Raw genomic sequence first — 72,089 nt, 5'->3', positions numbered from 1 at the left:
CAGAAGCAGACAAGAAGAACTTCACAGACATGCTTCGGTGGTACATAACGTTTCGTCATCATCTATTGGCCATCATACCGAAGGTGTTCAAAACAATAAAGAAGTCTTCTGCAGCTCAACCAAAGTGAGCTTTCGGCTCCATTGACGCAAAGGGGGAGATTATTGGGTCTAATTGTGTTGCGTCATGGGCTTATGTTTGTATCCGGATTGGGCCTGTCCATCCGTGATTAGCTAGTAGGGTTAGACTATAAATAATTCATGCATGTATGCATTAAAAGGTTAACGTTCTTGATTATCGATTATTGTTTTTGTAACCCTAAACACCTCTACAGTCGAAGTTCTTAATCGAGCTCTTCTGAGGTGTTAAAGCATTAATCATACGACATATTCAAAGCCATTCTTGTGTTCATAATTACGTTCTTGATTGTTTGTCTGCATAGAATCTATCGATCCTAATTGAACATTGTGTGAAGCAGCCAGAACTATGCTCAGCTTCACCTCTCTTCCACTATATTTTTGGGCTGATGCAGTTGCAGCCGCGTGCTACACTCAGAACCGTTCTTTGCTCAACAAAAGATTCTCAATCACTCCATATGAGATCTTAAACAATCGAAAGCCCAACGTCAAATTTTTCCACGTGTTCGGTTCAAGGTGTTTCATCTTTAACTCAAAGGAGAACCGAAACAAGTTTGACGTCAAAGCAGATGAGGGAATTTTTCTTGGTTATTCACTCACTTCAAAAGCATACAGAGTTTTGAACAAACGCTCCAAACAAATTGAAGAAACATATTATGTAACCTTTGACGATAATTACATGAAGAAAGTTCAAAGGAGTGAAAGTGACTTAGGTGAAATATTTCCTGAATCAGGACAGGTCTCGGTTCCAATATCCAACTTGTTTGATGAGTACATTCGGTTATTTGATGAACAAGAGAAAGCAGCACACTCAGAGGCGAGACCTGTCCTGATTCAGGAAATATTTCACCTAAGTCACTTTCACTCCTTTGAACTTTCTTCATGTAATTATCGTCAAAGGTTACATAATATGTTTCTTCAATTCGTTTGGAGCGTTTGTTCAAAACTCTGTATGCTTTTGAAGTGAGTGAATAACCAAGAAAAATTCCCTCATCTGCTTTGACGTCAAACTTGTTTCGGTTCTCCTTTGAATTAAAGATGAAACACCTTGAACCGAACACGTGGAAAAATTTGACGTTGGGCTTTCGATTGTTTAAGATCTCATATGGAGTGATTGAGAATCTTTTTTTGAGCAAAGAACGGTTCTGAGTGTAGCACGCGGCTGCAACTGCATCAGCCCAAAAGTATAGTGGAAGAGAGGCGAAGCTGAGCATAGTTCTGGCTGCTTCACACAATGTTCAATTAGGATCGATAGATTCTATGCAGACAAACAATCAAGAACGTAATTATGAACACAAGAATGGCTTTGAATATGTCGTATGATTAATGCTTTAACACCTCAGAAGAGCTCGATTAAGAACTTCGACTGTAGAGGTGTTTAGGGTTACAAAAACAATAATCGATAATCAAGAACGTTAACCTTTTAATGCATACATGCATGCATTATTTATAGTCTAACCCTACTAGCTAATCACGGATGGACATGCCCAATCCGGATACAAACATAAGCCCATGACGCAACACAATTAGACCCAACAATCTCCCCTTTTGCGTCAATGGAGCCGAAAGCTCACTTTGGTTGAGCTGCAGAAGACTTCTTTATTGTTTTCAACACCTTCGGTATGATGGCCAATAGATGATGATGAAACGTTATGTACCACCGAAGCATGTCTGTGAAGTTCTTCTTGTCTGCTTCTGAGTTCTGCTTGCACCGATGAATAATGTTGATGATGTGCTCCAAGCAGTCTGTTGAAAACAGATGTTTATCAACAAGAGCGAATAAAAATATGTGTGCTTCGCCTTTTGTAAACATCACAGTAAGATGTGTTGAATCGATTTGGCCCATCTTCATCTTATTCACATCTCCTGGTTTCGGTGTTAGCTTGATGGTCGGTTTCTTATTCATTACTTTCGCTATCTCCTGATCCATATCTGCAACCTCATGGATGTAAGAAGCCAACATCCTCTTCAAGTGCTCCAGTATCGGCTCATATTCCTTCGGATTTGTGAGCAGAATGTTAAACAATAGGATCCAGTCATGAGGATTTAGATTTGGAAGGTCTGCCAGGGAAATAATCGACACCGAGTTTGCTGATCCTCGTGTGATTTTAAAATTAACATTTATGAACCTCCCAGCAGGCGTCGGTTTCAGTACCTTGACAGTCACTATCTTCTGTGCGCTCCATGTCAAGTACTGCGGTTGACCATACTTCAGATAAAAGTCGATAATCTCACGATCAACCTTTGGATGAGGGAAAGGAACTTCAGCAGTCGAATCGAAACAATGAAACGTAAATGCCTTTCGTGTTATCGGCATGTCGAACTGTGAGTCCTTAGAATTGTCACAATCAAACGAAGCAACAGGTTCCAACCAGTAAACACTTGGAAACTCTATAGCTTGATTGATAAGTGCCTCTTTTGTCCATAGGGGAAACAAGGCCTTCTTGCAGTTTAAGGCTTCTTCTTCTTCCTTGTTCCTCCTTTCCCTCTCCTCTGCTTCCCTTGCAACCCTCAAGGTTTCATCCAGCTCTTTATCCCTCTTCTTTCGTTTAAGGGCCTCAGCAATAGTTTCATCAGATTCGTCATTACTATCATCATCAATCTCCTTCTGCTTGGCTTGTGAACCAGAACCTAAAGCTTCATTACCCTTCAGTTCGGTTGTAATTTTGACTTTCGGCTGAGCAGATTCGGTCTCAGTTTTCACAGGAACCTTCAGTTGAGCACCTTCTCCCCCTTGTTTCGGAGGAATGAATCTCTCCGAAACACCCTTCATCTCGTGTAACAATGCAAGGGCAGTAAGAAGTTTTGTAGTTAGATGATTCTATATGGTCAAAGTAAGGATAGGATCATGAGCACCAAGAATGTTGGTCAGCATATCCTTCACATCCCCTGCACAGCTTCGAAAAACAGCTCTCTCCATCTTCAATAAAGTAATTTCTTTTTCAACTTGAGCGAGCTGAACCTTCTGAACTTCAATCGTGGATGCTTGTCGGGCAAGATCTTCCTTCAGAACACTTTCTTTTGCTAAATCAGCGTGAAGAGATTCCAGCCGAGAAGACACAGAACTGATAAGTGAAGTGTTCTCTGCTTGGATGGAAGAACGAACAGCCTCAAACTTTGTTTGCTCCTCTTGAAGGGACTTGGAAAATGAATCCACAGAGGCTTGCACCTTGGCTGCACTTGTATCAGCATTCCCTTTGAGTGACTCGAGAAAGATCTGAGTAGTATGAACAATATCAGCAACATCAGCAGTGGCCTTTTGGCAAGAGGAAGTAGACTCATTAACAGCCTTAGTGGATTTGTCAATGGAGTCAGTGTATTGCTCAAGAGCTGTGTCCAAAAAGGCTTTGAGCACAACACCACTGTAGGACTTGTTGGCATCAAGCAATTTATCCAGTTTCTCATTAATGCTCTGCAAGTGTTGGCGTGTGACTGGAGCATCATCATCCTCATCGGTAGGAAGCCGATAGGGACTGTACTACGTAGAATCAAACTCATCATTAGCACCACCGAGAGTGGCACCAGAATCGGTTGAAGGTAAGGGTGAGAGTGGTTTGGAAGAAACGGGTGGTTCTGTTGCAGTAGTCGCCCCCGTATCAGATACGTTGACTCTTACTGTCGGTTCAGGAATAGTAGTGGTAGTTGATTGAGAAATAATAAGAGGTGGTAAGGAAGTTGTAGAAATAGGAATAGAATAAACTGGTGGTGGTGGAAAAGAAGTTGTTGTTTGAGATGTGGTAGGTGGGGGAACAGGAGCAACCGAAACTGGAACTGTCTGTTTCGGTGATGGAGGTGGTGTTGGAAGTTTGTTATGAGGAGATTCGGTTGGAGTAGGAGATTGGGGAGGAGTGTTACCTCTCGGTGATTCATGATGAATTTCCTCTTCTTCATCCTCCTCATCATGTTCTGAACTGGGAGGAGTGGGACTCTTGGACCTCTTCGCCATCTTCTTAATCTTCTTTGGTTTAGAAGAATCCCCTTTCTCAGACTTTCGCTTCTTGGACTTGGCAGACTTAGACTTATCATCCTCTGTTGGCTCTTTCTTGTTAGTAGTCCGTTTCCCCTGGTTTCCAGGCTTGTCCACAGCATCTAAGGCAGCCTGCTGTTCAGGAGATAGGACTCTCGGTTCCTTGGGAGGAAGCTTGCGATAATCATCCATGACTTTACTCTCGGTTGTGACACACCGGTACATTGTCTTTGGGATAGAGCCAATGTGAGGGAACTTTTTAGGATCGGAAATTATGATTTTCTTGGTGTGAAACGTAGCAATAGACGCGACTAGGGCATCCTTCATTACTGGAATTTCCAAAGAATTAATCGCCCTTCGTGTAATAAGAGTCCAGAATCGTGCACACGAGATTTCAGAATGCCTCGTAGAAGTGTTGAGGCTTTGCACCACTTGAGACCAGATAATCGTCCCGTAATCGAGATTGAGACCATTGTAAAGGTCGTAGAGAAGGTTTAGGAAACCCTTACTGGTGCCATCAGATCCACCACTTCTCTCCGCCAAACTCTTGATGAGAAGAGTAAGCATTCCATTCCATGGGGACGGTAAGCATGACTTCTTAACCTTCGTTACCGTGGTAAGCACGTCAGTGTATCCCATTTCGTAAAGCATCGAGAATAGTGATGGGTTTTGAGCATTCTAACACTTCCTAAGTGTACATGCAACCCTAATAACCTTGAATCTACGTTTTCTCTATATACATGCAAATTACTTTTTCAAGGTTATTTCCTAACTAGCATGGGATGGGGATTACATAAAACATAAAACTAGTAGAAATACATACCTTGTTGTTGCTTGGATTCCTTCAAGACTTTGTGAGCCTAGCACCCCAAATGTTGTGCCTCAAATGCTTCACACAACACCACAAGACTTGGAATAACTTGAGAGAATACTTCTAGCACTCAAAATTGGTTATGCCCTCTCTAGTAACACTATGTCCACTAGCTCCACTTTTTGCTAGCTATAGGGTTCCTTTTATAGTGTTGTCACAATTAGGGTTTACACATGAATGCCCTTAATTGTCATGACTCTTGATTTCCCATGACCCATGGATTTGTAACTCCCATGGACCATCCATGGAGCTCCATTTGGTTACATCCATAACCCATAAACCATGGATCATTAATCCACCATAAAAGAATTGATGATTGTCATAATCAACCCTATATATTTAATTAGTCTCACTTTGATCACCAAATTAATCCTAGATTAATACTTGATCAATACTAATTAAATAATACTATTATTAATATATTAGAACTTATAATATATTAATAATCATAAGTGCCTTATTCTCTCGTTTAGTCTATCCAAGTATTGCAATGCCATGCAACCCAAATGGATCATGCCGGGTCGGGTCAAGTACATACCAAATAAAGTTATGGACTTAGACACTATATCCAACAGTCTCCCACTTGGATAAGTCTAATAACTATATTTGCGAATATGACTTCAAAATCCGACTAGCAATCGTAGCTCTTTCAAAGTCTCTCGGAACTGAGATGATGATGATACGCCATTTAAGATAAGTGATCATATAATCCTCTGTTCTCATGATATCAGCCGGACAAACACATGGAACATGGTCTTACTTATTGTCCAGCATTTGTTTCTCGATCTCTGATTTGTTTCGACATAGAACTAAATTGAACACATCAATTAGGTTCTGACCGGGCCCGGTACATAGGTCAAAACCAAATCATCGAGGGGCCCAGATATCGCTTCTATTTCTAGAAGGAACAGATAAACTTCGACTGATATGCTTGTACTAACTACTTGTTGAATTATTCACAAAGGCACGTTTTATAACATCGAGTTACCAATGCGTTTTCGTACAATCAATGAATAACCAACTCATAGTCAACAACTCATATCTCTAGGTTTGAAGATTTATATGATATTACCGTCTCACGATCACTCGAGATAAATTCCATGAAGTGATGCAAGTGAGCGTGGGTTGGATCCAATACTCAGCCCTTATGAGTACTCATGAATGTTGTAGCAACCATTGCATTGTCCAAAGCACTTTTAGACAAATCATACAAGCCAAATTCATGACAGTCTTAAATCAATACTTACTTCCAAAGTTTGACTGACTGTGGATGGTTTGAATAATAACATAATTATTCTGGAAGTAAAAACATGCAAAATTGAAACATAGTAAACAATCAACACAAGATAGTAACACCTTACTCATAATTAAATAACAACTTTTATTTATCATCAAATGTCAATTACATTTTACAAGTTTCAGGAATCTAATTATTGAAACTAATATCATCCTTCAGCCCAATGCGCCTCTCATGCTGTAAATGCTTAACCCTGCTCAGTCCCTTCGTGAGGGGATCTGCCGGGTTCTCATCTGATGATACCCTCTTAGCCACGAGGAGTCCTTCTTCTATTCGATGTCTTATGAAATGGTATTTTCTGTCAATGTGCCTAGATCTCCCGTGATCTCTTGGTTCCTTAGCCAAAGCAACCGCACTTTCGCTGTCACAGAAAATTTCCATTGGCTCTTTTATAGCTGGTACAACTCCAAGGTCTCCGATGAAGTTCTTTAGCCAAATCGCCTCCTTAGCTGCTTCACTTGCTGCTATGTACTCTGATTCACAAGTAGAATCAGCTACTGTCTCCTGCTTGGAACTTTTCCAAGTAATTGCCCCTCCATTTAGGATAAAGACCCAGCCTGACTGAGAGCGGAAATTATCCCTATTAGTCTGAAAGCTAGCATCGCTATATCCTTCCACTCTCAAGTCATCACTGCCCCCGAGGGTAAGGACCCAATCCTTAGTCCTCCGCAGATACTTGAGAATGTTCTTTACCGCTGTCCAGTGTGCCTTGCCAGGGTTCCCTTGATATCTACTGACCATGCTCAAAGCAAAGGCCACATCAGGGCGAGTACAAGTCATAGCATACATGATCGAGCCCACAGCGGAAGCATATGGTATATGACTCATTTCAGCTATCTCAGCCTCTGTACTCGGACTCTGAGTCTTACTCAGCTTGGCATTACTCTGGATTGGTAATTCTCCTTTCTTGGAATCTTGCATACTGAACCTCTTCAGTACCTTATCCACATAAGTACTTTGACTAAGTCCAATTAGTCTCTTACTCCTATCTCTCAATATCCTTATCCCTAGGATATAGGCAGCTTCCCCAAGGTCCTTCATAGCGAAACACTTCCCAAGCCAGGACTTAACCTCCTGCAAGGTTGGGACGTCGTTTCCTATGAGAAGTATGTCATCCACATACAACACCAAGAAGCTAACTATGCTCCCACTAGCCCTGACATACACACAAGACTCATCCTCACTCCTAGAAAAGCCAAACTCTTTGACTTTCTCATCAAAGCAAAGATTCCATCTGCGAGATGCTTGTTTCAATCCATAAATGGATTTATCAAGCTTACACACTCTATTAGGGTATCTTGTATCGATAAAACCCTCTGGTTGAGCCATGTAAACATCCTCAGCCAACTTTCCATTAAGGAAAGCGGTTTTGACATCCATTTGCCATATTTCATAATCATGAAATGCAGCTATGGCTAACAATACTCTAATAGACTTAATTTTAGCTACTGGTGAGAAGGTCTCATCATAGTCAACTCCCGGAGTTTGAGTAAAGCCCTTCGCAACCAGTCGCGCTTTATAAGTGTGTACCTTCCCATCCATGTCGGTCTTCTTCTTGAAGATCCATTTGCACCCAACTGTCTTACGACCTGGTACATTGTCAACCAAGTTCCAAACTTGATTGTCATACATGGACTGAATCTCGCTGTCCATAGCCTCCTTCCATTTAGCAGAATCAGGGCCTGCCATGGCTTCCCTGTAATTATTAGGTTCATCCAAATCTATTAGTGTACTATCACTAATAAATGTATCACCTTCAGTGGTGATGTGATAACCATAATAAAAATCAGGTGTGTTCCTCACCCTAGTGGAACGTCTTGGAGGTATAGACTCATCTATCGGATCAACAGAAGTTTCCTCCTCAGGTTGGTCGATAGCATTTGAGGTTCCTTCACCACTTGACTCTTGAAGCTCTTCAAGGTCAATTTGCCTCCCACTGTCCCCTTGGCTTATGAATTCTCTCTCACGAAAGACTCCTCTTCTTGCTACAAAGACCACATTATCACTGGGTCTGTAGAAGAGGTAACCAAAGGATCTCTGTGGGTAGCCGATGAAAATACACCTCTCACTTCGAGGTTCAAGCTTATCATGAGTCTCACGCCTCACGAAAGCTTCGCAACCCCAAATCTTGATGTGGTCCAAATTGGGAACTTTCCCAGTCCACATCTCGTGAGGTGTTTTGGCAACCTTTTTAGTAGGGACTAGATTAAGGATATGGGCGGCAGTCTCTAAGGCATACCCCCAGAAAGAGATTGGTAACGAAGCTCGACTCATCATGGAACGAACCATATCCAACAAGGTTCGATTGCGCCTCTCAGCTACACCATTCAACTGTGGTGTTCTGGGAGGTGTCAATTGTGAGACAATCCCACATTCCTTAAGATAGTCAAGGAACTCAATGCTAAGATACTCTCCTCCTCGATCGGATCGGAGCATCTTGATGTTCCTGCCCAATTGATTCTCAACTTCCTGCTTAAACTCTTTGAACTTTTCAAAGGTTTCTGACTTATGCTTGATTAAGTAAATATATCCATATCTACTGTAATCATCAGTAAAAGTCACATAATAGCGATTAGCATCCCTTGTAGCAACTCTGAAGGGCCCACACACATCCGTGTGTACAAGGTCCAACAAACCTTCACCCCTATCACAAGTACCTGTGAAGGGTGACTTTGTCATTTTTCCAAGTAAACAAGACTCGCAACTATCATCTGACTTGAGGTCAAATGATTCCAAGACTCCAGCCTTTTGGAGTTGGCCTATGCGCTTCTTGTTAACATGTCCAAGACGACAATGCCACAAGGATGCTTTATCCAAGCTATCTGAAGAATCAATATACAACACATTATTTCCTAGATTGTCTACAACATTCACGGCTTCATATACACCATCACAAGGTAACGCTTTAAAGTAAAATACATCATTGTAATAAACATTAATAGCACCATTTTTATTATCAAATGAAAATGTAAAACCTTGTTTGTACAAGCCATGAAAGGAAATAATATTTCTCGCCATTTCGGGCGAGTAACAACACTTATTCAAATCTAACATTAACCCATTATTAAGCAATAAAGAATAAACTCCTATCTTGGTAACAGGTGATGCTTTCCTGTTGCCCATGACTAAGTTTATCTTCCCGTGCTCCACTTGCTCACTTCTTCTTAGTGCCTGCAAATCAGTACAAATGTGAATACCAGTATGGGTGGGTTTAACCTTCCCATCCTTTAGATCTTGCAGATATTTGGGGCAGCTTCGCTTGAAGTGTCCCTTATCCTGGCAATAGAAGCATTGTGCTTCCTTTGGGTTTGAAGAAGGAGTAATGGGACCTTTCTTTGTCCCACTTGAAGAGGAACCATCAAGAGTCTTACCCTTGGTACCCTTCGAAGGGCTTTTCCTCTTCTTACCCTTTCCCTGCCCAATAGCCAGAACAGGGGCTGTTGAAGGAGTAGAAGTAGCAACCGCTTTACCCTTAAGGCCATTTTCAGCTGTCCTTAAGAGTCCTTGAAGTTTGCTAAGTGTGACTTCCTCCTTGTTCATATGATAAGTCATACGAAACTGATCATAACTTGGAGGTAAGGAATGGAGAATGATGTCAATCGCCATTTCCTCAGGAAAGTCAACATTTAGCTTCAGCAACCGGTCAACAAACCTTTACATCTTCTGCAAGTGACCGGTGATGGGTTCACCATCCTTCATCCTTGCGGTTATCATGGAGGAGATGATTTCATACCTCTCCTGACGCGCGCTCTGATGGTACCTTTCCATCAGATCCAGGTGCATCTCATAGGGGTAGAAATCTTCATAGGATTTTTGAAGTTCAGGAGTCATGGTGGCCATCATGATGCATGCTACTTTAGTAGCATCCTTTTCATGTGCAACAAACTCCGCAAACTCTTCAGGAGTAGCAGTGGCTTCATTCACAACCTTAAGCTCCCTATCGAGGACATATTCTTTGTCCTCATAGCGGGTAATCATTCTGATGTTTCTGATCCACTCATTGAAATTGGATCCATCAAAGATGACCTTACCACACAAGTTCATAAGGGAAAAAGAGCCTGTTGGGTTTGAGCCAGAAGCATTGTTGGAAGACATCTGAAAGGAATGAAAGACAAGTTTCATTAGATTAGGAATCCTTAATAATTCACCCAAATGAAATATTAAGGCTAGGATCCAACAAACTATTTATAGTTGGAAGAGGGATGCCGTAATCCATACTATAAAATATTTGAAGGTAGGTAAATGACGATTTACCAATTTCCACCATAAGAACGAAATATTTTATTATTAGGTTTTATTGGTTTTGAAACTCCTAGATCTTTTGAGATACATTGAACTTTTCAATGGCATGTTTGAATCTCGATTGTGCCCTCTCAAGTTTGTGACTGGGATGCCGAGGATCACAAACAAGGTGTGAATAACCATACAAATTGACTTGGTACCCTCAACAATATTACCTAATCGATGTGCCGGTTAACCACACACGCTCCACCGATCTATAATAAAGTCAAGTTACCCTTTGCCACTCTTACTAGTCCATGTTAGTGTGCCGGTTAACCACACACGCTCCACTAACGACTTGGTAAGGTACAAAGTGTAATTTTATGGGCTAGCACCAATTTCACATTTTCCTAAAGTAACTAAGATTGGGAATTTATAATGTATAGTTACTTTATAATTCATTATACTTTTAACAAGTATTTAAAGTCGTATCCTACCCGTTCGGCTAACGACCCTCCACCAATCAAGGAAGCGGTGGGTGAGAGTGGACACCCATTAAGTCACCATTTTATAGGCAACAACCTTATACCCCCCTTATAGACCGGCTTCGTGAATGAGGCCTACTAACGGTAAGAATGACATATTCTTATACATATCTATATAATAAAATTATAATAATAGTATAAGTGTTGATTTTTAAACTTTTTTAAAAATCTAAGGTTTAATTTGGAATTAAAGTATTAAAGTATAAGACTTTTCAAATTCCAAAACTTGAGGGCAAGATTTGAAACTATTCCAAGTCTCTTCAATTTGTAACTTATGAGTTTTAATGGTTCATAAAAATGAAGACTCTTCATTTTATGAAACCTCTTTAGTTCTTTAATCATAATTAAAAGAAGTGACTTTTGGTTATCCATAACTTGAGGACAAATATGGACACCATCATAGCCATTAAGATCACGAATTAAACACACATGGTGGTTACACATAATTCCTATGATCTTCTAAAAACTCATAAGAACACAAATTCATATTAAGCAATTTCAAGAAATCATATAACTATATACAATACTTGAAAATTGATAAAAGCCATGTAAAATGGGTTAACATAATCATTATCATTTTGAAAAACAGATTTTACAAGTCCAAAACAGATTGGGATAATGATCTTAATCCATTTCCAGCAACAAAACTCGAAAAAACTGCCCAGCACGCTCCTACTCGCCGAGTGCATTATTCTACTCGCCGAGTAGGATGAATTTGTTCATGGACTCGGCGAGTCCAGTCGTCAGAATGCAGAATTTTCGATTTTTAAGCAGTTTTGCATCAAGTATACAGAAAACAATCTTAGGCTCTGATACCACTGATGGGTTTTGAGCATTCTAACACTTCCTAAGTGTACATGCAACCCTAATAACCTTGAATCTATGTTTTCTCTATATACATGCAAATTACTTTTTCAAGGTTATTTCCTAACTAGCATGGGATGGGGATTACATAAAACATAAAACTAGTAGAAATACATACCTTGTTGTTGCTTGGATTCCTTCAAGACTTTGTGAGCCTAGCACCCCAAATGTTGTGCCTCAAATGCTTCACACAACACCACAAGACTTGGAATAACTTGAGAGAATACTTCTAGCACTCAAAATTGGTTATGCCCTCTCTAGTAACACTATGTCCACTAGCTCCACTTTTTGCTAGCTATAGGGTTCCTTTTATAGTGTTGTCACAATTAGGGTTTACACATGAATGCCCTTAATTGTCATGACTCTTGATTTCCCATGACCCATGGATTTGTAACTCCCATGGACCATCCATGGAGCTCCATTTGGTTACATCCATAACCCATAAACCATGGATCATTAATCCACCATAAAAGAATTGATGATTGTCATAATCAACCCTATATATTTAATTAGTCTCACTTTGATCACCAAATTAATCCTAGATTAATACTTGATCAATACTAATTAAATAATACTATTATTAATATATTAGAACTTATAATATATTAATAATCATAAGTGCCTTATTCTCTCATTTAGTCTATCCAAGTATTGCAATGCCATGCAACCCAAATGGACCATGCCGGGTCGGGTCAAGTACATACCAAATAAAGTTATGGACTTAGACACTATATCCAACAAATAGTTGAGTAGTGGTGATGAAGTCTGGTGAAATTACAGATGAATCCACAGCCAGGTGCAATAGGGAACAAAATCTCCCTTTTGAAATTGAAGCCTTATGAGAATGGATTTGGAAGTAGATTCGTTCCTTGTTCTTGTCATATGAGGCAGTAGAGTAAACCTGTGATAAGAGTGACATAGGGACGGCTTCCACCTGTGTTAGGGCTAGAACCAGTAGTGAATACTTCAAACACTCAACCACTTGCAGCATATACGCATCATACAGAAACGGATTGAGTTCAATGATCATGTTCTGATTTGGCTTGATCGAAAGCAATATGGACGAAGCAGTTTGATCGTGAGCCGATGAAGAAGTCGCCATTGTTGATCGAAGAAAGAAGATGAACAGTTTCAACTTGCCTTGTAATTTGAGAGAATTTGTTGCGGGTAAAAGACAAATAAGATTAGAAACCCTTTATATACCGTTGCCAGGAGAGAGAAAAATCATCATGACAATGACGCGATCACTAAAACGTCGCCTGAAAAAGCGCGATGTGACAGGTTGGTTACTCCCAGGTATACGTCAGCACGCGTGGGTATAGAAACCGTTCAAATTCTCGCGCCCAAAATCTTATCTTCAATTCGTCGTTTGAAATTCAGTTTCGCTCCAAAATTTAGGATAAACCCCTGTTACTCCAAAAGATAAACAAAAATCGAACCAACAGCAACCAGAATGTTGGAAAATAAAAATTTTCATGCAATAGTGTGACAAAAGATAAAGAAATAAAGCAAAATGTGTATTGGATGTGAGTGATGTCTATTAGAAGACAGAAAGCAGGTGATTTCGGGCAAGAATCGCTTCCTTCAAAGTCAAGAGAGACTTGAAGTGCTTGTGTGGGTTCCCGAGAAATAACGATCAAGTGTTTGTAGAGAAACATTGAAAGGCTTCTTCTTAATTCATAGGCTTAGGGTGGCTTATCTTCAACCAAACATCGATTCTTAACATAAGACCGAACATTGGAAGAAGTACTTGTGAGACCGATGTGGTCTGTTGAACAAGTAGGTGGGATATAATTTATAGTGACTAAAGAAGTGATAGAAATCTCAAAAACAAAAATAAACTGGATCTTTTTGGGAAGAAAAGCCTTGGTGTTAGACAATTTCATAAAAGATCACTCAAAAATAAAATGAGATTTCATTAGGTAACCAGTAAGATCTTGAATATTATAATTCACCGTCAATTCGTTGTTGGTGTTGGATTGTGGGTTTCACTCAGCACGTGGTATACGATTCTAAGATCACAAACACAGATTTTGTGCAACCATAAACCTCAGTGGTAAAGACCGAGAGTCTCAAGGGTTACAGTGGTGAACCGAAAAGTAATGGAGAATATAAGGAGGGTGGCTAAAGAACCGAAAGTACCTTCTGCTATAAAGACATGACCAAGCAGAAAAACTCTTAACTCATTTGAGAAGAATAAGGTAGCTCTTGACTTGAGTTGATTTTAACAGCCTGATTGGGAAGAAACGATAGGTATAGATCGAATCATTAAGGCCTTGCTCTAAGTCGTAGAGGCTTTGGTCAACATGCAGCAGCATGCTTCTAGGGACCCTTAACTAGTTCAGATGGAAATGATCATACCTGCCTTAGCTCCAAATTCTGTTGTACTGGTATATTTGTGACCTAATTAAAAGAACAAGCAAACAAACACATCACACAAACAAAACAAACAAACAAACCAAACAACAAAAAAAAATATTTTTGAAGTTTTGAGATTTTCTGAAAAATAATAAAAACAGAAAAAGAAAATGTTTTTGGATTTTTGAAGTTTTTTGAAAAATAATAAAAACAGAAAAAGAAAATAAAGTAGCACAAAACACTCTTTAAACAAAAAGTACAACCGAAACCTTATCTTAAAAGAATGAAGTGAAATATGTCGAGCGTTCGGTTCATTTCGGTTCCTTAAAATTCTAGAGCCGAAATAGACCGAGCGTTCGGTTCATTTCGGTTCCCGAAAATTATGGAGCCGAAATAGACCGAGCGTTCGGTTCATTTCGGTTCCTTAAAATTCCAGAGCCGAAATAGACCGAGCATTCGGTTCATTTCGGTTCCCAAAAATTATGGAGCCGAAATAGACCGAGCGTTCGCTCTATTTCGCTTGTCTAATTTTTAGTAAGAGATTTGAGGATTCGGTATCGATTCTGCTTCCATCATTCCAAGACCTTGTAAAATTTTATTGAAGCTTGCTTCGGGCAAGGTCTTTGTGAATATGTCAGCCAGTTGATCAGAGGACCGAACGAAATGCACTTCCACGTTCCCATCTTCTACGTGGTCCTTGATGAAATGATATCTAAGTGCAATATGCTTAGTCTTAGAGTGTTGCACTGGATTGTGACAAATCCTTATTGCACTTTCTGAGTCACAATAGAGAGGAATCTTCTTCATACTTAGCCCATAATCTCTTATTTGACTTTGAATCCATATTACTTGAGAGGTACAAGATGCTGCAGCTATGTACTCAGCTTCGGCTGTTGAAAGTGACACACAGGTTTGCTTCTTGGACTGCCAGCTAACAGGTTTACCGTCAAGAAATTGGCATCCACCTGTAGTGCTCTTTCGGTCCAGACCACATCCTCCAAGATCAGCATCAGAAAAAGCTTGAATGAAGAATCCAGATCTAGCAGGGTACCAGAGACCGAGAGATGAGGTTCGCTTTAGGTAACGGAAAATATTTTTCACCGCCGCCATGTGAGGTTCTCTTGGATTAGCTTGAAACCTGGCACAATAACAAACAGAAAACATAATGTCCGGTCTACTAGCTGTTAGATACATAAGGGACCCTATCATTTGTCGATATAGTGTTATGTCAACAACAGGTTTTTCCAGAGAAGGTGTTAACTTAGTGCCAAACGCCATAGGAACCTTCACTTTTGAGTCTCCTGTCATGCCAAATTTTGTTAGCAGGTTCTTTGTGTACGCCTCCTGGTTGATAAAGATACCTTCTGGTCCCTGTCTAATATTCAAACCAAGGAAAAAATTAATCGGACTCATTGCGCTCATATCAAATTTAGTCTCCATCAACTTCTTGAATTCAGCCGTTAAGCTAGGATTTGTGGAGCCGAAGATGATGTCATCGACATAAATTTGAACTATCATTAGATGTTCGCCTTCTTTCTTTCGGAAGAAGGTTGGGTCAACCGAACCTTGCTTAAATTTTGACATTTTCAGAAAGCGAGTTAAAGTTTCATACCAAGCTCTCGGTGCTTGCTTCAAACCATATACCGCTTTATCCAGCACATAGCAATGATCAGGGAATTTCTCGTTCACGAACCCGGGAGGTTGCTCAACATACACTGTTTCTTCTAGTTCTCCATTCAAGAAAGCGCATTTGACATCCATTTGAAAAACTTCGAAGTTTTTGTGAGCAGCATATGCCAGGAAGATTCTAACTGATTCCAACCTAGCTACTGGAGCGAAGGTTTCCTCATAATCTATCCCTTCCTCTTGGCAATATCCTTTAACCACCAACCGAGCCTTGTTTCTAATGACGTTCCCCTCTTTGTCCAATTTATTCCTGAAGACCCATTTCAATCCAACCACTGAAGCATCCTTTGGTGTGGGAATCAGCCTCCAAACTCGATTTCGTTCGAACTCATGAAGCTCATCTTGCATTGCTTGAACCCAATCAGAATGATCAAGTGCAGCATTAACTGTTTTTGGTTCGACTTTGGAGACAAACGAATTAAACATACAGAATTCAACTTTAGAAAATAATGCAGTTTGTTTCGCTTTCAATTGAGAACGAGTGAGTACTTTCTCAGATGATTCACCAATGATTTGTGCTTTGGGATGATCCTTGGTCCATTTCACTAATGGAGGATAATTTGGGTCATAGGCTGGATCCAACTCTGCATTTACTTCCTCTTCAAGTTCTGATTGATCACCTTCGTCGGTTGTAGTCTCTTTCTCCCCCTCGACTGGCGAAGTGTAACCCGTGTCAGGATCAAAGTTGTCATCCTTTGTGGAAGTCGGACTCTCCCCCTCGATTGGACTATTATTGGGTGGGTTTGGAGCTGTATGCTCACCCTCGCCTGGACCTTTATGAGTTGGGGATGGAATAGGATGCTCCCCCTCGAAAGACATTTCGGTTGTCTTTGGTGCTGATGAACTCTCCCCTTTGAACATTGAGTCGTTGTTTGGAGAGTCAGTTGAGGGTTGACCACCTGTCGGTTTAGGAGGTTCACTTTCCATTTCTTTGGCAGCTTCATCTATGATCTTTTTGAGATTATCAATTTTGTTATCTGCTGCTTTCGCCTCTGAGTGTGCTGCTTTCTCTGGTTCATCAAATAACCGAATGTACTCATCAAACAAGTTGGATATTGGAACCGAGACCTGTCCTGATTCAGGAAATATTTTACCTAAGTCACTTTCACTCCTTTGAACTTTCTTCATGTAATTATCGTCAAAGGTTACATAATATGTTTCTTCAATTTGTTTGGAGCGTTTGTTCAAAACTCTGTATGCTTTTGAAGTGAGTGAATAACCAAGAAAAATTCCCTCATCTGCTTTGACGTCAAACTTGTTTCGGTTCTCCTTTGAATTAAAGATGAAACACCTTGAACCGAACACGTGGAAAAATTTGACCTTGGGCTTTCGATTGTTTAAGATCTCATATGGAGTGATTGAGAATCTTTTGTTGAGAAAAGAACGGTTCTGAGTGTAGCACGCGGCTGCAACTGCATCAGCCCAAAAGTATAGTGGAAGAGAGGCGAAGCTGAGCATAGTTCTGGCTGCTTCACACAAAGAACGGTTTCGTCTTTCAACAATCCCATTCTGTTGAGGAGTATAAGGGGCTAAAAAGTTGTGAGATATCCCCTTGTCTGCCAGAAAATCCTCAAAATCTTTATTCTTGAATTCCAGCCCATTGTCGCTTCTGATATTCCTCACTGTCTTTCGCAACTGTACTTCCACTTGCTTTATGAACGTCTTCAGCTTGGGAGTTGCATCTGATTTCTGTTTAAGAAAGAAAACCCAGGTGAAGCGAGAAAAATCATCTACAATGACAAGAATGAACTTACTACCACCGAAGCTTTCGATAGCCGAAGGTCCACATAAGTCAATATGCAGAAGTTCAAGAGCTTCAACAATCTTTGTATTGATTCGTGTAGGATGGCTCTTTCTGCTTTGTTTGCCCATCTCACACGCTGCACACAGATGTTCCTTGTCAAACTTGAGAAGAGGAAGGCCTCGAACGTGATCACCAAGCACCAACTTATTAATGTCTTTGAAGTTCAGGTGCGATAGCCGTCGATGCCACAACCAGCTTTCATCAGTGTTCGCCTTTGATAGCATACATATAGCTGGTTTTCCTCGAATTGGGTTGAGATTTAAAGGATACATCTCTCCCTTGCGTTCAGACTTCAACAGAACCTTTTTGGATTGTTTCTCAATTATTTCTGAGCCCTCATCATCAAATGAAACTTTCAAGCCTGTTCCCACAACTAATTGTGATACACTGATGAGGTTATGCTGCAATCCTTCCACATACGCTACTTTTCGAATCGAGAAATCTCTGTTGGTTATCATACCATATCCTTTGATTGTTCCATACGAGTTATTGCCATACTTCACACATCCACCATCCTTTAGGGACCGAAACTCCCTCAGCTCTTCCTTCCTTCCTGTCATGTGACGCGAGCAGCCACTATCTATATACCATTTGTCATCGAACTGCTCGTCACGTATCACCTGCAAATTCAAACAGATTTAGGAACCCAAAGTTTCTTGGGTCCTGGTGAGTTTTTCACAGAAAAAGGAATTGCAGTAGAAACATCAACCAAATATGTTCGTTTTACTAGAGTGGTTTGATCTTTTCTTTTGATGGTATACACCTTGATTTTAGTTTTATCTAGTTTAAACTTCGGTGTATTAGATGGTGTGTTGTTAGATGGTTTTGGTGTTTTCTTTTGAATCCTAGGGTTAGCTGACTTTTTCTTATTGTTGAACTCAGAATCAAGCTTTCCCTTGCCTTTGATATCCTTTATTGAAGTTAATTTGCTTTGTGAGTTGGAAGGACCGAAACTAGACTTAGGACCGAAACTTGTATTAGGACCGAAACTTGACTTAGGACCGAAACTCGACTTTCGGTTCTGAGTGCCGTTGTTGGGACCGAAAGTATGCGTTTGGTTGTTAGCCTTGACATTTGGACCGAGACTTGACTTTTGGTTCTGAGTCCCTTTGTTGGGACCAAAAGTTGATGTTCGGTTCTGAGATTTGGAATAGTATGAATTTGGACTGAAATTTTCTTTTCCTTTCCTTTATCAATTGATTCTTTCTTTGGAGGAACGTAGTTGGGATTTTGAGATTACCAATGACGTTTTCGCTCATTCAGATTCTTCATGTATCTTTGATTTCTTAAGCGTTTCTGTTCAGCTAACTCCTTCTGCGGTTTGTGGATATTGAAGCTAGCCTTTGGCTTCTCCTTTTGAGTTTCGGTTGTCCTAGTTGGAACTATCGGTTCTTTCTTTGGTTCTTCAGGGATTTCTTTAGTTCCACTTGTGCTTGGTTTGTCGAAACTCGAGGGTTTGTTGATGGGTTCAGCAACATATCTTCCTTTAACCCTCCATGAAGTTTGCTCAGATAAGCCTATGGTTTCATCTGCGTTGTCAATAGGGGCTGACCAGAAGTAATCGTCACACCCTTCAGCATTGTCTTTGTCGACCAAGATTTTCAACTCTGCTGTTTGTTTTGCAGTGACACCGGTAACTGCATAGACCTGATTCGGCACAGTTTGAACTTTTTGATAAACCATGGCTTTCTCTTTGAGTTTCTGTGGCTTGTCCCTTGACAGGCGAGCGAATTCAACTGAATTTTCAGATATGAGGGGTTTCTCATTCTCGGTTTCGCTTTTCATAAACTCAGAGCAATCAACTACATCTTCCACTGAGATTTCGCTCATCTCACTTTCCTCATCAAATTCAGATGTATTTTCTAAGTTCATTTTATTTTCTGAAATTAATTTGGCGTTAGACGAGTCAAATGATTGAATAGTTTCGGACTTTATTTTTATCCTATCATTTTCATCTAAAAGATCTTTGAGCATACATTTATGTTCCTTAGAGTCAATGAAGGTCTCTATCTTGTCCAGTCCGATTTTGTAATGGATGGATGTCTCTTCTGAGGACACAATTGATTCACACTCAGCGATGACCTCATCCTCCTTAAATTCAAGGAAGGGCAAGATCATCTTGTGGATCTTCTTTCCTATCTCACAACTTAAATGCAATTGAGCAATATTAGTATATAAGCGCTTAGCAATCAAACAAAAAACATTCCTTTGTTTTAAAAACTTTAAATTGTCTCTTTGCAAATAAATACTTTCATCCCTAGCTCTATTTAATTCCGCCTCCTTCAGCTCAATCCACATCCTTCTCTCCTCACTTTTTGAAGATACCCTGCTGAGTTGGTCAGTTAGGTTAGAATTCGCTAAGCGAGTTTGCATGAGACTACCACTTAAGTTAGAAAATTTAAATTTTAATTCTTTTAATTCTTCTTCATAATCTATTATTGGAACTTTAAGTGATTCAAGGATGGATTGTACCTTTTTGATCAGCCGATCGCAGGCGTTGATCATCTCACTTACAGGCTTGGCTGCAAAACATTTGTCCTCAATCAGGTTCGGTTCCTCACTTGCACTTTCGGTTGATGCACCAGCTGTGACCATCAAACATCTTCCAGCCGAACCTACATCCTTTGCCACATAAGCTCTTCCATGAGTGGGCTTTCTCACCTCTTCATCTTTAGAATCGGTTGACCAAACTTCAACGCCACCGAACTCATCTTCATCTTCATTCTCCTGCACAATCAAGGCATTCATAGAACTGTTAGTCGCCTTCTTTTTCTTGATCTCGATCAAGTGGCATTACGAATCTTAAAGTTTGGGTTGTTACATGATATTTTTTGATGGATTATATCATTAGCTTATTTGAAGATCATTGTGACTTGGAGGGGGAGCTCTTCAAAGACAAAAAGTGATTCGGTTTCTTTGTTCTGAAATGGGTTTTTTATGGCGGGTTTGGTTTTCATGAAGTTTTTTTTGGGATTACATTCGAAAATGAAGTTTAAAGACATTACTTCAGTGCTTGGTTTATATATCCTAGAGCCCGTGTTTGAAGACTATTGAAGAATCAAGATTTGTGGATTGCTTCATATATTCCTCATTGCAGATCTTTTTATTTGCTAGATGCTTGTTTTGGAAGTTAAAGCATTGTCATCCATTCCATACTTTGAGGGGGAGATTGTAGGGTTTCAAAGCACTCCATGGATGATGACAATGGTCCCCTTGATGAAGTGTAGGTTAAAAGCCCAAGACTTGTCTTTTCCCTATAAATAGTCATGTATTATTCATTATTAGGGTTAAGAGTGAGGCAAAATGTAGCCGCCACGTTGTGTGGTTTCTTATGTAGTGTTAGATTCTTTAGTCTATGCTGAAAGTGTAATTTATTCCTCTTATTGAATAAATCGAGTGATCATTCGACATAATCTTCATTATTTGTGTTTGTTCTTATTTTCCGCATCTTGTTCATCAAATCACAATTAGGGTTTTATTCCCAACAAGTGGTATCAGAGCGGGTCTTTGAAGATCTATTGATTTTTGAAGTATCGGTTCTTGATTTGATGATTTTCTGCACAAGTTATTGAAGATTATTGGTGTTTTGGTGTCTAGGAATCAAAATTCTGTTCAAGTTACTGTTCATGAAGATTTATGGTGTTTCTACTGTTCATCTGGGTATTATTTTGATCCAGTTCTCTTTTTACTCTTAATCTTTTTTTTTTGGATCTGATCTGGTTTTTTGCCCTAAACCAAATCGTCTAGCCGAATTTTTGATCCATATACATTCAGCTAATCCTATTTTTTTCTTACTGTTCATTCGTTCCATTCATTGAGCCCATTGTTTTCGTTTACTGTTCATTGGTTTGGCCCATATATCCTTTTCTTTGAAATCGCATACTGCAATTGACTCATCTCGAATCTGTGATTGTCGTTCCTTCAAAACTATTGTTCTTGTTCTTGAGTCGATATTTATGAACAATATCAATAACAAAATCGATTTTGATTTTATTAATTGATTTTATTTTCTAATTGAGACTTTCTGTTTATTCATGTTCCAACATCGAGTTTGTTTCTTGATTGTATTGATCTGAGAAGTTAATGATGATTTGGAGATTCGATGATTTAGGGTTTTTATGAGTACAGATAACGATGGTGATGAACTCGATTGAAGTGGTGTTTGATCTTGAAATCGATTTGAGAAAATTATTTGGTGTTTATTGGGGTCAAACTAATAAAGTCAAAATTGGTTTAAAGGCTGAACGGGATGGATCTTTTGCATCATATCATGAATCAAAATTAGTGATGAAATTAAAACGATGCTGCGAATGTGAACAGAATGATGGAAGAAAGACGAATCCTGATACCTTTTGCAGTTGACACTGTTTCGTTTTCAAAATCGGATCTGCTTGGTATCTTAATCGGAACGAAATCGGGGTGGTTGTGTGCTTATTCGCAATTGCTGACCAACGAAAAGTCAAAATTGAATGTTATGGAGATTGAATCGGACTTGGATCTTAACTGGAATGGTTTTGGTGTTCGTAATCGAGGGTCAACACTGATATGGTTTTTGTGTAGCTGTTCGCTTCTGCAGGTCAAAACTCATGGTCAAAATTGGTATTGCGATCTCCCTGATGCGAGCAGACTCACTGTGAATGTTTGTTGACTATGTTTCACGAGCGAACCTATGATTGGGTTCGTTTGTTTGCCCCGGAACGAAACATCAGAAAAGCGAACCTGTGCTCGGACCGAACATGGTTTCGCTTCAATGAACCTGGAACGAACTTGGGTTCGTGTGATTATGCTTGGAACGAAAGAAGGGAGGACCGAAAGCGAACCTGGTTTCGCTTGATGATTCACATTTCGCTTATGGTCTGTTGAATTGAAGCGAAAGATGATGGAATCGGATTCGCTTCATGAAGCTTGGAACAAACCTGGTTTCGTTTTTGTGGAGATTACCTTAAGGTGTACTTGGAACGAATGGTCGATTCGCATCTCACATCTCTCAAACGATCCTAGTACTTGGAACGAAAGTATGATTCGCGGGTATTAATTTTGGGGTCTCGCATTTGTTCCAGTTGCTGCATCCCTTTTATCAGGCGTCTAAACGGGGAAGAAGATGCTTTAATGTTTCATATTTGGTCCCTATAACTCCAGCGAATTGGCACTTTTGGTCCCTGTTGTTTTCACAGTTTGATATTTTTGGACCAATCCCAGAAATTGTTACAAATAAAGGGGTATATTGATGCAGAATTACCACTCCAGCCCCTGTTTTTCAGCAAGTGACAATTTCAGCCCATTTTTCGAAAAGTTTGCAATTTTAAGGGCTGGTGAACAGTTTTGAATTCTTTAACGCACATATTTTTTTTCGTGAACAGAAAAATAAAGATTCCATCAAGTCTTGGCGGTTCGGAAAGTCGTTTTTCGTGATAATGTCAAATTTTCACGACTTTTTCGGATTTTATAATTTATTGTGTATATCATTTTGTTACGGGGGAGCACGATAATTATTTATCCATTCAAGATCATTCTCATGACCATTTAAAGGCTTTATAATCACGTTTTCGATTATAAATCGGGGGAGAATTTGGTATGGCCATTCGAAATTGGATTTGTGACTTTTCAAAGTTGAAGATTTTTTATAAAGCTTGTGGTAGAATTATGAAGGTAGCTTTGACAGTAGAAGTTCTTCATCGAGCTCTGCTAAAGCTTTTACAGAGAAGTATCCTTTACAGCGGAAGTTCTTTATCGAGCTCTGCTAAGGACTTGTTATATCTCCGACTTCTAATATTTTCTCGATCAAGTGGCATTACGAATCTTAAAGTTTGGGTTGTTACATGATACTTTTTGATGGATTATATCATTAGCTTATTTGAAGATCATTGTGACTTGGAGGGGGAGCTCTTCAAAGACAAGAAGTGATTCGGTTTCTTTGTTCTGAAATGGGTTTTTATGGCGGGTTTGGTTTTCATGAAGTTTTTTTTGGGATTACATTCGAAAATGAAGTTTAAAGACATTACTTCAGTGCTTGGTTTATATATCCTAGAGCCCGTGTTTGAAGACTATTGAAGAATCAAGATTCGTGGATTGCTTCATATATTCCTCGTTGCAGATCTTTTTATTTGCTAGATGCTTGTTTTGGAAGTTAAAGCATTGTCATCCATTCCATACTTTGAGGGGGAGGTTGTAGGGTTTCAAAGCACTCCATGGATGATGACAATGGGCCCCTTGATGAAGTGTAGGTTAAAAGCCCAAGACTTGTCTTTTCCCTATAAATAGTCATGTATTATTCATTATTAGGGTTAAGAGTGAGGCAAAATGTAGCCGCCACGTTGTGAGGTTTCTTATGTCGTGTTAGATTCTTTAGTCTATGCTGAAAGTGTAATTTATTCCTCTTATTGAATAAATCGAGTGATCATTCGACATAATCTTCATTATTTGTGTTTGTTCTTATTTTCCGCATCTTATTCATCAAATCACAATTAGGGTTTTATTCCCAACAAATTGTTTGGTATTTATTTAATAGTGTGGGGATTTTAGCTGATCTGCAGTCAGAGAGTATCTGTGGAATACAGCTGTCCAAGGTGAGTTTTTTCACTATATCAATGGGTCGAAGGCACCAATGTTGGCCCATTACTTATTATGTGGGATGCTAGTTGTCTTTGTGATACTTGCATGGAAGACCATGGAGGGAGCTCATGGCACTTGAATATCAGACCAGGGGGGAAGCCCATGACAACTATATGTATGTTGCATGATATGTTGTGGTTGTATGTTATTTGGTATTTTGGGGAACTCACTAAGCTTTGTGCTTACGATTTTCAGTTTATTATGTTATAGGTACTTTGGTTTTCAAAAGGAAGAGTTTGGGATGTTTGAAGAGCACACACCACATGTTTCCGCATTCTGTGAATTACTCTGATTTAACAATGTTTTGCTAAATTTTGGTTACCTTGTTTTTATGGGAAGGATATGTATTAACAATTTATTGATCTAAAAAAATTATTTCATGGTTTTCGGGACTTTACAGTGGGTCGACTAACGGCTAAATTAGGATGAAGTTGGCCAAAAATACGATAGGGACAAGAAAATCATAGCATAGAAACCAAAACACATAAGGGGCTTCTATAAATGTAGTTTTGGTAAATCACATGGATCATTGACATGATTTGTCCAATTACCTTGTATGCATAAAAATTTAATGTGGTAAAACATATGGGTAGGTAGGTGCTAAACAAATATGGAACTCTATGTGAAGTCGTCTTTCAATCAATCATTTTAATGACACAGATTCACATTATCTAATCTCATCTCCAGGGCCGGTCCTGAGGAATTAAATATCCTCAAAGGCCCAGAACGAATAAGAAAAAAAGGGTCATTGTCGTTATTATAAGATGTTATTTTTAAATAAAAATATATAATAAAAAAATTTGAGCCATGTGCGGCTTCCCACTTTGCCCCCTCTCAACTCCCCCATGCCCATCCTAATCATCCATCTCTAATCGTAGCACAAAAAATGACCAAAATAAATATGTATAACACAATTTTTTTAATTTCAACAATTCATTTAGGGGTGTCTTTGAAGAGTATGCAACGTGGGTAACTGCACAGGGTCACGTCATAAAAAGACCCATTTTTTTACTATATATATATATATATATATATATATATATATATATATATATATATAATTGTTTAAAAATATCTAGATTGTTTTTTTCAAACGAAAAATCTAATATATTTCTAAACTACTCATAATTTCACTTATGTCTTGGACTTGACATGATCTCTCGATCTCAATGAGTGAGTGAAACACTTGATACCACTAGGCTAGATACCATTTGGAGAGTAGTAATGGATTGACAATGATAATTTTTGAGAATTATATTGGAGATTATTTATTATGAAAAGTTGGTGACTAACTTTACTTCCAAAATCTTTAGGAGAGCCTTGCGGTTCATGTTACTATAAACGATTATATATTATATTATCGTTGTTTTAGTTTTATTGTTTTTATAACATTTATTAACTTTTCGTAGTATTAATTAATTTTCCTTTTATATATATATATATATATATATATATATATATATATATATATATATATATATATATATATATAAAAGTTACATTTAAGACCTCATTTTTATTTAAATGACCGTCAAAATCAAAATGACGCCTCTACATACGGTAAAATAAAGCATCAAGAAACATATACAATATTTTGTAATAAATTTTAAGTTTTTTTATTATTATTATACAACTTTATTAAAGTAGCTATAATATGTAATTACTTATCTTTCTATTTCTCAAAATATTTTATATCTTCACATATGCTAAAATAAAGGACAACTTTTAAGTGTACTTATAAATTTATAAATATCATATTAAGTATATTAAATTACATTAATTGTCTTTGTGATTTGGGTAAACTATCGTGTTTGTCCTAATCTCATTTTTTTTAATTCGGATAATCCAATTAATAAGTTTTTATTGCATTTAATTAATTAATTAATTATTTGTTTTTTAATTATTAATTTAGAAAATAAACTTTATATTATAAATGAGTGGGTCCCACATCCTCATTAACCACCAACACCACCTATACCTACCATCATTTCCACCGCGATGTACCTTCCATCACCAATAGTTTTCCTTGTAAATCAAACTTAGATGCAAACCCTAAAATCACACCTTCCATCACCATTAGTTTCACCTTGTAAATCAAACTTAGATGCAAACCCTAAAATCAAATACCTTCCATCACCACTAGTTTCACCTTGTAAATCAAACTTAGATGCAAACCCTAAAATCAAACATGTAGAAATTTTATGTAAATCAATCGACATCAATGATGATATTTAATGCTCGAACCTTTCTTGTTCTAATAAAATAAATTACAATTTTTTATGCTTTTACTTAAATATGTTTTTTTTTACATATTATACTTATTAATAAAGAAAAAACGTATTTGTACACGACAAAAGGCTTAACTAAACATTATATAAATATGTTTTTTTGAAATAATAAATACGTAGTTTTAAGATTTTTAGAAATATAAACACTTTTTTTAATAATATTAATTGTATTTTAAACATATAGATACATATTTTTATATATCCAAAAATATATCAAATCAAAGACGTGATTATATGAAAAAAGTGTAGTTATACTTCTAAAAATATAAAATTACATCATCATCGACATGGATCATATGCACCATTTGTATATACACGTTCTTTTAAGATTCTTTTTTTACGAAAATATTTTTTTTTCCATATAAACACGTTTTTGATTGATATATGGGATATACTTACAGATACGTAAAAATGTATATCTATACTTCTAAAAAATATATCATGTATTTCTAACAAACATATATATGTGTTTATATTTCTAAAAAAACATATTTATACGAGTTAAACTTTTTTCCTTGTATAAATATGTTTTTTCTACGTAAATACATATAATATGAGAGAAAAATATTTAGGATAAAAACATAAAACAATTATAAAGTCAAGAGGTTTTTTTGCAAATTTTCAAAGGTTTCCATTTACTAGTGATTTAGATTTAGATGGTTGCATAAGAATTGTATAGTGGTGGTGTTTTTGAAAAATTACAACCAGAAAAAAAAAAAAAAAAAATCAATTTCTTGCGCAAGTATTGGTTATGACACGTACAAAATTTTAGCAACAAATTAGAATTAATAAAATTTCATTAATTTGGTTATAAAACATGCAAGTCGGTTGCTGTATACTATGCCATCTAATTGTTGCATCACTCTTTCTCCTTCGCCGGCGCCCTCTCCCCCACCACTGCAGCTACTAGACTCCGATCAGAATGTCCACACAAGACCAAATCATCGAACACATCGTTCTCTTCAATGTCAAACCCGATGTTGACCCTACCAAAGTCGCGGCCATGATTGATGGACTCAACAGGATGGCTTCGCTCGACCTCTCAATCCATGTCAGTGCCGGAGAACTCCTCAGCAGATCTCGATCGGATTCAGATTCACTCACCTTCAGTCACATCATGCATACCCGTTTCACATCAAACGACAATCTCCAGGTCTACTACACTCATCCCGAACACTTGCGCATGGTCTCTGAGAATATACATCCGATAATTGATGACATAATGATTGTTGACTGGATATCTAACAATATCAGTCATGAGGCTCCGAAGCCAGGATCAGTGATGAGAGTTACGTTGTTGAAGTTGAAGGAGGATTTGTTGGAGAATGAGAAAAGTAAGTTTTTCGAAATGATGGAAGGAATTAAAAATCAGTTTAAAGCGATTGAACAAGTAAGTTTTGGTGAGAATTTCCATGCTATGGCGAAGGGGTACTCGATCTCTTCGATCGTTGTTTTTTCTGGGTTTTCCTACTTGGAAGCGTTCGATTCAGATGCAGGGATTGTGAACTCGATTAAAGAGAAAGTGAAGGATTCAGTAGAGACCGAGCTCGTGGTTGACTATATGATTCCGCTGCCGAAGGTTAGTGATGATTGATTATGCTTGTTTAATTTCAGGCTCTTCGGTTTTCCTTTAATGAATAATTAATACTTGTTTAATTTCATGTTCCTTCTGTTGGTTGTTCCTGATGGTTGAATATGTTCTTTGTTATTTTATCTGGTAACATTTACTGTCTCCATATTTGAAATTTTATGATCAATTAAATGGATACTTACCAAAGGGTCTTTGGCCCGGTAAGGAGTGACTCTCTCAAATGAGAGGTCATGAGTTCAAGTCTCAATAGGAGACATAAGTGGTATTTAGGATTAGATTAGGAATATGATACTTTGCCGTTTCAAAAAAATAAAAATAAATAATAATAATAATAAAGGGATACTTAAAAAATACAAAAACTATATGGTTTATTTAATAAAATGACCGTCTTCATACGACGGGATAATGATTTAAACACGAAATACATTGATCAAAAATCAGAGTAATATTAGAAACACGAAATCCTCAATACTATTGATGAGTGTGTACAGTCCTGTCTTCGTCTTCCCACGATCAACGATAGAACCTGAAAACATAAACAACTGGGTAAACACAAAGTTTAACGAGTTTCCCCTAAAATACACGATACAACAAACGTATTATCATGCATAACGGGCCCACACTCATCATAATGGAATACATTGGCCCAATCAATCATCGAACTGGAATGCCAACATGCAACAGATCCAATCAGTCATCAGACTGGAATACCCAGGGTTTATTGGTCTGCCACCTTAACCCAACCGTTCTTCGTGCCTACGGCTTACAACCGGCCCACACCAGCTATCTTGGCCTACAGCATATAGCACGACCGCCCAACCTATCCCACCACCATATGGCTATCTCACGTAAGATGTCGTGAGAAAAACTTAAAAGGAATCATTCATAAGTACTGAATGAGTACAAAAACAAAAATGACTTATTTTGCAACAAAAAAAATATTAAGGACTAAATGTGTACAAAATAAGAAATATATTACCCTATTAACTCATTTTTACCGGCTAACTTGAAGTAGCCGGTCATAAGGACTAAATGTGTACAGTTTAACAAGTTGAAGGGGTAAATGTGGACGAAAAAAACTCAGTGACCAAATGTGTACAAATCGAAAAATATATTACCCTTTTAAGTCATTATCCCTTATACGACATACAATGATAACGACCATGTATATATTTAGTCGTTTATTTATTTGTATAATCATTAAATTTGTTCATAAAATATTATTACAACTATCTTATGTTTAGCTGGTTAACATGCTGTTTGTGGCCAAATATATGATTATTGTATTCGCCTCTATTTCAAAACCGTTTTTTTACTGTGTACACATATAACACAAATTAATCAATCTAGGAGGTGTAGTCCCAATTACACTTTTATTTTTTTGAAACGGTATTCGTTTTTTCGAAGCGAAAATGTCTGAAGTCTGCAGACCTCCTCTACAATCCTTTATAGCAGAAGAGGGGAACCAAACGGCATCAACATGTAATAAAAAGTTTGTTTGTTTTTTAACCTCTGCAGACTGCTGCAATAAGTTAAAGTAAGGTATGAAGAGGTTTGAAGCAGAGGGTCAAGTATTGCGCCACGCAGCACACGTGCAACAGTTTTTAAGTCAAAAGTCTTCTTAAAAACAAACAGCTGCAAAGGGCCAAGTGTCGCGCATGTGTTGCGCGGCGCAACAATAAATGGTTAGAAGTGTTTTTATAGGAAAAACAAACCGCACCTAAATAACATACTTCCAATTGCACCCTCTTTGGACTTTGATTAAATGAAATCCAAAAACCTTTCATTGAATCTTCCAATTGCACCCTCTTTGGACTTTGATTAAATGAAATCCAAAAACCTTTCATTGAGTCTTCCACTTGCATCTCAATAAACCCATTTCTCACAATCAATTTGAATGAATAGCCGGAAAGAAAATCAAGACTAAGATTATCTTGTATCCCAGACAAGATAATGGAACAATATGATAATTAACGTTGTAAATTATTTATCAGAATTCCAAAATATCACACAAACGTTTTAATAATTAATATTGATAACTATATATCCAATCGTTATAATCAACGCAAATAAGCTCATTGTTTAATGTTGAGACTTAAACGTCAAGACATCACAAATAATAAATCCAATTATCATTACTTGATTACCAAGTTTCGTATAGAAATCATATTGATCATTCGCGATTAGTATTGAGATTTAAAGGTCAAGACGTCGCAAATAATAAATCTAATTATTATTACTTAATCGCCAAGTTTCTTCTAGAAATCAAATTGATCTTTCGCTACTAGACCTTATTATAAGAAATGTAGAAGAATATCGTCTCGTTATCGGATAAATTAAAAGACGAGAAGCAAAATTACAACCAACCCGAAGATTACATATTCTTGAACGATAACTACACATAATAACTCATGTCCATAAAGGTTTTTACGTAATCAAATGGCTATAAGTTGCAGCTTAGAACCCTATGAATTAATGTAGTTATTGTTCATTCCAACAACAATGGAAGAACCGATAACCACAAAGCAAAAACTCGAAAAACATGAACGAAGTTATGTTGAAGAGGGAGAATTGTTCGCCTTTCCATCATACGCATTGCCTCTAGTAATCTCAATCATCCATTCTCTCGCTTCATCTTGAACCGTGCTTTTTCAAACTTGTCTACCAAAACCAATCCCTTCGAGATAGTTCGCACATGTAGTACATCTTTGTGAACATATCGATTGGACATTACTCCAATGATGCTCATTTTACAATTCCAAATTCTTATCGCTATGGATACATGCATTGTCTTTCTGTGATGCCAATGTTCTTAAGTCACCGAGACTGAGCCTTCGACATTACAGAATGTTCCACTAGAACTTGTTGCTAGAAACAATTACATGGTTTTGAAGTCTCAAATTCAAGATACACTCCTTGAACACTTCTTTTGCATTAAAGTTTCCAACTCACATATAGATTTTACAGACATCTCCCATTATGGAAACATTTCCATATTCTCATATAACCATCAATTCTGACCAAGACTTATCTCAATCCAAAACGTGTCACTATGGTCCTTTCCAAACAATATCATACTTCCAACTGTCCACAAGCAACCAATCTTTGGTAAACCTCAGAATGTTCTTGACAGTTTGTTTAATAACTCTAGTCACATGAAATTCTAATCATTTTCACACAATGCTAAAAGCATTTGAAAAATATAATAATCGAATACTATGGCATATGTAATCGATCCTATATCTGAAGCATATGGGACTCGACTCAATATTACGAGGGTCCAATATTTGTTCAATTCATTGCTATAATATTTCCATATATATAATATCCAATATCAAAACATTTCAACATGTTATTCATATATGCCATTGACTAAGTTTTATTAAACTATACAATCTAGACCATTAGATTCGTAACGAAGTATGAGGGTCATCTGCCTTAAGTCCACTATACCGAAACAGTTCCCAACTTTTGCAACTTGCAAACTAGAGACATTGTTCCCTATGAATAGTATTGTCAACATGCAATACCAACATAACAATTATGCTCCCATTAGCTTTGACAAGTACTCAGAAATCAACTTGTAACGTCCCAAAATTTAAGACCAAAAATTTCATATTAATAATAATAAAACCATCATCCAAAATGTGTTCATAAAACCATGAAAGAAAATCAGAGTATATAAATCAATCATCTCAATACATCAGAGTCAAATAAACGGAAGTCGTGGTGTGTGCGATGTGATCATCCCGAGCTCTTCCCCTTTGATCTGTAAGTACCTGAAACATAAACTGAAAACCATAAGCATAAAGCATAGTGAGTTCCCCAAAACACCCTACACCATACATATCAACATACGTCGGGCCCCGTTCAGAACATATCAACATACAGACACATAAACACATGCAAGAATCACTAAGGTAAATAGCATACAATACACCCATCAGGCCTCATCTAGCATCGGACCCCGCTCGGTATACATGTCACATGCTACATATGCAAGAGTCACACAGACAACTAGCATCCTAATCATAATAAATCATGAGTCGGCATTGGTGCCTTCGACCCGCCAAGCACAATGAGGAGACTCACCTCAAACTGCTGACAATTAGATAAATGCTCGGACTCCTGATCCAGAAAGTCCTCATGCTAATTAATCAAATAAAACCCTAATTAATAATTAGGCCATAAACCATAACTATGAATCTATTTCATTTGTCCATTAGGATAAAAGACCATTTTACCCCTTCCTTTCTTGGCCCAATAATCGAGGCCCAATCCAATGGCTCCAAAAGCCCAATATGGCTCAAAATCCTAAATGATGACCAAAGCCTATAACGGGCCCAAATCCACGAAGGCCCAAAGCCTAACAATGGCCTAAAGTCGGAAAGGTTAGTGGCCTAACAAGGCCCACAACCCCCAATAGCCTAAAAACGGCCCAAAACGCAAAGCCCAAAGACCAGGCCCGGTACGCTGTGCGTACCAGACGTACGCCCAATGTACTAGGTCGCGTGTTAGATCAAGGACTCGGCAGCATATACACAGCGTACGCGCCCATTAAGCACTTTTTCCATTAAGTGCTTAGTACTTGCAACCAAACATCCAAACTTTAGATCTAAGCCTTGTGGAACGTCTTAATCCATAAAGTCTTGAACTTGGAGCCTTTGCGTGGTTTAAAGGAACCCAAACCCTACATTTAGCATTCTACTTTCACCAAATGGGCCTACACACATGCATGGTTGATCCACAACCATCAAGATGCTAACTTTATGGACTAGGGACCTCAGAAACATCAAGAGAATCAACTCCTAACTTCTGTAGTTGAAGAAACCCACTAGATCTCATCATAGGACCAAAAAGGGACCAAAACTTCATAAAGACTAGATCTAAGCATACAAGGAGCAAGTTCCAAGCTTTATACCTCAATGAAGCTGGAAATGATATGTGAAATCTGGATCTACAAGTTCTCCTTTAATCAAGGATCCTTCTTTGTGTCATCCCCATTTTTACAGCCAGAAAAGACCGATTTTGTTTATGCTTTTTAATAAAAATCAGAGTAACTTCTTAAGAAAAGTATTGCCGAATTTGTTCCCAAAACAAAATATGATATAAATTTTGTCAAAGCATTTCTTACAGAAATGTATTTTCATTACATTACAAAAACTCGGGATGTCAATCATCGATACAGACCATAAGCATAAACCAAAAAGAAATAAACATCTTAGGCTACAAAACACAATCTGGTCTTAAATCCATAATCTCTCGTCAAGTCATCCAACTATGCTTTTGCCACTACCTGTAATACAAGAAAACTGAGTGGGTCAGGCTGGGGAGCCTAGTGAGCATATATGGTTTTCAACCCACAATAATAAGTTCATTATTTATTTTCATCAAATTACTAACCCGATTACCCGTTCCCGTTATCCTCACTTTACGTCCCTAAAGCATCTATTATAAGGGACCTATCCTAAGGAATTTCATCGGGATGGACACTACTGCTAAGGGGATTCCTCTGCCATATGTGTCTGTAAGGCAACCATGGGGGGGATGGAGTACATCTTCAAAAACACCTACAGGTTGCGAGCCTACTAGCATTCCACTGGACTGCCTAGAAAAGTCTGTGGTCGTAAACATCGAGGTCTCTCATCATTTTAACACACATCATCTATTTCATCTACCCATTGTTCTACCCAACATATTTGTAGATATAAAATACATACATGGTCCAGATATGTAAAACAAAGCTTACATCTTTCATCCAACATACTTTCAAAGCATAAAATATTTATACAGTCTAGATCTAAAAAATAATGTTTACATCTTTCATCCAGCTTGACTTTCAAAGCATAAAATATATATACGGTCTAGATCTGAAGAAAAAGTTCAGATCTGAAGGAAAGAAGTTCAGATCTTTCATCTAACATAGATCTCAAAGTACACAGTTTAGATCTGAAGAAAAAAGCTTAGATTTGAGGTGAGAAAGTGTAGATCTGAAAGAAAAAGTCTCAGATCTAAAAGAAAAGTCTTAGATCTGAAGAAAAAAGCTTAGATTTGTCGTGCCGGTTCCGTCGCGAATCTTCGACGGGTCATAACTTCTTCGTTATAACTCGGATTTCGGCGTTCTTTATATCCCCAAAATCCTTGTTTCGACCACTACAACATTATGTAAAGATATCGGGCTTATCTCACACTTTAATTTTGACGCTTATTTTTATCATTTATTTATTATACAATTATAAATAAGTAATAAGCACATAAATGCACATAATTCACATAATACTAAAATAATTCGTCTTTATTACTTCAAAAAAAGTTACAATAGTTGAACTAGACTATTACATCATCTACTTAATGCCTAGCCCCGAAACATGGGCGTTACAATTCTCTCCCCCTTACGATGATTCTGTCCCGGAATCATGCATCAACAAACAGATGTTGATAGCGACTCATCATGTCGCTCTCCGTTTCCCAGGTGAGATTCAGCTCATTCGAATGTTTCCAACGGACTAGCACTAAGTCGACCATCTTGCGTCGTAACTTCTTCGTCTTACGGTCAACAATCGCCTCGGGCTCTTCGATTAGCCTCTTATTCTCATCCATCATTAACTCTAAAATTGGAATTATGTCGGGAACTTCTCCCGTGAACTTCCTCAAATAACACACATGGAATGTGTTATGAATACCATCTAGTTCTTCTGGCAATTCGAGCTTGTAAGCTTGGTTCCCAATCTTCTGAAGAACTTTGAACGGTCCAATAAACCTTGGACTCAAATTTCCTCGTTTACCGAATCTTATAAGTCCCTTCCACGGTGAGACTTTAAGCAAAAAGGACTCTCCAACTTCAAAAGTCATTGGTCGTCTTTTCTTGTCAGCATAACTTTTCTGACGATCCTGAGCTGCTAACATCCTTTCCCTGATCACTTTCAGCTTCTCAGCAGTCTCATGGACTATCTCGGGGCCCATAAACTGCTTCTCTCCGGCCTCAAGCCAACAAGACGGCGTACGACACTTATGTCCATACAAAGCTTGATAGGGTGCCATCTTGATGCTCGAGTGGAAACTGTTATTGTAGGAAAACTCTACCAGAGGTAAGTGCTCATCCCAGTTACCTTGGAATTCCAGGGTACATGCTCTCAGCATATCTTCAAGTGTTTGTATTGTTCTTTCGCTCTGACCATCAGTCTGCGGATGGTAAGTTGTACTTAAACACAATTTCGTACCGAATTCCTCTTGTAGACTTCTCCAAAACCTTGACGTGAAACGAATATCACGATCTGATACAATCGTTAGGGCCCAGACCTCTACATGGTCTTTCCTTAAGGCCCATCTACTTATTTTGGTCTGTTTACTTGTTCTTGGACAACCCATCAATAATCACCAAAGCCCACTAGGAAGGCCCAACTCAAGGCCCATGTGAAATTAGGGTTTCACATAAAATGACAATTAGGGTTAAGTGTTTCTCACTTAACCCATTAAGGACTTAATCCATTAAGTCCCTCACTTTACTAAATAAGTCATATGGTGTGATTGGGTATAATACACCATTCCATTCCAACGGCCCAAATGTGGGTCCCGATAAGTCCAAGCCCAAAATCCCAAAATTAGGGTTTTCACATGAACGACGATCAAGGTTAAGTGTTCCTACTTAACCCATTAAGGACTTAATCCATTAAGTCCAATATTGCTTTAGGTTAATTTGCCAATGATTATTAATTATTATTTTAAGTTTAACAATTAATTCTCGTGTGTGTCCCAAACAATTCCCACAATTAGGGTTTTATGCTCTTAAGGCTTTCCAAACCCTAATTAGGGTTTCTCCAACCCAATACTAGCCCATTAGTCCATTGGTTGGGCTTTTAGGTCACATTGGGCCTTATTGGCCCATTAGGGTTCCATTGGGCCCACTAGGGATTCTTTGGGCCCATTAGGATTTCATTGATTCCATATTGTCCAAACATCCCCCAAACGAGGTCCAAACGCAATCAAGCACACCGCCACCCGGCACGACGGCCGGTGGCGGCAGGAGGCGGCAACCACCACCTTACGGTGGTGGTTTAGACTTTTCTTTATTCTGATACGGTTACAATTTACAATACGATACAAATAACACACACGCTAATAAACACACACCTAAAGTACACAAAATCACACACACACACAGCCACCTTCCATGGTGGCTGGTGGCGACGGAACATGGCAGCAAGCAGTGGCCACCATGGCTGGCGGCCATGGTGGGTCTTTCTCCAATCTCCGGCAGCAGCAACTTGCACAACAGTAAACACACACACACACACACATCAACACAGCCACTGCCGATGGTGGCAGCGACGTCAACGGAACCAGAGGGTGGTCTCGGGGCGGCGGCGTAGCAGTCAGGGGCTAGTCTTCAATGATTCGGCACCCAACAGCGGCAACTCTGGTGGTTCACGACCCGCCTTCATTCTTTGTTCCACCTCCAGCCTTCGGTGGATCCCCCAGAAGTTAGTTACGTTCCTGGCAGTGGTGGTGTAGCTACGATGGCAAAATAACGGGTGGCAGATGAGGGTTTCCATGGTGGTGATGGAGGCTGAAAGGCAGTTTAACGAGCAACGACGGCAGCCACGAAATATGGCCGCTACCATCCTCCTGGCGGCGCTCAACGAACGGCAACAACCACACCCACATTGTGTGGTTGTCGACGGCAATGGAACAGTGGAACGAGATGTGCTTGCCAGCAGCAAGGTCCGTCGGTGGCCTTTGGTTGATCGGAACAGGAAGGAGTCGAAGGGAGATGCGGCTGGGTGAGGGAGAAGAAGATGGCGGCTGAACGAGTGTTGCTAGGTTTAGGGTTAGGAAGAGGGGGTGACGGGTTATAAGTCCCGCTCACTCTCAAACATTGGCCCATATTGTCAATTTCAGTCCCTCCTCCATAATTCTTCTAAATTCAAATCCTAAAATTTACCATTTGAACCCTTCCTTCCATAAATCCTTACATATAAAGTCTGTATAATACCAAACACACCATGAATTCTAAAACCCTTTTCAAATTAAATCCCGACTTACACTTTAACCCCCGAAGATTCAAACCTCGTCATTTGGCTTCCCGAAACCAACGCCCCACTAATTATTATTTAATTTCTGAGCTCTAACAATATAAAATAATAATAATTACTTCTCGGGGTTCCTGATTTATTATTTAGTTAATCTCTTTAAAATGGGATGTTACAACTCTCCCCCACTTAAATTTGATTTCGTCCTCGAAATCGTTTTTTTTTATTTTATCATCCTTTACACGCCAACAACTTGAACTACTTGGCTACAATCCCGAGCATAACACTAGGCTTTCCAAGGCAGCCGCAACCGACCCTCGCAGGGTTCTAAAACCTAGAAATAAACGAATCCCTTGCACTATGATCACATGTAGGGGTGAACAAACCGGTTTTTTTCCAAACCGAACCGGTTCGGTTCCGATTCGTGAATAGTAAAACCGGTTCGGTTCAAACCGGTTCCCTCTTAGAAAAACTCGAACCTATCTAAACCGGTTACACCGGTTCAATCGGTTTGACTACCGGTTCTAAACCGGTTCACGGTTATTAAACTGGTTCTAAACCGGTTTCAATGTCTAAAATCTTGAACGGGTGCAAACCGGCGGTTCGGTTCTTGAATCGGTTCGGTTCCTGGTGGACCGGTTCATAGTGAACCGGTTTTCCGGTTCAGTGACCGGTTCGGATCCTGAACCGGTTTTTTTGTGCAAGCCTAATCACATGTACTCAATCTGAAGTTTGAATTCTTGAGATCGAATTCCTTGCACTTAACTCCCAATTGGCTACTCAACTGCTAGAACCTGGGATTCCCACCCGATAACAGAATCACAAATCCCACACTGCTACCTGTAATTCTCTTCTTGACAAGAAATTAGATACTCCTTCAAGAGAATTTCGTTCTGATAACCAATTCCTAGCGATATAATGAACAACGTGATGCAAACTGGGTGATGAACCCTCTTGGGTCAACACAACAATGTTTCCTTTGTTTCCTGAATCGCATACACCTAATGACATCCACATAAGCTCAAACACTCATACCTGGCCTAATCAGCCTCGGGCTGGGATACCAGGCATGTCCCCGACGGGTCCAGTCATCCTCAGGATGGAATACCCTAGATCATAACACCACTATATACGAACTCTGGTTTACACTCACAGCTTGAGGTTCAGGGGCCTACTTGTGTATTTTGCACAAACTCTTCTGATTCCTCGCAGCCGATTACGGCTCGTCCGAACCTCAACAATATGTCCATTCCGAAAGCGCTCCAACAGAAGAATGAACTACTAGGATCACTAGGCCCACAACCTATGACTGGGTACCCCTACATGGCCCTCAGCATAGGTCTGGATTGCCTCTGAGCCCACAGCATGAGTCTGGTATGCCCCACCTGGCTCTCAGCTCATGACTGGAATGCTCCTGATAAACTATCAACCTTGTCCAAAAGAAAAAAAAACTTAACCAACGTCCTTCACACACCAACCAGTTCCACGATGCTGAAATCCCACCATGCACGATTCACTTATATAATAAGTTGCTATCCAAGCAAACTCCTACAACTCACGATCGCATATGACCCTAGAATAGTATGATAGCCGAACTCTGAATCCAATTGTAAACTACATCCCAAACCTGATCAAACACGTAAGACGAACCAACCCTATTGCCATCTTGAACACCCACAGATACACACGAAGAATCACTACCATGCACATATTTGGGAATCCCTAACTCTATATTTACTCGCCACAAAGCCCAAACTGGATCGAGACTATCCGATTCTATTAATACCAAAGCTAGTCCAAGAAAACTTCCACAATTATTCCCAAGGTTACCGAAAATCCGAGTCCGGTAAGAATCAAGAGTCTATTCCACTACCGAGGGGAAACATACCCCAAAGACTTAGGAAAAGTAAGCACACTGCACAAGTAGATTGTCGACACGTTCCTAGCTCCTCAACTATCGCCTATTAAATTTCCTTCGGAGAATTTCCCGCTTTCTGGGAGGTTCACCGATTAACGCCTGTCCGACCCTTCTGGAAACCGCAATCTGAACAGCAACAGACAAAACTTTCAATGGCTGACGCTCAACCTGAAAATTCCCAATTCTGCTATCAAGCACCAAGATGACACGATTCACATGTTGGGGAGTTTTACCGAACTCCCAACTCACACAAACCTCAAACCAATCAGCCACTTGGGTTGTCTTCCTTTCTGACAATGATGTGAAACTTATCCCACTTTCAAAACCGATCCGGCTTCTGCATTCTGGAATGATTCTCCCCCTTTTAGATTCGACTAAGTCATCACAATACACGAAAGTTGGAGAATTTCCGATCCTTCTCACTTTCCAACGATCGATCTGATGACGACCAACTCTTTTCAACTGGTGCTCCATTACTAGCCAATCCCAAATGACCGCATGCCTTTGATAACTTGATGAACACTTCCTGAATTCCCGGGAAACCAACAGTCCCTAAAGCTCGAATGATCCCACACCCAAATCTTGAAGTCCAAAAATAGAAGCTCCAACTAATGTCTCAACAACGAGCTACTTCCCTTGGCGCTTTCCTCCGCCAATCAATAACGCTTACTAAAAACCACTGAATCTTGACAATGTCGAATAACTATCCCATGGGACTCTGTCCGCAACCTTCCACATAATACCCTTCTTTCCAAGTGCTCCAAACAAATATCTCGCTCTCGAGCTCTAGAAATCATATCATTCAGGGTCTCGCACCCTGACTCACTTATCAGCTCAATCGTCCATAGCTGAACTGCAGTAAATCAAGCAACCTGTCACAACTAGGAATTTTGATACTTCGTAACAACAACAATGATAACATTTGTGAACCAAAATGTGAAAGCATGTATGATGCTTATCCAATAACAACAAAATTTCCATCAAACACTCTATACAAGCACTTCAAATAGACAACAAAGAATTGGAAACCCTAGAAATCCCGGTTTAAGTCCATTATGGACTAGGATTTCCTTATTGGGCCTAATGGACCAATAAGCTTTCAATTGGACTATTTTGGGCTTAGGACCCTTAAATGGACCCTAATTGGACCCACTTTCTTTTATTTTAACATTTTGGGCCATAATGGGCCTAGAATGAAATAAAATACCCTAATGGACCATAACAAATGTAATTAACCTAATGAGCCATAAAACTCATACTTTGATTTATTTTGGGCCGTGAACCATCTCCAAAGACCAAATGGGCCGAAAAACCATCAAATTGGGCCCATATTATGGATTAAACACAAAAGGCCCAAAATTCTCTTCTTTCTCTTCTCTCTTTCTCGGCCCAAGAGTAAAAAAATAGAAATTGAGGAAATAAGGAGGGTTAGCCACCTCCTTATTATATTTTGGTCTTCCATGCAACCATCTCATGTTCCTATGCATCCATCACATCCTTACCTCTCTCTTCTCCCCTCTCTTTTTCTTCTTCGGCCGAGAACACAAAAGAAAAACACACACACCTCACAAATTCTCTCCAAACACTCTTGTTTCTCCATCAAAATTTTCGAGATTCTAGGGCATCTGAAGGAGGTTTTTCCACAAAAATCATTATTCTAGGTAAGTTAATGCTTAGATCCATGGTTTAGCTTCTTGAAATTGTTATAAATCTCCTTCTAACTCATGAAAGTTCATGATCATGCCTCTTAGAACACATCTAAGCCAAAGATCTTCCAAGAAGGCTTGCTAGGAGCAAATTTTCTTCATTTCTTCCTTCAAAACCGTTAGCAACTAGAGAAGGTGAGTTCATACCCCTCTATTTTCGGTTTTTACAAGTTTTATGGGGGAGAATACAAGTAAAATGTGTAGATCTATGTGTATGTGTATGCTATGTATGATTTCATGTATGTATGTGTGATTTTATGTGCTTATGTGTTGAATATGTAAACAAAAAGGAAAGAAATCTCGAGATCTATGGCATAAGAAGGAAAACAAACATGATCTAAGGTATATTACACTAAACAAGTCAATAAAATTACCCTCTAATATTAAAATCAACATATTGCAACATAAAACCAATTTTTGGGCTTAATTTGTCAAATAAACAAAAGTTGGGTTAAAATTGCCATTCACGGTTTTCTTAAGGATCAAAAGAGTCAAAACAGTTAAAATAAATGTTTTTATGAATATTATACTCTTCAAAGGACTAGAAATGTAATTTGTAGCTTAATGGGCCAATTTTTGGGCTTTTCGGCCCATTGAGCCCAAAATTGCGAAAAACCAAATTTTCAAGGGGTTGAATGATAAATTTCACAAAACAGGAGGTAAAAAGTGTAAACAAAACCAATTCAGGGGTTAAAATGCTTTTCTTTTCCAAAAAGGATCAAAAATGTAAAGTTTTTGGAAATTGGGCCAAAAATGTAAAAGTTGCGAAAAGATTGGGTTTTAACTGAAAATTCTGTATTGGAAGGGCTGAAACTGCCAAAGAGTAAATTTTGAGCTAAAAACCTTTTATTTAAACAAGTCTATGGTCAAAAATGTCAAGAAAATGAGTTAAGGGCCTAAAATGCCTTTTCTTTATGTAAGGGATTAAAATTGTCATTTTTATTAAAGAAAAGGGTTGAATGGGTCAAATCAATATTTTGAGTCAATTATTTTGGTTTTAAGACATTTGGGTTAAAGAGAATACCACATTACAACTTACGAAAATAGAAGGAAAAATATACATATATTCTCGATTATCGTTATAAACAACCGACAAGTTTCGTGCTGTTGAGATTTTAACAATTTTTCAATCAAACTTCCGACCATTATATTATACCTAAAACACGTAAATATTCAAATAGTTGGACTTGAAAGATCTTAATCATGCTTAATGGGCCTTTGTGACCCATTAACGTGACTTTTGGGTTCGACGATAATAACACATGTCTATTGGGCCTCTTGTGACCCAATTACATGTTTAAGGGACCCTCAATGGTTTATATGTGCTATTGGGCCTTGGTGGCCTGTTAGCATTGCTAGTAAGGTCCAAATTTAATCAAATATGAAATGGGCCAATGTGTCCTCCGTATAACCAACAGCCTTAAATAACACGTGTAATTAGCAGGACCTTGTATTCTTCTTCTCCGTGTCTGTTAGGCTTATTTGAAATCAAAGTAAACAAATCACGGTCGTTAATCAACAGTAATCAATTTTGTTTGGATTAAGTGAGTAATAACGGGCGACACCTCTAAGGGTCGTTCGTAGTCTGTAGTTATAATCAAAGTCTCCTGGAAGGAGAGCGAGAGTTTGTGTATAGATCTATACGGGGGTGACTCCCCCACACCTCAGCTGTTCGCTACAGTTAGACTCGGCCAGTCTAGGGTGACAAAATCTTAAGATCAATCACGGCATACATTAGGATGCCAAGACAGACGAACTAGTCATTATTATGCATGGTTATAACGACTCACATAATTAAATAAATCCAATACCATCCGAGTAATCAAGGAAGAGTAATCAAAAATCATTCGTTGCGGCGGTATATCAATTTGAAAACAATTATATTTTATGTTATCGGAAAACATCGGGTTTTTCGAGGAAATCAGCACCACTCGCTTGTATTTTTCTATAACTATAATACAAAACTTCCCATTTATACACGTTTTGAAATCATTCATGCATCAACTTATGGATCTTCACATTTTGGTAAACAATTGTCTTTTCAGAAAATATCGGATTTTCTGGGTTTTATAAACTACACAAATCATTTTTATCACAACCCTGCTTATGAACTCACCAACATTTCATATGTTGACGTTTTTCAAAATAACTTGTATTCTCAGGTAACAGGTAAGCTGCAGGGTAATATCAAGTATGTTAGGAAGCTATGTTTTGAAAACTCTTAAACAATTTATGTTATGGATGTGTAATATTTAAAACAATGTACTGGATGTGAACAATATCAGTTGTAATGTATTGATGCATGGTGATATTTATGTTATGATTCATTTATATCCATTGTGATGATATTCAATTTAAGTCACGCGAGCCCTCGGACGTTTCCGCCGTCTGGTTCGGGGGTGTGACACAACCTCTGCCCTAACCGGGCTACAACTACTCCCAAAACTTAGTCTCTAATCCTGAGAGCACAGTAGATCACACCATCAATCCTTACCGCCCGATACGAGAGATCCATGGCGAATCCAATCTTAGCCCCCACGGTTCGGAACGGTAATCGTGTACGCCTCATAAGATACTCATGCCACATCGACCCACCTGCGCTTACCAGCGCTGAAATACTGTCGCCAACCCCATGCGACTAACTGACCCGAGCTGGAATTCAACCTGATCCTGGGGTCACAAGCCTGCCCAATCCTTCGAGCTCGTAAACTGAAAGGGCACCATCCTTGCCCTAGAAAACGACATCCCAATCTTATCAATTAGCCATTCTAATTCCAGCTGCATAACTCCAGCCGAACATAATCTTTACTCTTTTCGGGAGTCCCCACAACTCACATTCCGGCCTCGAGCAAAACCCCTAAAGCCTCAAATTTCGAACGCATGTGCCAGACTCTCCTGCTTAACTCGCAGAATGTAACAAGTACAGAACATCTCCCTGATCCGAGGTAACTGCAGCCCTCTGCTCATCAGAATATGTCCCAGTAACAAGTCCCGGTACTGAAAAGCTCGACCAGCTCTCCCCCTTGCCATCGTTACAGCTGATATAGCTGCCGTGGCAACTGACTCAGCAATGTCTGCATAGCGCTCGTCGACATACTCAACCATGGCGGTCTTAATAGACTGAAACATCCCCGGAAACTGTCCCCAGACAAACCCGATCACCTCCTCTCTGATGATCTCACTGACACAGTCCTCTGACAATGCTGGCCTATCCTGGCTGCCAGCTCCCGATCCTAACCTGGATCCGATCTCAAGACGTCTCGTAACCACCATTCTGGTAAAACACCAGAAGGATCACTAATAACCCATATAGAGACAGGGGACCAACTCCCTACCCAACCCTAGGGGTTGTGACTTCCTTGCTATGCGTATGGGTCCTGTGCTTTCAGTAGTATGGGCCCCTACTACCTTCCACACCTACCCATATTTGTCTCAAGTATCACCACAACGCCCTAACTGAATACACAACATGGCGAGCGCTCAATCCTCACTCCTAGAGGAATGCTAAATATCTCATAACTGGCCTCCCGGCCTCACGCAACCCACCCATCCATGAAACTTCCACCAACCCTGCAGCACTAGTGTATGCTAGCCATACATAACGTTGGACCCTATAGACTTTCGAATATCCAATTCTACCCTAAGCTCTCAATCAAACAAGAACAGAACATAAGGCCAAATCAAACATTCTCAGGCTATAAGATCTTAATTATGTATAACCGTGATGCATACACTAAGCAACTATAGTAATGATGTCAATCTCATATAAAGGAAACCCTAGGCTAGCAGGCATCATGTAATCAGGCAATTCTATCATGCAATTCCTGAAGATCCCTAGCCTAGTACTAACAAGCTGTTCTAACATATCTCATAATCAAATAACTTGTATGGTATTTTGGGGTCTACTTACTGGCTTCGGCTGATCGTACACCCTGCATCCTCCTTTACTTATTTTGAAAACCTTTTTGAAAAATCATTTTGAAAATCCTTTCCTTGATTTGAGACTGGAGTTACACGAGTGTTCCTCCAATTCACTCAAACCAAGGCTCTGATACCAACTTGTAACACCCAAAACTTCAAGCCAATTTAAAACTTTTTAAACAATTCAGAACCCATTAGTCATTACAAAATGTTTTCAAAATAGTTTAATATCAGAGTATCCCAGAAACATAGTCATAAAAAGTGAGGAGTTGTACGATCACGCCTTTGCCTTGCCACGATCCCCTGATGCACCTGAAACAATAAACTGAAACTGTAAGCCCGAAAGCCTAGTGAGTTACCCCCAAAATACCGATACACATACAGTCCACATAAACATATCATAACAAACTGAACAACATGTAATGGGTCCCCAGCTTTACAGACTGGGTTACCCCTGGGCCCACAGTACGAGTCTCCCTTTAGCCCGTAACTGGAATGCCCCCGAGCCCACAATACGGGTCTCCCTTTAGCCCGTAACTGGAATGCTCCCGAGCCCACAGTATGAGTCTCCCTTTAGACCGTAACTGGAATGCTCCTAAGGTCTGTTGGCTACCGCACGGAGCAGTACAACCTCAACCCATCCCACATGACATATAACATACCACATAACCACTGAGCATGCAATAATCATATAACATCACAGGTAGTCCTACAGGTCTACCTAACTGGCATAACCACTAGCATGCAACACTAACTCATACTCAACATCTAACACTACTAGGATAACATATCCAATGGGCCGGCCTTGGTGCCTTAAACCCCTTAGTATAGTGAGGATAACTCACCTGACACTGCTGAAGTCCCGCTGCTGGTTGATAGATTCCCGAACTGTCCACATCAAACAATACCCAATTAATAATCGGGTTCGAAGCCCAAGGTCCAACTCACACTACAAAAGCCCAAAAGTCAAATCATGGGCCGAAGCCCAACATATGGCCCAATTTTCCAAATTGGGCCCAGACCTCTACATGGTCTTTCCTTAAGGCTCATCTACTTATTTTGGTCTGTTTACTTGTTCTTGGACAACCCATCAATAATCACCAAAGCCCACTAGGAAGGCCCAACTCAAGGCCCATGTGAAATTAGGGTTTCACATAAAATGACAATTAGGGTTAAGTGTTTCTCACTTAACCCATTAAGGACTTAATCCATTAAGTCCCTCACTTTACTAAATAAGTCATATGGTGTGATTGGGCTTAATACACCATTCCATTCCAATGGCCAAACTGTGGGTCCCGATAAGTCCAAGCCCAAAATCCCAAAATTAGGGTTTTCACATAAACGACGATTAGGGTTAAGTGTTCCTACTTAACCCATTAAGGACTTAATCCACTAAGGACTTAATCCATTAAGTCCAATATTGCTTTAGGTTAATTTGCCAATGATTATTAATTATTATTTTAAGTTTACTTATTAATTCTCGTGTGTGTCCCAAACAATTCCCACAATTAGGGTTTTATGCTCTTAGGGCTTTCCAAACCCTAATTAGGGTTTCTCCAACCCAATACTAGCCCATTAGTCCATTGGTTGGGCTTTTAGGTCACATTGGGCCTTATTGGCCCATTAGGGTTCCATTGGGCCCACTAGGGCTTCTTTGGGCCCATTAGGGTTTCATTGATTCCACATTGTCCAAACATCCCCCAAACGAGGTCCAAACGTAATCAAGCACACCGCCACCCGGCACGACGGCTGGTGGCTGCAGGAGGCGGCAACCACCACCTTACGGTGGTGGTTTAGACTTTTCTTTATTCTGATATGGTTACAATTTACAATACGATCCAAATAACACACACGCTAATAAACACACACCTAAAGTACACAAAATCACACACACAGCCACCTTCCATGGTGGCTGGTGGCGACGGAACATGGCAGCAAGCGGTGGCCACCATGGCTGGCGGCCATGGTGGGTCTTTCTCCAGTCTCCGGCAGCAGCAACTTGCACAACAGTAAACACACACACACATAAACACAGCCACTGCCGATGGTGGCAGCGACGTCAACGAAACCAGAGGGTGGTCTCGGAGCGGCGGCGTAGCAGTCAGCGGTGGGTCTTCAATGATTCGGCACCCAACAGCGGCAACTCCGGTGGTTCACGACCCGCCTTCATTCTTTGTTCCACCTCTAGCCTTCGGTGGATCCCCCAGAAGTTAGTTACGTTCCCGACAGTGGTGTTGTAGCTACGATGGCAAAATAACGGGTGGCGGATGAGGGTTTCCATGGTGGTGATGGAGGCTGAAAGGCAGTTTAACAAGCAACGACGGCAGCCACGAAATATGGCCGCTACCATCCTCCTGGCGGCGCTCAACGAACGGCAGCAACCACACCCACATTGTGTGGTTGTCGGCGGCAATGGAACAGTGGAACGAGATGTGCTTGCCAGCAGCAAGGTCCGCCGGTGGCCTTTGGTTGATCGGAACAGGAAGGAGTCGAAGGGAGATGCGGCTGGGTGAGGGAGAAGAAGATGGAGGCTGAACGAGTGTTGCTAGGTTTAGGGTTAGGACGAGGGGGTGACGAGTTATAAGTCCCGCTCACTCTCAAACATTGGCCCATATTGTCAATTTCAGTCCCTCCTCCATAACTCTTCTAAATTCAAATCCTAAAATTTACCATTTGAACCCTTCCTTCCATAAATCCTTACATATAAAGTCTGTATAATACCAAACACACCATGAATTCTAAAACCCTTTTCAAATTAAATCCCGACTTACACTTTAACCCCCGAAGATTCAAACCTTGTCATTTGGCTTCCCGAAACCAACGCCCCACTAATTATTATTTAATTTCTGAGCTCTAACAATATAAAATAATAATAATTACTTCTCGGGGTTCCCGATTTATTATTTAGTTAATCTCTTTAAAATGGGATGTTACAGTCTTGTGCACTTCCTCCATCAGAAGATCTCTTATTCCTCCCCTCTTAGGTACCCAAATCCAATCTTGGGATACCTTTAACCCTTGATTGTTCGTATCGAACACCAGCATTCTGCCCAAACGCTCTTCTTTTCGGTCATTTTTCTGTAAAGCTTCTTCTTGAGCTCTCTTAATACTTTCCATGATCGTTGAGACAACTTCATTTCTTAACGCTCTTGGCCTTCTCCTTTCAAGGCTCACTTTTCGGCTTAAAGCATCGGCTACGACATTTGCTTTACCAGGGTGGTAAAGTATCTCGCAATCGTAATCCTTAAGCAACTCTAGCTAGCGTCGTTGCCTCATATTCAACTATTTTTGATCAAAGAGATACTGAAGACTCTTATGATCGGTGAAAAGCTTGCACTTCGTGCCGTAAAGATAATGCCTCCATATCTTTAGTGCAAATACTACCGCTGCCAACTCCAGATCATGAGTGGGGTAGTTCTTTTCGTGTTCTTTCAATTGCCTCGATGCATATGCTATCACCTTATCCCTTTGGGTCAGAACGCAACCTAACCCAATTCCAGATGCATCGCTATAAACTGCGAAGTCTTCGACTCCATCGGGCAGAGAAAAAATCGGTGCTTCACACAACTTCTTCTTTAAATTCTCGAATGCTTCTTCGTGCTTCTCACTCCAAGTATAAGTAACTCATGTATGGGTCAAAGCTGTCAATGGAGCAGCAATCGAAGAAAAGCCTTGGATAAACCTTCGGTAATATCCGGCTAATCCCAAAAAGCTTCAGATCTCTGTAGGACTTTTCGGCCGTTCCCACTTCATCACAGCTTCAATCTTTGCTTGGTCAACCATGATCCCTTCTTGGTTAACCACGTGACCCAAGAATTGGACTTCTCGAATCCAAAAATCACATTTGGAGAACTTTGCGTACAGCTTCTCCTTCTTCAGAACTTTTAACACTTCTCGCACCACTTTGCTTCGTTTCCTCCTCCTCCAGATTTCTTTGAACCAGACTTGTTCTTCTTGTTAGATTTTGACGACCCATCAAACTTCCTCTTTTCGCTAACCTCAACCTTACTGGAGGCTCTTCCCTTGATCATTTCCTCAACAGACTTGGCAGCCCAGATAGCTGCCTCCAGAGTAGGTGCTTGGCGGACTGGCACAGCGTACTCCCATAGAAGTCCCTTTGCATACTTATCAACTTTCGTCAGCTCGTCTGGAACGATGCGCAAAGCAAACTCCATTTTGTTAGTGAAGGCATTGGTGTATTCATCAATGGACATGTTTCCCTTTTTCAATGTCAGGAAATGGTTCTCTAGCTCAAGCATATTTTGGGCTGAGCAGTACTTGCGCTTGAAGTGTACTAAAAATTCTGCCCAAGTCAGCTGCAGTGGCTCATTGGGGCTTAGGGTCTTCCCCAAAGTGTTCCACAAGCTAATAGCGCCACCTCTGAACTGACGCACTGCAAATGTGGTTTGTAGCTTTCCCTTGCAACCACATGTTATGAAAACCAATTCCATCTCCGATATCTAGTCCATGACTCAATTGGATCCTCCTTCCCCGTGAAAGTTGATAGCTTGCAAGTTGTGAAGTCCTTATACTTGCACTCGTTCTTCTCGACTCCTTCATCATGGTTGTTCCTCCTGATCACTGGGGGTTCCACCTGACTGATAGTGCGGCTGTTATTCCCTTCTTCAGACTCTCCGTCATTCAGTTCTGGTTGCTCAACAGGCATCGAAAGTTCATTTCTGTTATTCAGCAACAATTTTCTCATCTCTTCCCTTTGTTCAGCCATCATTGCCCGAATCATGGCTTGTACTCCATCCATTGTGACTGGCTCAGGTGTAATTTCAACTATCGGCACCTACCCAATCACTTCGGGACGAGGCTGCTGATTCCTGTTCCCATTCGCGTTTCCAGCTCCACTTCTGGTTCTTGCCATCTCGATCTATACACCAAATTAGGTGAATTTAGGTCTTTATTCACGATAGACGTTTAAATTCCCCTCATCACTCCGAAATGTTACATGCTACTTCTAATATCGTATTCGAATGCTTAGAATCCTAAACACATAAGGTTTCCAGATCCGGTCGGCAACAGACCATAGATCCGAACAAATAATAGCACATAAGGAAAGCTTAAAGCATTTAGCACATAAAAGCATTTTAGGTATCTTTCCTAAAATAAACTAGTGCTTGTGTCTAAAATATGGAAGACACTCATCTCACGATCATCGCTTAGCATTCTAAGTTTAAGTCTAGAAATCCTAAAAATTTCTAGTTCGCTTAAACTAATGCTCTGATACCAACTGTGACATCCCCATTTTTACGGCCAGAAAAGACCGATTTTGTTTATGCTTTTTAATAAAAATCAGAGTAACTTCTTAAGAAAAGTATTGCGGAATTTGTTCCCAAAACAAAATATGATATAAATTTTGTCAAAGCATTTCTTAAAGAAATGTATTTTCATTACATTACAAAAACTCGGGATGTCAATCATCGATACAGACCATAAGCATAAACCAAAAAGAAATAAACATCTTAGGCCACAAAACACAATCTGGTCTTAAATCCATAATCTCTCGTCAAGTCATCCAACTATGCTTTTGCCACTACCTGTAATACAAGAAAACTGAGTGGGTCAGGCTGGGGAGCCTAGTGAGCATATAGGGTTTTCAACCCACAATAATAAGTTCATTATTTATTTTCATCAAATTACTAACCCGATTACCCGTTCCCGTTATCCTCACTTTACGTCCCTAAAGCATCTATTATAAGGGACCTATCCTAAGGAATTTCATCAGGATGGACACTACTGCTAAGGGGATTCCTCTGCCATATGTGTCCGTAAGGCAACCATGGGGGGGATGGAGTACATCTTCAAAAACACCTACACGTTGCGAGCCTGCTAGCGTTCCACTGGACTGCCTAGAAAAGTCTGTGGTCGTCATCTATACTCCGCTGGACGACTGGATCATCTTAAACATCGTAAACATCGAGGTCTCTCATCATTTTAACGCACATCATCTATTTCATCTACCCATTGTTCTACCCAACATATTTGTAGATATAAAATACATACATGGTCCAGATATGTAAAACAAAGCTTACATCTTTCATCCAACATACTTTCAAAGCATAAAATATTTATACAGTCTAGATCTAAAAAATAATGTTTACATCTTTCATCCAGCTTGACTTTCAAAGCATAAAATATATATACGGTCTAGATCTGAAGAAAAAGTTCAGATCCGAAGGAAAGAAGTTCAGATCTTTCATCTAACATAGATCTCAAAGTACACAGTTTAGATCTGAAGAAAAAAGCTTAGATTTGAGGTGAGAAAGTGTAGATCTGAAAGAAAAAGTCTCAGATCTAAAAGAAAAGTCTTAGATCTGAAAGATAAAGTGTAGATCTGAAGGTAAAAGTTTCAGATCTGAAAGAAAGAAGCATAGATCTTTCATTCAGCAACATCTCAAGTAAATAGCTAACATATACCTATACACATAGCACATAAAATACTTCATATCTATGTGTAAGATGAAAGTGACTATACACTCACCTGATACGGAGTGATTTGGACAGCACCTCGCTTCTAAAAATAATCTTCTTTGACGAAAATGGGAAGTTTGCTTGAAAACCAGGCTCCACGCGGGCAGAGTTTCAAACCGAAAAACTTTTTTTCTTGGAGCCTTCGGGCTCTCCGGGACTCGCTTCTAGCACTTAGGAAGTACTAGGGAATGGAAGAGAGGTTTTGGGGGTAATGGGAGAGAAAGGGTATGAAAGGTGTGTGTTTTGGGGGTGATTTACGCCTCTATTTATAGGCTGTCTGGGCCGATTCATGTCGTGAGAAAGGGTGCTCACGTCGTGAGCCAGCTGGCTACAGCCAGGCACAGCCTGGTGCTGACACGTGGCATCGCACACAAGGTGGAAATCAGCCGATTTTCAAAAATTCGTAACTTTCGCATACGAGCTCCGTTTTCGACGTTCTTTATGTCCACGCGTAGGTAAAAATAAGATCTACAACTTTCCTTTTGACTCTGTCGGCTAATTCTCGACCGATTTTAAATTTAACAGTATGAGAAGATTATACTGTTAAATGACTACGTAAAATTCATAACTTCTACATACGGACTCCGTTTTCGTCTGACTTTTTACCGTTGAGTTCCTATTAATGAGATCTTCAACTCTCATTTAGGTCGCGTAGGCCAAAAACCGCTCGAACTAAAATTCGAGTTTCGGGTCGTGCACTGCTATGCCGAATCGTAGAAAATTTATAACTTCCTCATACGAAGTCAGATTTGGGCGTTCTTTTTATGGATGTTCTCGGTTTAACATATTCTATGACTTTCGTTTAGATTACTAAGGCCAAAAAGTCTTCTATCGTAAATTCACTATTTACGCTTCCCGGTGCTGTGCCGTGCCGGTTCTGTCGCGAATCTTCGACGGGTCATAATTTCTTCGTTATAACTCGGATTTCGGCGTTCTTTATATCCCCAAAATCCTTGTTTCGACCACTACAACTTTATGTAAAGATATCGGGCTTATCTCACACTTTAATTTTGACGCTTATTTTTATCATTTATTTATTATACATTTATAAATAAGTAATAAGCACATAAATGCACATAATTCACATAATACTCAAATAATTCGTCTTTATTACTTCAAAAAGACTTAAAATAGTTGACCTAGACTATTACATCATCTACTTAATGCTTAGCCCCGAAACATGGGCGTATATTCTTCCAAACTCTTCTTCCTCAAATCTAACCAACACACACTAAAAACACACACAAGAGGGTCAAATCTTCTTAAGAGGGGCTAGGGTTTCGAAATGGGACTGAAAGGGAAATGGAGGCTGAGAAATGAAAGGATCGTTGGTCATAATGTTGTTTAAATATGGTCCAAACCCTAAATTTTAGGGTTTGTCCCCTGGATGTGTACGCCTTGCGTACGAGAAGTACACCCATTGTACTCCCAGATTTCCAAAAATGGCAAAACTGCCTCCCCCCCAGGGACCAAATTTGCAAAATATTTACACACCAAGGGTCAAAAATGAAAGGTATCTTGAATCAGGTGTTACAATTCTCCCCTACTTGAATCAGACTTCTTCCTCGAAGTCTGTTGCCGTAAATAACTTTGGGTAATGCTCCATCATCTCGTCCTCAGGTTCTCACGTCCATTCAGGCCCCTTTTGGTGCTGCCACTGCACCTTCACTAACTCCACAACCTTATTTAATTGACTTTTCCTAATTTAAATGATGCAAAAAAATTAAATCTTAATAACAATTGAATTTTTAACCACACAAGGTTAAGAAGTTTTAAAAGATTTTTAGTCAAAAGAATTATGTTAGTATCCTTATTATAGATGGCTAAATTATTTTGATGTTATTTTCAAGTGTTAAAAATTTTTGTTGTAATTCAAGTGTTCAATTTATGTTATGCCTAAAAGCTGAAATACTAGACGTAAATTTTGAAAAAGTTTATGTTGTTATTATGTGATGAAGGAAGTTATGATTGTTTTTAATAAGCACCAAAGTATCACGTGGCTACCGAAGGTAATGCCTTTTTTTAAGTCTGATTCTCAAACTATTTATGTAGGCGTATTCTTCCTTTTCGCTTTTAGGAGCATGTGATTATTAATATAACATGGTTAATAGTGTGACATCTTGTGTTTGTTTCTTTTTTCTTGCAACAACCATAAAATACGGTTATTTGAAAAGGACAACGTTTGTATGTACATGTATGCTTGTTCTCTTGTTTACAACTCCTATATCTTTTGTGGAATTTTCATGTAACGGTTTTTCTTTTACTTTTGAAATTGTAGGAATGACTAAGACCAGAAGTATGACAAGAAACTAGAATCATATGATGATGATGCATCTAGTAGGAATATGTTGTGTCGAACAAAACTCTTCATAACCTTCCAGGTTTTCTATGACATTCTGGAATATTCTAGAGTCTTCCAAAATTAATTGGAACCTTCGATAGCCTTCCATAATGTCTAGAATCTTCTAGAGCATTCTAGAACAATCTAACTTCTTTTAGATAATAAGATTGGTTCTATTGAGCTAGTGATGATCTTTTAACATGTTGAAGATAGTGTTCCATAATGTCTAGAATCTTCTAGAACATTCTTAAACAATCTAAATTCTTCTAGATAATAAGATTGGTTCTATTGGGTTAGTGATGATCTTTTAACATGTTGAAAACTTATAAGTATGGTGGTATGACACCTTGGTTGGATCTTTACCATAATATTCTTTTTTTAGTCATGATGCAAACACATCAAAGAAAGTTTGTCGTAATATAACATCTCACTTTCATTTATTTGTTTCTTATAATCCTTTTCTAGAAATAACAATGTGCTTTTTAGAAACTTATTAATGGGTTTTATTTATCAAAAGTTATGTGTGTGTAAAACCTTTTTTTGTAAATTTAAGGAATGACATGAAAATAAAGTACATTGTCTTAATAATAAAGTGATTGAAACATAAATCATACAATTGGGTAGATTTACAAAGTGCAATACCCTAATAAAAGTAACGGGAAATACAATGTTATACTTGGATAGTAGTACATTACAATGATTTTATAAGAAAAATCTTGGAAGTACAATGGGTAAATAGCAAGAAATAAACATATCATGCCATAATAAACAAGTAATATTAAGAACAAGAGTTGATTATATGTAGGGAAATCTCCAGAAAAGTCCTAAAATTTTACCATAATTTACGAAAAAGTCTCAAACTAAATTTTGTTTACGAAAAAGCATGAGTTACCGGTAAAAATGGCGATTTGACCCATTTTTTCCGGTTTACCGGTTTTATTACTTACCTGTTTCACTAAAGTCCCATTATTTTACCCTAATTTTCAAATAAGTCCCAAATAAAATTTACTGATGATTTGACCCTTTGCTTTATGTAACATACATTTTACCGGTTTCATTGCTGACCCAAACGCCTAGTCATTAAATGAGATGATGAAATGGATATGTTGAGTTATATAATGTTATATTTAGCATAAAACTTGATATCCTGATGTATTGTATATTTTTTGGAACACAAAATGCATCAAACGAAGACTACAATAATTACATAAATTAACAACTGCGTTATTTTTTATGTTCAGAAAAAATATCAAATTGTCTATCTAATCTTATGTAACCCAATATATCTATCTCATCAGACATCAACTCATTTTCTGCTCTTTTTTCTAGGAAACACATATTTTATTGGTTTCATTGCTGACGTAGATACATAGTCATAAATGAGCCGAAGAAATGGATATCAAATTTTACAGTAAATGTAGCATTATATAACCCATTGTATTCATCTTATCAGCTAATTTAATGACTAGGTGTCTAAGTCAACAATAAAACCGATAAAATATATGTTACATGAAGAAAATGGTCAAATCATCAGTAAATTTTATTTTGGGACTTATTCGCAAATTAGGGTAAAATAATGAGACTTTAGTGAAACATGTAAGTAATAAAACCAGTAAGCCGGAAAAAATGGGTCAAATCGCCATTTTTACCGGTAATTCATGTTTTTTCGTAAACAAATTTTAGTTTGTGACTTTTTCGTAAATTATGGTAAAATTTTAGGACTTTTCTGGAGATTTCCCTTATATGTATATGTATGTATGTGTGCATATATATATATATATATATATATATATATATATATATATATATATGCACAAACTCCATTGCATTCAAATATACACAAACTCCAAACTTGATAAGATGAAATAAATAATAATATGAATAAAAGATAATAATATCAGAGTCATTCCATTCCATTAAACCAAACAGACGAGCATAAGGAGTAAAAAATCTATATATGAATAATCAGAAAATGTATTCAGTCAAAACTTCTTCCATTTGTAAAAAAAGAAAAAAGAATAAATTTATGATATGTCCATGTTGTCAAGGACAGATTCAATATCTGGGGTGATAACGACACGCTTATTAAGTTCTCCAACATTGCAACAATATTTCTCTTCACTGTTCATCACAACCAAATCCTGTGCAAATGAACAATCTAGACCTCCACAAACCTGCACCCCATTCAATTCTTTCATTTCTATTTTTACTTATTACACCATTATAGTTTTACAAAAGTCAGAAGCTATGATAAACATATGAAACGAAAATACATTGCTAAGAGAACTCACATTGAACAGATGATCTCCTAATTTGAGTTTGACAACACCACTTTTATACACCAACATTTTGCCCATAGACCCTGCAGGAAGTTCATTCAAGCTGCAAGCTTTTGAAGCATTTTTCAATGGCTTTCCCTCTGTTTTCACAGATTGATTTGGAATAGGCATTGTTGCTGGTAGTTGAAAGAAAATTAATTTCTTTTCCAAGTCTTCCTCCTGTCAAATTTCTTTCTTTTTATATTTTATATTTTATATTTTTTTTTATACATCCATGTATAAAAAATGAAATTTCATAAGTGAAAGTAACCAACCAGTAAACCAAGTTCTTCAGCAGGATTTACAGAGGATTCATTGTATGCATTGGTTTCTGACTCCTCGTTAAATTCTTGTTCATCCAGAAGCTCTATAATTTAAAAAAAAAAATGATAAATAAATTACATGTATTCTATAAAGCAGGTTTATATTTAAAGTTAAAACATACCTGGATTTCCTGAGTATGGAATCCTTAAAGGTAGAGTAACAGGATAGTACTTGTAATAATCCTGAAGTATAGTTTAACAAAACAGGAAGAAAAAAAATTAAAGATAAAATAGTTTTCAAAGTGAGAATAATGGAAACTACAGAAAGATGAAATTCAATTTGTATTTAACCTACCCATGGTTCCTTGTATTCCTTTGCTCCAATGCTTGAGGTTGCAGCATTTCCACCTCCAGATTTGGTACCAAAGTTAAATGATGAAACTCGTGCTGAAGCTGCAATTATGGTGTATACAGAGTGAGACTATATTCTGTTGTTGCTTAAAACCATGAAAAGAGATAAACACCAAAACTGAGAGGGGAATAAATGTGAGAAAGAAGGAGAAAGTGATGAAGAAGAAGGGAAGTTACGCTTGGTTTCAGTTTTGAATTTTGGCCTGTTAGAAGTTTCCTGCAAATGAGCAAAAACAAGGAGCTTTAAAATCGGATAATGGATTTACTACTATTTTGCAGAAAAGAGTAAATCAGAGAGTTAAATGGAAAATCTTGAGAACTCCAATGTGATGTATGGGAGGCAAACTTGAGAGCATAATAAGATAAATGAAATCTAATTCAGGACTAGACATACCTTGAACATCTTCATCAGTTCTTTTGCCTTCTCATCATCAGCTTCATCATCTTCAAACTTCTCACTAGGCACATACAAGTTATTGGATGATTAAAATATTTAAGTGAGTTTTCTTGTCGATTCACACAAACTACCTCAATGTCAAATTAACTGAGCAAGAGAAAAACTCGATTTGATTTGGAGGTTTGTATATTATCTTCTTTATATTATGTTCCCATTTGACAACTATAATCATATCATTCATTAATGTCATACAACAACACACAAACATTGATCATGTTGTGCACCTGTATATAATATAACCAATTTTACAAACTATAAGATCAATACTCACGGTTTGGGTAAAAGTAGCTTTTGCTCTCTTTTAGGAGGCGCTTTTGGCTTGAACTTCATCTGAAATCAACCAATTTTCGATCATATTACGGTTACATCAAAGCTTGACATCTAAATTCATATTCATTCCAATAAAAACCATCATATTTTAAGTTCTGAAAAAAAAAGCACAGTGAACAGACCTTTCTCGGAGGTTTTGGGGCACCATTGCCAGTGTTCTCATCCATCTGCATTTCTCAAACGACTTCAGCAGATTTCTGCCAATAGAGAAGGAATAAATTCATCGCAAAACAATCATAATAAAAACAATCAAAACTCGATTCTCTTTGAATATGCAATCTCTGATCCTATTCCAAAACGTAGGAGATGAAGAGTAATGAGAAATAGATAAGTTTAATTACTATCTCCGTCGACGTGACAGCAATCGCCGGCGAACTGGTAAGTGTTTCAGAGTGCGGAGGCGACGGAAGTGATAAATACGCGAGGTGGTGGCGGCTTAAAAAGGGAGTGGGGAGGGGAGGTTTTAGAGCGGTAAAGTTCCCAGCTTGTTACGAGACGATATTAGAAAACTCGTCCCTACATTATATCTTAATAGTTGCTGATACCCATTAAACTTTTACCTTAACATTTTTGGCCCATATATTTTTAATTTATTACAAATTTAGTCCAATATATGAAAAAATAACAGATTTAGACAAACGAACTATCAATTATTCATCAGAAGATTAATATATAATCAGTTTAGTAAATAAGTGTTTTAAAATTTGCAATTCTTTTGCTGCATCAAGTAATAGTTATGTGTATTTTTCTGACTTTTAGAATATAAAGGTTCTTTTTGTTTTAATTATAATGAGTTATTAAATCAATAGATAATCCTATGATCCTATCTAATAATCATTAACATAGACTAGAATCTTTTTTTTTTAAAACATAAATATTACAATTTATTTCAAATATATCTTTATTTATGGCTATATATTTTTCATTTTAATGTTTAAGAAGAGGTTCATGTAAAATCGATTGTTTTAATAATAAGTTGAATCCTTGCAAAAGAGCAATTTGTAACATCCAGATGATGATGTATTTTTAATTTTAACCCTATGTATGAAGAAATATTGTATTTTGATCCTTGTGTTTGAGAAAGATTGCAAGAATGACCCATAGTGGCATTTTGGTGATTTTGGCCAAAGAGTTAGTACGTTGGGCGTACTTTGTGTACGTTAGGCGTAATGGGGGAACCCTAGTACGCTGGGCGTACACCGCATACGCAGGGCGTACGTGATAAATCCTCAAACCCTAATTTTTAGGGTTTGACCCATATACAAACATCATTAACTCCTCATTTCTCATTCGCCCATCTAGAACCCTAATCCACCTTGAGAGTGTTCTTGAGCTTTTGAGGGTACTTTTGGTGCTTAAGAAGGAAGGAGAAGAAGAGAAGACTACCTTGGAAGAGTGAGGCATCTTAGATCCAAAATCTCCCCACCATTTGGCATCATTTTAAGGTAAAAAGCTCAAAACTTGATGATGATTTGTTTTAGATCTTATTAGCCTTGAAGTTATGAACATTTTGGTCCCAATCATGGTGATTATTGAGCATGGCATGCTCTTGATCGAATAAGTTGTCCTTTCAGACCCTATGAGGGGTCTTGAGTCATAAAAATGGATCTTAATGCTTAGTTCTTCCCCATGCATGCTCTAGATGGTCTTTAGGTGTTAAGAAGTTGGAATTTTGTGTATTAAGCACTTATTGGGCATGCAAAGTCATAAAGTTGGAAAATTTATGACTCTTAGTGGTATTTTGGCATTGGATCTGCATTTTGACGTAATAAGTCAAAGTATTAAGCTCTTAATATGGAAAGTGTGACTTCGGTGCGTACGTCGTGCATACCTTTGCCTATACCGAGCGTACGAGGTCAACTGCCCGATATCGGTCAAGGCTCGAGTACGCCCTGCGTACATCCAAAGTACGCCCCACGTACGAGGCATGAGCTGAATCGGCTGGGTTGACTCGCTGACTTTGACCTTTGACCAGAGTTTTGACCAAGTTTACCTAGGGGTATTTTGGGTATTTGAGCTGTTAATTAAAGATTAGGTTCTTGATTTTGGTTAGGTGATCGTTGAGCCAATTTTCAGAGCAGAGTTTTATTCAGTTTGCATTCCAAATGAGAGGTGAGTTTTCCTCACTGTACCTGTGGGTCGAAGGCACCAATGTCGGCCCCTTTAGTTATGTATCCTGGTATATAGGATGGTGTTATATGGTAGAGATCTGTGGAGCTGTCTGCTAGTCTGTTAACTGGTTATATGATTATCAATTGTTGGATATATGCTATTTGTTATGTATATGTCGACATGGTAGGGTAGGGTTGAGACTGTACTGCTCTGTGCTATCAGTCAACAGACCGGGGTATTCCAACCGAAAGGTTGTGGGCCAGGGCATTCCAACCAAGAGGTTGTAGGTCGGGGGTAATCCAACCAGGAGGTTGTGGACCCGTTATATATGGGGTAAGCCAATCGAAAGGTTGTGGGACGGGGCATTCCAACCGAAAGGTTGTGGGTCGGGGTAATCCAATCGGGAGGTTGTGGACCCGTTATATGTTTGTGTGGTGGTACTTTAGGGGAAATCACTAAGTTTTGGCTTATAGTAACTAGTTTATGGTTTTAGGTACTTTCGAGGATCGTGGGAAGGTGGATGCGTAATCGTACACAACTTCATGTTTTTATGTCTTTAAGTCTATGATATTCAAACATAAATCAGCTATATTTTAAAATATTTCATTTCAAATAAAAATTATATATATATATATATATATATATATATATATATATATATATATATTAAAGTCTATGATATCACAAAATACATAAAAACTTTGTACCATGTTCTATGTAAGATTGTTATCTGCAAATAGCAAATACATACAAGCCAGCTCATAAAGATTTCTACATTATGGTTGAATGTTATTGACAAAATTGTTTGCTAGATTATACGGATTAAGAACATCAATGCTAATGACTTTCAATTGTTTAATATTAACTAATAATAATAACTCTGCATGACATCTAAAATATGCAATACTTTATAGTGTTTATATGCTACTTTGTGATCCTAGTTTTATATAGGGGTTGTCTGGTGTATGGTTCCAATGCACGACATACAGATTTGGTTGGATTGATAGACTCGGACAATGAAAGTGATATGGAGAAAAGAAGATCATTGGTGGTTGGTCTCGTTCATAGTCTTCTTTTAAAAGTGGAGAAGGCTATCATGTTCTATGACAGATTATGCATTCAAAAGTCTGGTGCCAAGGAGAATCTGTAATACATGGCGACAATGACATTGGCCAGAGAGAAGTTCAAGCTTTGCTTGGACTTTGTTGATGTTCGCAGGTGGTAAGCCCCTTCGGGGCTTGATGGCAGGAAGAGAGAGAAAGTTCTTGTTTAAGGTGGAGTTTAGAGGATGCTCAAGTCAAGGTGAAAATTATTAAATATGACTTGAGTATTTGGAGCATTTAAGTTCAATGAAACACTTGGAACTCAATGGAGCACTTGGGATTCATGGAGCATGTAACAAAGGAACAGATCATCTGAAAGGGAATGAATAATCTGACAAAGAACGCATCAAGTGCCAAAGGAACAAATTGTCTAAAAGGGGGGTATGGAGCACCTGGAAGATGTTTGGAGCACTTGGGAATAGTTGCGCCATTTGATTAAGTGTTGGGCCAATTGGCAAGCATGTTGCACCATTAGGCAAGCATGATGCACTATTGGCATATGTAACATCTCGATGTGAGGTACTTCTAATTTAACCCTTTAATTCATTTATATTGCATTTTTCGTCCCAAAGTTCAAGAAATGTATGCAAAAGGGCCTTAGTGGCATTTTCGTAATATTGGCCTTGGGGGAGTACGCCATGCGTACGTGTGTACGTTGATTGTACATTGGTGTCTGCATGACGTACTTGCCAGATAAGGAAACCCTAATATTTAGGGTTTGTCTCGTATTTAAGCACTCTTATGGCCTCATTTCCTTCACCTCAACTGCCTTCAACCCTCTCATACGTGTTTGCAACCCTAGTATCATCTTGAGGAGCCATTTCTAAGCCTTTGTGTGTGTTTTGGTGCTCTTGAAGAAGAAGGAAGGAAGAGGAGACCACCTTGAAGGAGTGAAGCTCTCTAGATCCAGGATCACACCACCTTTTGACCAAATGTGGTGTTTCACGAACAAAACATGTTCTTGACCCATTAAGTTGTCCTTTCAGACCCTTGGGAGGGTCTTGAGTCATAAAAATGGGTTTCAAATGGTTGATTTTGCTCCATGCATCTTGTAGCAAGTCTTAATTAATTAAGAAGTTGAGTTAAGCACTTTATGGGCATGCAAAGTCATAAAATTGGAAACTCTATGACTCTTGAGTGTATTTTAGCCATGGATCTGAAATCGTAAGTACTTAAGCCATTAAGCACTTAATGAGTTTTGAAGCTTCTGGGAGTACGCCTTGCGTACGAGGTCAACCACCCCGGTGGTGGACAAGATGCGAGAACGCGAGTACGCCCAACATACCTTCGGAGTACGCCCCGCGTACGCACTCTGAGTTGATTAGATCGAGTTGACTCGGTTGGGTTGACTTGGCTGGGTTGACTCAGTTGACTTAGTGGATTTTACTAGTTTGACTTTTACCAAGTTTGACTTAAGTGTATTTTGGGATTTTGATTATGATTGGTCATTTGGTTGGATAGGTGACAGTTTGAGCTGAGATTCGGAGTCGGGACCTCATCAGCTACGGTTCAGTCTGTGAGGTGAGTTTTTCCTCACTGTACTTGCGGGTCGAAGGCACCAAGGCTGACCCATTGGTTTGATATTCACTAATATGCTGAGTATGGAAATAGATATGCATGATTATGCTAGATATTGATATGCTAGTCTGGCAGATCTGTAGGACTACCTGTGATTCTGTTTGCATAATTATATATATATGTTTATTATCTGGTATATGTCAACATATTGTGTTGGGATGAGGTTGTACTGCTTCATACAGTAGCCAACAAACCCTGGAGCATTCTAGATATGAGTTGAGGCTCGGGTATGGCATGCCAGACACATACTGAGGGCTCATGAGCATTCCAGATATGAGCTGAGGACTAGGCGGTATTGTGACAACCCGAAAAATTTTGTCCTATAAGTCCAGCCATTCAATTCAACCGTGTGTCAGACTCGTTTCTGCTATCTTTTAGCCTTGTTTAGAGTCTGTTTAAGGGTTCAAAGCTCAGTACATTCAAGCATTGGGTATAGGATTGAGTTGCGTAAGTTCTTCGCGTTGAAATCGAGCCGAACACTCCATCAGAGGGAGTGTACGGCCGTACACATGAGTGTGCGTCCGTACACATGTGTGTACGACCGTACACATGAGTGTGCGGCCGTACACATGTGTGTACGACCGTACACCCATGTTGGCCGTACGCCCCCTCCATAAGAGTGATATCCTTCCATTTCTAAGTCATTTCATCAGTTTCCAAGTCTAAAATCGGATTCTCTCTCAACTATCATCAAGCTTTTCACCCCCGATCTTCAAGAATGTAAGCCTTTCTTCCGTTTTGATTAGTTGTTATTCATCTTAACCTAGTAACATGTAACACCTGTGTTTCTAGGCTAGGCATTAATATTGACATAATGGTCTAGGTTAACCGTTGTAACTCATTTAGAAGAAATGAAAAGGAATTATGTGAATATTATGTGAATTATGTGTTTTATGCTTAATTATTAGAGTTTAATTAATTAAGAATAAAAATGAGCGTCAAAAATTAAATTTTAGATAAAGCCTATATCTATTAAGAAACTTGTAGTGGGCGTGATAAGGATTACGGATATATAAAGAATGCCGAAATCCGAGTTATAACGAAAAAGTTATGACCTGTCGAAGTTTCACGATAAACCGGCACGGTGCCGAATGTCGTAAAAATTGAGTTTTTGATAAACTAATTTTTAGCCTCAGTGATCTAAACGAAACTCGTAGTGTTCGTTAAACCGAGAGTAGGTATAAAAAGAACACCCAAATCTGACTTTGTATGGGGAAGTTATGATTTTTCGAAGTTTCAGCTTAGCAGTAGACAGCTAAAATCTCGAATTTTAGATCGAGTGATTTTTAGCCGACACGACCTAAACGAGAATCGAAGGTCTCGTCATTAGTAGCACAACGGTAAAAAGTCTGACGAAAACGGACGTCGGATGAAGAAATTATGAATTTTTAACAGATTTCCTGTCCCGGTCTGTTAAAAATAATAATTTAAAAATTAAAGTCAAAATTAGCCGACGAAGTCTAAACGGAAGTTGTAGAGCGTAATTTTACCTACGCGTGCATATAAAGAACGTCAAAAACGGAGCTCGTATGCGAAAGTTATGGATTTTAGAAGTTTTTGCACAAAAATCGAGAAAAATCGCATAGTCACGTTTTTGCCACGTCATCTTCGCTTAGAGCATGCCACGTGTCCGAAAAATGGCTGAGTCATCCGAGCTGCTGAGTCATCCGAAGCGGTCCAATGCCTGTCTGACGCGTGTCCTCTTTCACGTGTCCGAGCCTTCGCGAGAGTGCCACGAACCCCGTACTTCGGACCCTAGGCCGCAGTCCAATCAGGAGGCGACACCGAGGCTTCGCACGCGCAGACCATGTGCGAGCACATGCGCACCCTCGCCCAGCTGCTTCCGCGTGGCCTTCGCTCCTGATGCCACCTGCCCTCACCTGATGACTCCCCTCCTGAACCGACCTTCGGACCCCCTATAAATAGAAGGGTCATGCGAGCCTTCTCGGCTATAATGGGGAAATTGCCACTTTTAGCCCCTTTCTTCATATTTTCTTCATCTTAACATCCCCCAAAGCCCCGATATCGATTATAACCCCCGGAATACGCCATGAAGATCCCGAGAAGCCCGGAAAATTTATCTTTTCGGTTTCGAAGCCCGACCCTTGCAGAGCCCGGTTTCTCAATAAAACTCCCGGTTTTATTAGAAACGATCGTTTTAGGAAACGAATTGCTGCCCGATGTTCATTAAATCAGGTGAGTGTATAGTCACTTTCACCTTACACATAGATATGAAGTATTTACCTTAAAATACGTGCTATGTGTAAATATATTAATTGTTTATTTGAGGTGACTGTTGAATTGATGTTTTATACAAGTTTTAAACTGTATATATATATATATATATATATATATATATATATATATATATCTACAAATATGTTGGGTAAAACATGGGTAGATAAATTAGATGATGTGTGATGAAATAAAAGTGATGAGAGGTATCGATGTTTAAGATGATCTAGTCATCTAGCAGAGTATAGACAACGGCTACAGACTATTTTAGATAGTCCAGTGGAATGTTAGTAGACTTGTAATCGGTACGTATGTTTGAACTATATGTTCATAAAGTGTTCTTGAACTATATGTTCCTTAGGTGTTTTTGAACTATGTGTTCATCCGTTAATTCTTCTTTTTGACACTATTACGTGTCGGGGTACGGGAGCGTACGGGAGTACTTTATCCGTATTTTCCCTATACTTTTATTTGGAAGAGCTTTGGAGTCTTTGTTCTTTTATGAAGTGATCGGACGAGCTTCATGAGTTAGTGATATAGATCATGAGTTAAATAGTGGGTGTGTGATGAAAAGTGAGTTGGATAGATGAGATGATCAGTGATATAGATCATGAGTTGAAAGTGAGTGGTGAAATATGGGAAAAGCTTTTACCCAAACGTTGGCGTGAGTGGTGCAATATGAGAAAAGCCCTTACCCAACGTTGACCCCCGTCATTCAGCAGAGTAGGGATGACAACCATGGACTGTTCTAGACGGTCTGTGGAACACTAGCAGGCTCGCAACATGTAGGTGTTAATGGACTAGAGTGTTCATTCGTTGTACTCTATTCCCCTTATGATTGCCTTTAGTGCATGTATGGCTGGGGAAACCCCTTAGTATGTTCATCAGCTGTATGGAAAACCCATTGACATGTATTGCGGGGGGGGGGGGGGGGGGGAACCCGTGGGAAATACCGTCGATGAATAAGAGCTATGGACTTAGCATATGGAAAACCTATTGACATGTGTTGCGGGGGGAACTCCCGTGGGAAATATTGTCGAAAAATAAGAGCTATGGACTTAGCCCATGGCGACGATGTGACATCATGTCTTATTTGACATAAATTGCAAAGGGAAGCAATGTTGTCACTTTATAGGTTGTTTTATGTTAGGATGTCTTGTTTGACATAACTTGCTGAGGGAAAGCAATGTTGTCACCCCGATGTTTGTTTTATTTGACATAACTTGCTGAGGAACCCCCAAAGCAATGTTGTCACCCCTAGTGATAATCCTTAGGCTAGGTCCCTTGTGATAGTTGTTTTAGGGACGTAAAGTGAGGATAATGGGAATGGGTAATTATTAGGGTTATTTTTGGTTGATGAAATTAATAAATTTATTATTGACTGAGAACTTAATAAGTTTATTATTTATTGTGGGTTGAAAACCCTATATGCTCACCAGGCTCCCAAGCCTGACCCACTCAGTTTATTTGTATCACAGGTATCGATACGAAGTTGCTTTACACTGAGAGATTAAAAGAGAAGTAGATCACTAGTGTAAATGAATGTAAGTTTTGTTTATGCTTATGTTTTTGTATTGACAATGACATCCCAATGGTTTAAGTGAATAAAATACATTTCTTCGGAAATGATTTGATAACATATTTATTATGTTTTTCTGGGAACAAATTTCGCAACACTTTTAATCAAATGATTACTCTGAAATTATTTCAAAAGCATAAATTAAACCGGTCTTTTCTGGCCGTGAATTTGGGGATGTCACATAACACCCTTTGATTTCGTCCATGGAAATCATCTTTTTGGGTAGATCTTCAAGATCCTCATCTTTCACCAAGAACACACACTTGTTCTTGGTGGATGTGAACACCCTTTTGAGCCTCCAAAGTGTAAGTACCCTTTCCCTATGCTTAGTGTATGTTAGGATCTCATGTTAAACACCCTAGAATCGACAAGAACTCGAGAACATAAGGAGTGTACGGTCGTACACCCCTCAAAACACCCAAAAAGGGTCTCCAAAGTGAGAATCTAGTTCACATCCTTGTTGAGCAATAGTCCCACAAGCTTCCCTATCATTCAAACACACTTTTGTGCACTTTTTACCATGAGTTTATGGTCGTACACTCCATGGACGTACACCCATGGCCGTACACTCCTCATTGTGGTCGTATACACTCCTTTGATGAATCACATGTGATTCTAACACTTGGTTCAAGTGTTTCTTAGTCCATAAGAGTGTTTCCTTGCATGTAGTTGCGTCTAAACACTATATTCATGCCAATATATGCCATTATATGTCATTTAGAATTCATTTGTGTCTCGGGACTTCATTCGTGGAACTTCTCATCCTTACGCGTAGATTCGTTGAATCACCCACATAAGGTGAGTTCATACCCCTGTGATCAATCTTTTAACTGTTTTAAATGCTTTTAAGGGGGGGGGGATACAAGTTGAACACAATGTTAATTGTGTAAATGTTTTGTTATAAAGATCTTTTAAAGGATTGCTTATGTATTTATAAGTGATCAAAACATTTCAAAAACTCTTTTAAAAGTTATGTTACTTTATAGTTTATAGAACTCCATTTTTAAAGTACAATCATAACTTAGTAGATAAATGAATCTTTTCTTCAAGTCAATAACAGTTCAAAGTAAAGATATTAGTAAACTATAATAGGTATAGTTTAGGGGTTCAGTTCACACTAGAACATACTATAAAGAGAAACAAGGAGGTAGATACAATACACGATAACAGAAGGAACATACTAAGATACTATAACAGAAGAACAAACCAGGATCTAATTATACCAATAATCACTAACTCCTTGTTCTAAACAAAAGGTGATAGTAAATTGGGTATACATGATCAGATAACATAAATGTGAGACTATTTCACAACTTAGCAATCCATTTGCTAAAGTTGCGTTTGGTAACCAGAATCTCTTGCAGGGAGAGTGTATAACATGGGTACTATGTCACACCCCGATCCTTGTCGGAATCGATCAAGGCGTGATATATTGTTCAAAGTCTCATGACAACTATGTTATAATATGATTAGATTCAATTAAGTACTAAGTATGCAAACAAGATCCACCACATACAAATACAAATCCAAATACGAACAACATTTATTACATCAAATTTAAATAGTCTTGTGGATTTCTAAGGCACAACCTATTTTTCATCAACTTCATTCTTCAAATCTGCATCATGGGTAAAAACAAGCCAACTACGAGAGTGGGTGAGTAATCTAATTTTAGTAGAGAAAATTGTGAAGTTGAAACATTTATAATTTAAAATTTGTTTTCTTTTGAAGTCGGCAAACAATTGTATTTGAGATAACGGTTTATAAATCAAAAATTGATTAACAAATGATAACAACAACAACAATAAGTCCTCACCCTATATATACATATGCATATATATAAAAATATATATAGGATGGAGCATCTAATCATCATACACACTCAACCACGTGCGATCAATCACCTTAGCGTCCCAAGGCGGGGTGGTCAACCCAATAGCGCTATTATTGTCCATAACGTACCTCAAGAATACGGGCATAGACATGGAGATTAGACTAAAAATGGTAATGCACTACAAGTACATGTAGCGTAAACAAACAGTAGTTATACAATTAATGACTCACGTATAAATGTCTCAACAATGTCTCAATTGTGATAAAACAATAAAATGAAGTTGGAACATATTAGCACCACATGATACACCCCAAAAGTATTGAAAATTATAAAATATGGGGAAGATTACTCACTTTAGTCCCAAAACGGAATGCGTGTGTCGTACGATAGACGGTTCGGGTCAAAATGGCGTAGAACCTAATATAATTAATAGTTTTGGTTTAGGAACTGCTAAACGAGAATGGAGTATTAATACAAATAATTAGACACATATTCTTATATTAGATGAATTAACAATAATTCATTTTGATTATAATATTAAGGTATTCATTTGTTAAATGAATTTTAAATTGAATTAATTACTTTGCATAATTAATTTATATTTTCAATTTAGGCCAGATTTTAATAATTTCTTATTAAAATAATAACTTGCCCAATTATAATTATTTATAGATTTTAACAATTATTTATATGAAATAATCATTAAAATGCATTTTTACATGCTTAAATACTTAGGAAAATGGTTTTAAATAGTAAACAGCCTTGAAAAATTATGAAATTATTAGAAAATCATTATTTCATACAATATTAATTACTGTAAAATTTTTATATTTTTCTGAACTGTTTTAGTATTTATTAATACTTTAATGATTAAACAACAACAAAAATCGGGAAAATAGTAAATGATTCCCAAAAATTCTGTAAAATTAACCATAGTTTTATAACATGATATAGAGCCCAGTGTATAAGTTTCAGATATTTGTGACTATGGGAAGTATTTTTTATATATTTCATTATTAATTAATCAATAAAATCATAAATAATAGTAAACAGTAATATAAATGCATGAAACTTCATAAATCATGTTTAATCAATATATAGGTCATCCCAGAATTTTCTCAGAATTTATTGAAGGCAAAAAGTATTTTATGTGAATTATTGCCCTACTTTATTGAAATAATTATAGTAATTCAATAAAAATAAGTTATTTTCTGAAAATTTCCAGAACTTCTTATTTTATTGATGGTATTCTGAGAAAAATCAGGTTTATGCATAAAATGAGTTTTAGATATTTTGGTGGATTTAATTTGTTTCTTGTATGAATTTGAAACTTTTAACAACATACCTTGATGAATGCTTCAAGAGGGATGAAGATTTGAGTATAATAGATTGTTCTTGGATGGAATATGAGTATTTCTTGGAGGAAATTTCGAGATTGAGAGTGAGAGAAAGAATAGAGAAGGTTTAAGTGGTGAAGAGAATAATGTGTTGGGAGAAAAAGGAAGGAAAGTGGATGGGAGGTGTGAGTGGGAGACCATGAGAATAATCTTTTTGCTTTTGGTGGTCTTCATAATTTCCCACTAACACAAGCATCTTTTACATAATTAATATAAGAGTTTTATAAAATTTAAAGTAAAGTTTATAAAAATAGAGTTTTATAAAATTTAATGTAAAGTTTATAAAAATGGAGTTTTATAAAAGATAGGTTATCATTTGATTATAACAATCTACTTTGATTTGAAGTTTAATTATGACATTCAAGTTTGATTCTTTTAATTTAATTAGAGCATTATACTTTGATTTGATTTTAATATGGTATCATAATTTAATTTGATTATAGTTATAACGTTGTACTATACTATGTTGCTATTAACGTCAATTTATATCGTAGTGTATGGGTTTTGATCATATTAGCGTCAAGTAATTTTGAGTAGGGTTTATTAAATTTCCAATTAGGTTGGGTTGACCCGAATCCATTTTAGGCGGATGTCACAGTCTCCCCTACTTTAGGAAATTTCGTCCCGAAATTTAAGAAGAGAGTACCTTAAGAGAAAAGTTGTGGGTATTTGGTACGCATATGATCCTCACGCTCCCATGTATACTCAGGTCCACGTGCCGACTGCCACCTGACCTTAACCAGGGGAATGCGACTTCTTTTGAGTTGCTTTTCCTTTCGGTCGGCAATTTCCAAGGGTTTCTCGATAAATTGCATTGTCTCGTCGATTTGGATATCCTCGAGAGGAACATGAAGGTTCTCGTCTGCTAAACACTTCTTGAGGTTGGCTATATGAAATACTGGGTGAACTTTCTTAAGCTCTGTTGGTAGATCCAACTCGTAGGCTACTGGTCCGATCCTTTTTATGATCTTAAACGGGCCTACGTAGCGTGGTGCCAATTTACCCTTGCGTCCAAATCGAACCACACCTTTCCATGGGGACACTTTTAACATGACCATGTCACCCAGGGTAAATTCAAGCGGTTTGTGTCGCTTGTCGGCATAACTCTTTTGTCGGCTACGAGCTGCGAGAAGGTTATCGCGAATCTGAGTGATTTTGTCGGTTGTTTCCTGGATAAGCTCAGGACCAACGATTGGAGAATCCACTGTTGCGCGAATCACATGGGACTCACCAATTTCATGCCAGCAAATAGGAGATCGGCATTTACGGCCATACAATCCCTCAAATGGTGGCATCTTGATGCTAGAATGATAATTGTTATTATAGGAGAATTCCACCAACGGTAAATGAGAGTCCCAGTTTCCTCCGAAATCCAAGACACACGCCCTCAACATATCTTCGAGTGTTTGAATAGTCCTCTCAGATTGACCATCGGTCTGAGGATGATAGGCGGTACTGAGATCGAGGCGGGTTCCCATGGCTGTTTAAAGTGATTGCCAAAACCGAGAGAGAAATCTCCCATCACGATCTGAAATGATGCTGAGAGGAATGCCATGCCGACTAACTATCTCGTTGATGTAAATCCGAGCAAGTTTTTCGACTTTGAAATTTTCACGGATGGGAAGGAAATGAGCGGATTTGGTCAAACGGTCAATGATTATCCAAATGTTGTCGTGTCCTTTTGTGGTACGGGGAAGTTTGGTTACGAAATCCATGGCGATCGCTTCCCATTTCCACCTGGGGGTTTCTGGTTGGACCAATAGTCCAGAGGGTCGTTGATGTTCTACTTTGACCCTGGAACATGTAAGACATTTGGCCACGAATAAAGCAATATCCTTTTTCATTCCCGACCACCAATAATTGGTTCTCAGGCCATGATACATCTTGTCAGTGCCCGGATGAATGGAATATCGGGTTTTATGGATTTCTTCCATTAGGAATATACGAAGATTCTCACGATCTGGGATCCAGATGCGATCTTGATAATAGAAAATACCATCAGATTTAGTTTCCAACTCCCCATCAATTCCCGTGGGCATGTCATTTTCGGTAATTGCCGAGTGTTGGGCTCCTCGAATTCGGTCGCTGAGATTGGACAAGATAGGAGAACATATTAGATGAAATGCATGGGCATGTTCTTTTCGGCTTAACGCGTCGGCTACGACGTTTGCCTTGCCCGGATGATAGCGTATTTCACACTCGTAATCATTTAGGAGCTCGACCCATCGTCTTTGCCTCATATTGAGTTCCTTTTGATTAAGAATATGTTGCAAGCTCTTGTGGTCGGTGAAAATTACGCATTTAGTGCCGTAAAGGTAATGCCTCCAAATTTTAAGAGCGAAAATCACGGCACCAAGCTCCAAATCATGAGTCGTATAATTCCTTTCGTGGATTTTGAGTTGTCGTGATGCGTAAGCTATAACCTTTCCCCTTTGCATCAAAACACAACCTAGACCGAGATTGGAGGCATCGCAGAATACCACGAAATCTTCGGATCCTTCAGGGAGTGTAAGAATCGGAGCGTCACACAAACTTTGTTTAAGGGTTTGGAAAGCGTATTCCTGCTTGGGTCCCCAATCAAATGGTGTACCCTTGCAAGTGAGAGAAGTAAGCGGTAAAGCAATCTTAGAGAAATTTGAAATGAAACGCCGGTAATAGCCGGCTAAACCGAGGAAGGACCGAATTTCCTTGGGGGTACGTGGGGCTTTCCAATTCTGGACTGCTTCAACTTTTGCGGGATCGACTAAAATACCCTTGTCACTTACAATATGACCAAGGAATTGTACCTCATTTAACCAAAACTCGCATTTCGAAAATTTGGCGTAGAGCCGATTTCCT

At 38.5% G+C, this 72,089-nt stretch overlaps 1 protein-coding gene and 1 pseudogene across 1 annotated transcript; one reads left to right on the top strand and one right to left on the bottom strand.

Moving 5' to 3' along the window:
- The first annotated feature begins 27,570 nt into the window (after nucleotides 1-27,570).
- On the top strand, nucleotides 27,571-28,242 carry LOC145113654 (stress-response A/B barrel domain-containing protein UP3 pseudogene; annotated as a pseudogene).
- A 27,284-nt stretch (nucleotides 28,243-55,526) lies between these two features.
- LOC145116369 (uncharacterized) lies at nucleotides 55,527-57,893 on the bottom strand. The gene is made up of 10 exons (XM_079052710.1): nucleotides 57,755-57,893; nucleotides 57,536-57,610; nucleotides 57,355-57,413; nucleotides 57,021-57,084; nucleotides 56,804-56,843; nucleotides 56,571-56,668; nucleotides 56,398-56,458; nucleotides 56,228-56,319; nucleotides 55,926-56,132; nucleotides 55,527-55,808 (listed from the first exon to the last, which is right to left on the bottom strand). The coding sequence occupies exons 2-10, from the start codon at nucleotides 57,584-57,586 to the stop codon at nucleotides 55,659-55,661; spliced, it is 822 nt and encodes a 273-aa protein (XP_078908836.1). The 5' UTR covers nucleotides 57,587-57,610; nucleotides 57,755-57,893; the 3' UTR covers nucleotides 55,527-55,658.
- Nucleotides 57,894-72,089: the final 14,196 nt, after the last annotated feature.

Source organism: Lactuca virosa, chromosome 5 (assembly GCF_052849685.1).
Source record: "Lactuca virosa cultivar CGN04683 chromosome 5, Lactuca_virosa_CGN04683_v6, whole genome shotgun sequence".
In the NCBI taxonomy this organism is placed as follows: Eukaryota; Viridiplantae; Streptophyta; class Magnoliopsida; order Asterales; family Asteraceae; genus Lactuca; species Lactuca virosa.
The sequence above is the reverse complement of the archived record's forward strand: the minus strand, read 5'-3'. Positions and strand labels throughout refer to the sequence as shown.

Bases quoted from the DNA above. Each gene is read 5' to 3' on its own strand.
- LOC145116369 (XM_079052710.1), bottom strand. From the start codon at position 57,586: ATGCAGATGGATGAGAACACTGGCAATGGTGCCCCAAAACCTCCGAGA. The intron at 57,414-57,535 runs GTCTGTTCACTG...GGTTGATTTCAG, and splicing joins CCCCAAAACCTCCGAGAAAG to ATGAAGTTCAAGCCAAAAGC. The intron at 56,459-56,570 runs GTAGGTTAAATA...ACTATACTTCAG, and splicing joins AGGAATACAAGGAACCATGG to GATTATTACAAGTACTATCC.